This window comes from Brassica napus, chromosome C4, assembly GCF_020379485.1.
Source record: "Brassica napus cultivar Da-Ae chromosome C4, Da-Ae, whole genome shotgun sequence".
NCBI classification, from domain to species: domain Eukaryota; kingdom Viridiplantae; phylum Streptophyta; class Magnoliopsida; order Brassicales; family Brassicaceae; genus Brassica; species Brassica napus.
Genome location: NC_063447.1, coordinates 34435979 through 34506629, shown reverse-complemented (window position 1 = coordinate 34506629; position 70651 = coordinate 34435979). Strand labels below are relative to the sequence as shown.

Below are 70651 nucleotides of genomic sequence, written 5' to 3'. Positions count from 1 at the left end.
CACCCTATCTCGATCAACCGCAACCCCTTTGCCTTTGGACATCTTGGCTTTCTTCGTAGGTGCCTGCTCATCAGCACTCTCAGTTTCACTTTCCTCATGGATGGGAACTGCTACACTTTTCCCTGCCCTCTTCTCCTGTTCTTTCGATTTCCTTGCAGCCAAAGTCTGCTGTCGAACAGTCTTCTGCGTCCCTGAGCCAGTTGGCTCGCAGGGCAAAGTTTTTCCTCTTAGTGCAAACTCTTGTCTTTCAGCTTCTTGCCTCTCAGCTTCCAACTTTCCCTTTGTCTTCTTAACCATTTTCACCTGAAAAATTAAAAACTTGAAAAGGGATAAGTAGATGGAAGTAAAGAAGGGCAAGACTTTGCAAGCGAAAATTTGCAAAAGTGAACTTAACAAATGAATTATCAATTTAAACTCAAGTTCAACACAATGCAACGATTTTCACTCTTGTAACACCTTAACGCATCTAGTTCACTCACAGACACACCCAATTAAGGTCAAATTCGAAAACCCCCAAATCCATGAACCCTAACTTTGCCAAAGTGCAAATTAAACTCAATTTCACCGTTTATTCGACAACCCAACTTGATAGATAAGCTTTCCCTAGTCTATTTCACCACAATCTAGCAAGAAAATGACCAAATTTCGATTTTTAAATCCTAGGGTTCATGGACCTACGAATTTGAATTTTAAAACTCAATACCTTGCTTTGGATGAAAAGAAATGGTGAATGGGTGGTGAGGAATAGGCTACAGGGGCGAAAGCTTGGATTTAGAAACAAGAACTAGTCGATTTGGGTGAGAATTGAGAAAGTTTTGGGATTTTTGGTGTGGGTGAGTTTGAGAGAGTTTGAGAGTTTGTGAGAGGAGGGGAGAGTGATAGAGATGGATTCGCGGGGGCTGGGGGTAGGTTTAGGGTCGTCCGGTTCGGTCTAGGGTGGTTAGGGTCGGTTTACTTGAAGTAAACCGGGGTTTAGAGTCAGAAAACTTACCTGGACCGGTTCGGGAGCGACGTGAGGGTGTCGCTGCGAGAGGTCGCTCCCGAGTCCTTCTCTCGCGTCGTGATTCGACGAAAACGCGAGCGACTCTGGAGTGTCGCTCTCGAAACCTCGCTCTGGAGCTGGAGCGACTTCGAGGTGTCGCTCTAGGACGTCGCTCCGAGCCAGTTTTTGAGCTCCGTGACGACGAAAACGCGAGCGACTTCGAGGTGTCGCTCCCGTAACGTCGCTCCCAGTTGGAGCGACTTCATGTGCTCGCTCTGAGAGGTCGCTCCGAGAGCGTTTTTGGAGCACAAAACGTCTTTAAGCCGAGCGACCTCGAGGTGTCGCTCCCGTAACGTCGCTCCCAGCTGGAGCGACTTCGAAGTGTCGCTGTGAGAGGTCGCTCCCACGCACGATTTTTGCTCGAACCTGCATCGATCAAGCACCTGCACACGACTCTCTCTTTTTTTTTTTTTTTTTTTTTTCAATAAGATGAAAATGAAAATACCAATGCAATATATACAAGGATACGCATGGGACTTCCTCCCAAGTGAGCTTGTTTTAAGTCTCTAGCTTGACTTTGCCTCTTTTTGGATTAGGCCGGGGTAGGGTCAGACAGTGGAGTTGAAACCCCATCTTCCTCTGGTGCAGTAGCCATGTAGAGCTTAACCCTTTGCCCATTGACTGTGAAGTCTCTTCCATCAGTACTCCACAAAACTATTGCTCCATATGGCCTAACCTCTTTGACTTTGAAAGGACCTGACCACCTTGACTTAAGCTTTCCTGGAAATAGCTTCAGCCTAGAGTTGTAGAGAAGAACTTGATCTCCTTCTTTAAACTCTCTCTTCAGGATATTCTTGTCATGGAAAGCTTTAGTCTTCTCCTTGTAGATCCTTGAGTTCTCAAAAGCATCCATTCTTATCTCATCAAGCTCATGTAGCTGAAAAATCCTTTTCTCCTTGGCACTCTTGATGTCAAAGTTCAGCAACTTTATTGCCCATAGTGCCTTGTACTCAAGCTCCACTGGCAGATGGCAAGCTTTCCCATACACTAGGTTGAAAGGTGTGGTGCCCAGTGGTGTCTTGTACGCTGTCCTATAAGCCCAAAGTGCATCATCGAGCTTATTGGACCAATCCTTCCTTGTGATCCCCACAATCTTCTCCAAGATAGACTTGATCTCCCTGTTAGAAATCTCAACTTGGCCACTTGTTTGGGGGTGATAAGGGGTTGCCACCTTGTGCTTCACACCATTCTTCTTGAGAAGTCCCTCAAGCAGTTTGTTAATGAAGTGGGAACCTCCGTCACTGATCACAACTCTTGGGACTCCAAACCTTGGAAAGATGTTGCTCTTGAACATCTTGGTTACAACTCTAGCATCATTGGTGGGGCTTGCAATAGCTTCCACCCATTTGGAGACATAATCGACAGCCACAAGGATGTATTTGTTTCCAAAAGATGATGGAAATGGTCCCATGAAGTCAATACCCCACACATCAAACACTTCAACTTCAAGGATTGGATTCTGAGGCATCTCATTCCTCTTTGTGATGTTTCCTCTTCTTTGGCAAGAATCACACTTTGAGACAAAGTCTTGTGTATCCTTGAACATATGTGGCCACCAGAATCCAGCTTGTAATACTTTCGCAACTGTCTTGAAGGTGGCAAAGTGGCCTCCATAAGATGATCCATGACACTGTGTAAGGATCCCATCAATCTCCTCATTTGCAACCACTCTTCTATAAAGCTGATCCTTGCAGAGAATGTAGAGATAGGGTTCATCCCAGTAGTATCTCTTCACATCCTTGTAGAACTTCTTCTTGGCATAGCCCACAAGATTCAAAGGTTCTCTTCCTGTGGCTAGGTAGTTCACCAAATCAGCATACCAAGGTTCCTTCTCTTCTGTTGCTTTGACTTCTTCCAGCTTCCTACCAGTCTCACAAACTGCTATCACTGCTTCAATAGCCATGATCTGCTCCTCAGGAAGTCCTTCGTCAATAGGAATACCAGACTCTACCCTCAACCTGGACAAATGATCAGCTACACCATTCTCAACTCCGGGCTTGTCTTTAATCTCCATATCAAACTCTTGAAGCAAAAGGATCCACCTCAAAAGCCTGGGTTTTGCATCCTTCTTGGCCAAAAGGTGTCTCAAGGCAGCATGATCTGTGTAGACAATGACTTTAGACCCAACCAAGTAGCTCCTGAACTTCTCAAAGGCAAAAACAATTGCCAGCATCTCCTTCTCTGTTGTCGCATACCGTATCTGAGCATCATTGAGGGTTTGGCTGGCATAGTAGATCACATGGGTTTTGCCATCTTTCTTCTGCCCCAAAACAGCTCCCACAGCATAGTCACTAGCGTCACACATGATCTCAAAAGGGAGATCCCAATCAGGTGGCTGGACAATTGAAGCACTAATGAGTTCACCTTTCAGCTTCTTGAAAGCTTGTAGACATTCCACATCAAAACTGAAGGTGGCTTCCACAGCAGCCTGGTCAAAGGTCTAGTGATCATGGAGAAGTCCTTGATGAACCTCCTGTAGAACCCAGCATGACCAAGAAAACTCCGGATGTCTTTCACTGTCTTTGGTGGGGGCAAACCAACCATAACATCGATCTTGGCTTTATCCACTTCAATCCCCTTCTCTGAAATCTTGTGTCCCAGCACAATCCCTTCCTTGACCATGAAGTGACACTTCTCCCAATTCAGCACAAGGTTGGTGTCTTCACATCTCTGTAGGACCCTGCACAAGTTTGACAAACAAGCAGAAAACGAAGATCCGTAGACAGAGAAATCATCCATAAATACCTCCACAACATCCTCAATCAGGTCAGAGAAAATGGACATCATACACCTTTGAAAGGTGGCTGGAGCATTACATAGACCAAATGGCATCCTTCGATATGCAAAGGTACCATAGGGACATGTGAATGTCGTTTTCTCTTGATCATTGGGGTGTATGGGGATTTGGAAAAATCCTGAGTACCCATCAAGAAAGCAGTAGAATGGGTGATTTGCAAGTCTCTCAAGCATCTGATCAATAAATGGTAATGGGAAATGATCCTTTCTAGATGCGGAGTTTAGTTTTCGGTAATCAATGCACATTCTATGACCTGTGATGGTTCTTGTTGGTATCAATTCATCCTTGTCATTTTTAATCACAGTGATACCACCTTTCTTTGGTACAACATGCACAGGTGATACCCATTTAGAATCTGAGATAGGGTAAATAACACCAGCATCTAAGAGTTTAAGAATCTCTTTCTTTACAACATCCTTCAGGTTAGGGTTTAACCTTCTTTGATGCTCGATAGAAGTCATTGATTCATCCTCAAGATGTATCCTATGCATGCACAAAGAGGGTGATATTCCCTTGATGTCATCCAGTGAGTAACCTATTGCCTTTCTAAATCTTTTAAGCGTTTTCAAAAGTTCAGATAGCTCAGTTTCAGTAAGTTCACTACTCACAATGACAGGATAAGTTTCATTAGGACCAAGGAATGCATACCTTACACCATGGGGTAGAGGTTTAAGCTCCACTTTAGGTGCCTTAAGCTCACTCCAGTCATTCTGCTGGGTGTCATCTTGCTGAGTGGCTGAGACTTCTTGGTGAACCATCTGTGGAAACTCCTCGTACTGATCCTTACTGACAAACCCCTGGTGTGAATCCAGCATCATCCCGTAGGCAGTACTCTCCAGGTTCTCAATCACCACAGCCTCTCTCTCTACAGTCAAAGCATGCTGTAGAGGGTCCTCTAGTGACAACTCTTCAAGGAGTTCATCAGCAAGGGCGTCCATCTCTTCAATGTAGAACACTTGCCCTTGAACTGTTGGCCTCCTCATTACCTCTTTGATGTCAAAATGGAGAATGTGCCCTTTACCCAGATGGAGATCAATCTTGCCTTCTTTCACATTAACAATAGCTCCTGCTGTTGCTAAGAAAGGCCTTCCAAGGATTAAAGGGTCTTGAGCTTCTTCACCCATTTCAAGCACCACAAAGTCTGTAGGGATCTCATAATTTCCAACCATCACTGGGAGGTCCTCTAAGATACCCACAGGGTACTTCACTGAACGATCAGCCAATACCAGAGAAAGTCTACACTTCTTGTACTGAGTGAAGCCGAGCTTCTTAGCAACAGATAGAGGCATCAAGCTGACACTAGCTCCCAAATCGCAGAGACATCTATCAAATACCATAGGTCCAAGAGCACAAGGTAATGTGAAGCATCCTGGATCTTCTAGCTTCTTTGGAATGACAAGCCTCTGAATGATAGCACTGCACTCATGAGTGAGAATCACCATGCCCTCCATCTCTTTCTTCTTTGCAGCTACAGCATCTTTCAGGAACTTGCTGTATTGAGGAATCAGCATGAAAGCATCAATAATGGGCATTGTGATCTGGACTTCACTCATTTGCTTTTCAAATAGAGCTTGGTACTTCTCTAGCAGCTGCCTCTTGAATCGACCTGGGAATGGGAGCTTGGGCTCATAGGCAGGAGGAACAAAAGAACTTTCACTGGCAGGAGTGACAACTTCACCATCCTTAACTGTTTTCTTCTCTTCTCCAACCTTTCCTTTTCCTTTGGCTTCCACTATCTTCTCTAAGATCTCGTCATTGATCTTCTCATCAACAATCACCACTTCATCATCTATGTTGATGGCAACCCCCTCACTTTGTTTCTCAGCATCCTTGGTGAGAGTTCTCTGAGGTAACTCCTTACCACTCCTGAGAGTGATAGCTTTCATGGTTTCCTTTGGGTTTTGCTCAGATTTTCCAGGTAGAGAACCTTGTTGGCGATTTTGTTGAGTGTTCATGGCAGCAAACTGGTTCTCCAAAGCTCTGAACTTGTTGTTGAGCTCATTGTAGCTCCCATCAATCTTTGAGTGAAGGTTCTTCAACTCATAGCCAACATGCTTCTCACTTCTTGTTTGAGACTCCAGGATTTGTTTCAGTAGAGCTTCAGTGGTGTTGACCTGAGGAGTTGAGGTAGAGGGATTAGATTGCTGTTGGGAAGAATGGTTGCCCTTGTTGTTGAAACCAGGAGGAGGGTTTTGCTGAGGTTGATAGCTGCCTTGCTGATTATTCCGAGGCTGATAACCACTCTGTTGGTTGTTGGAATAGGATTTCTGTTGGTAGTTGTTGTACTGAAAGTTGGGCTCTTTCTTGTACCAGCTACCATTGTTGTTGATGAAACACAGCTCTTCCTGACCTTCCAAACCCTCAACTTCATGGACAACAACTGGTGTCTCTTGGCTTGGGTTGCCAACAAAGTGCAGCTGCTCTTGGGTAGCTTTGTCAGCAATGAGGATGTCTATCTTATCTTGTAGAGCCTTCAACTCCTTCCTCGTCTGCTTATCATCTGTTCTACTACCTCTGTCGTGGTCTCCACTGTAGACTGCATCACTTTTAACCATGTTGTCAACCAGCTCCTCTGCATCCTCCTCAGTTCTCCCCAAGAAGAACCCATTGCTAGCTGTATCCAGTCTGGCCCTGTACTTAGGAAGAGCACCACGGTAGAATGTGCTCAGCAAACTCTCCTTAGAGAAACCATGGTGTGGGCATTGAGCTTGGTAGCCCTTGAATCTCTCCCAGGCTTCACTGAATCCTTCCAAGCCCTTCTGTTGAAAGCTGGAAATCTCATTTCTCAGCTTAGCAGTTCTTGAAGTAGAGAAGAACTTCTCCAAGAATGCTCTCTTGCAATCATCCCAAGTGGTGATAGAGTCGCTGGGTAGAGACTTCTCCCACTGACGTGCCTTATCCCCCAAAGAGAAAGGGAATAGCTTGAGCTTTAAGGCATCTTCGGACACACCATTGGTTTTTGACAACCCACAGTAGCTGTCGAACCTGTCCAAGTGATCAAATGGATCCTCTAGAGCCAAGCCATGATACTTGTTGTTCTCGATCACGTTGAGGAGTCCTGATTTGATCTCAAAGTTGTTGGCTGCCACAGCGGGTGCTCGGATTCCCAATCTATGACCATGAATGTTGGGGCGATCGTAAGTGCCAATGGGTCGAGCTGCTCGCTGTTGGTTAGCTGGAGCATTGTTATTAGCGCCATTGACGCCTGCATCATGCTGATGAACGTCTCCCATATCAGTGTTCAGTCTTTGCAGTTGAGCCTGTTGCTCTTCTTCTCTTTTCTTTCTAGCACACTCTCTCTCTAAAGCTCTGATGTCTGCAGCTCGTGGAACTAGGTTTGATGGACCGTTGCTCCGCAAGTTCATACACCTGTAGAATAAGAGGAGGTGAAAAAGAGTCAGTAACAAAAGAAAATAAAAATGACTTAGTCTCAAGCAATTGACTAAATCTCAATGTTTAAATCTACTCAGAATTTGGCAACGGCGCCAATTTGATGTTAGGAGTTTTCAAGGCTCCTAAGACAAATGTTGTAGTATAAATGATTGTCGAACCAGTTCTGAGAGATATGAAAGCACCGAGAATGCAAGTAATCACTTAATCTAAGTGCAACCAATGGTTTTTAAAAGGGTTTTTAAACTATAACTAACTAAAAGGAATAACTAAATGATACTTTCTTAACTATGGGAAAAGAGAACTCATGGATATAGGGATTAGACCTCGGGTGATCAAGTTTCGAACTAAGGATGGCAAACGATCAATCAAACTATCAACCTTAAGCTTAGACACAATCCTAAACAAACTCTATGTCTAGATGAATGTTCATTTACTAACACAATCCAAGCATCAAATGTCTTTGGTTGAATAATATGAAAGTAATCATAACTAGCAAGTCCAATGGCTATCTTAGCACCTCTAACAACAAATGTCTTTGGCAAAGTATGCTAAAAGCTAGGAAGAGTTGTCTCGGGCATTTCCTCGAACACCTTTCGGGTGAGAAATGCCTAAGGATCAACAACTGAGTGGCCAACTCAGAAGATGCATTAGGTTCACTCTGCTAGCAAGGAAATATGAATGATCTACACTAAAACATCCTAGCTCTAACCTAATCACCCTTAATCTCCCTAACCCATGAATTCAAAGGGGATTACTCACTAATCTCCATGATTCCTCTTAAACCCATGTTGGATTTCTGATTAATCATGTAGAGAAACACAAAGAAAATAGATATAAGAACACAGAATTTCAATAACAAAACTGATCAATTGATTCAAGAGATGACTTTCCAAAGGTTTTTGGTGGTTTTTCTTAAGAACCAAGATGATCCGCCTCCTGGTGGCTTACAGAGTATTAAAACATAGGTTTAGAAAATAAAAACGTGCATCATGAAATGACCAAAAGGCCCTTGAGAAATAATAAGTTCGAGCAGAAATAAGACGCGGAGCGACCTCCGCTCGTCGCTCCGAGTAGTCGCTCCATGCTTCGGGAGCGACCTCGCTGTGTCGCTGCGAGAGGTTGCTCCGGACATGAAAACGCGAGCGACCTCCGCTCGTCGCTCCGAGTAGTCGCTCCATGCTTCGGGAGCGACCTCGCTGTGTCGCTGCGAGAGGTCGCTCCGGACTCGTTCTCGCATCTCCGGGTGATCAAAACGCGAGCGACTCTTCCCTGTCGCTCTGGTAAGGTCGCTCTGATAGGGAGATCAGAGCGACTTGACAGTGTCGCTCCGGACTGGTCGCTCCGGTAAGGTGCTCGCCCAATGATCACTTTAAACACTTTTTTTGGACTCCAATTGCACCCAAATGTCTCCAAGAACTCCATGTGGTACTCCAATACCTGATAAGGACTCATGTATGCAAAATGCAACCTAAACATGGCTAAATCCTAATCTATATGATCAAAATACACATGGGTGAATGGATAAAACATTAGAAATATGCAAGATATCAGCCGCGGCCATGTCTGGTGTCTTATGAACCTCAGTTTCATTTTCTGCACCTTTCTTTGTTTTTCGAGGGTTCTTATCTTTGGAACCTATTGGTCTACCAAGTTTCACACGTTGTCTAGACTCTGTAGCAACTTGATTGTGTCCCTCTTGAACATCAATTCTTATTGGTGCATTAGCAGCTGGTATGTATGACTTAGTCTCACTTTTCAGGTCAGCAAAGGAATCTGGCAATTGATTAGCTAGCTTTTGTAAATGAATGATCTTTTGAAATTCTAGATCACATTCTTGAGTTCGAGGATCTTGCCAAGATATGGATGTTTGATTCCATGAGATTTCTTTTACCATTTTACTGCTATCTCCCTCTAATGTTGGAAGTTCGGATTCATTGAAATGACAATCCGCGTATCTAGCCTTAAAAAAATCACCTGTAGTTGGCTCAAGATACTTTAAAATGAGGGAATAAAATCCAACATATATCCCCATCCTCCTTTGAGGTCCCATCTTTGTTCTCTGTGGTGGAGCTATTGAAACATAAACGACACAGCCAAAAGTCTTAAGATGGGAAATGTCTGGCATGTGACCCATGAGTAATTGTGATGGGGAATATTTGTGTTCACTAGATGGTCTGATGCGTATGAGCTCGGCCGCGTGTAGGACGGCATGTCCCCACGCTGAGACCGGAAGTCTCGACCTCATGAGTAATGGTCGAGCTATGAGCTGTATGCGTTTTATAAATGATCGGCCAGGCCGTTCTGTGTATGTACATGTGCCACGGAGTGTTCCACACTTACCCCCATGGACATACAGTAATCATTAAACGCTTGGGAAGTGAACTCACCAGCATTATCTAGGCGTATAGTCTTTAAAGGAAAATCTGGAAAATGAGCTCGTAATCTAATTATCTGAGCAAGTAACCTGGCAAAATGCCAAGTTCCTGGTCGACAGGAGACAAACATGCGACCATCTAGTGGACGCATCAATGAGGACCATGAAATATCAAAATGTCCCACAAGGTGGGTGAATTGGTCCACAGATGTCTCCTTGAATTCTTTCCAGAAAGTTTATAGTCTCTTTAGTGACTTTAACTGGTGATGGCCTAGAAATGAGTTTCCCTTGGGAACAAGCAACACACGATAGGTGCTTAGGGATAATTCGTTTCTCTTTAGGGGAATGGCCGTTTGAGTTCAGGATCAGTTTACGCATCATGGTCGAACCGGGATGGCCAAGCTGGTCGTGCCATAGAGAGAAATTTTCGATTGTCTCTTTATTAAAAATGGCATTGGCCTCGATCATACTGACTTTAGCATGGTAAAGACCAGTAGATAGTGTGGGAATGGATTCTAAAACTTTCTTATTGCCATGGACGATTTCAATGATCTGAAGAGATTCTTTGTTTCCTTCGCCCGTGGTTTCAATATGAAAGTCATTCATTTGAATGTCTTTAAAGCTTAATAGATTTCTCTTAGATTTGGGTGAGTACAAGGCATATGATATCTCAAGATGTGTACCCATAGGCAACAGGATGTTAGCCTGGCTGTGACCCTCTATGAGACTAGCTATTCCTGCAATGGTGGAAATGTTGGCATTTTTCAGAGTTAGGTTTATGAAGTATCTCTTATCTTTTAAGATCGTGTGGCTTGATCCACTGTCCACAACGAGTACATCCTTGTTCTCGTTCATTTCTTAGGTTAGTAGATTGTAGAAACCGGACCACCAAGAGAGAACCTCGAGCTGGAACGGACGCGAGCTGGCTGCTTCCTATCGGGTCGCAAACGGTGCTGAGGTTTCGAGCGGCTGATCGGGGAACGCGAGCTGTTGCAGTCGGGATCGCGAAAGGCTCTGATGTGAACGGGAAGCCGAGGTCGTCTAGGATCAGGAACGCCTTGGGGCTGGAGCTGATTAGGTGGACACGAGCTGGAACGCCTTGCAGGAACAAGAGACGCGATCGGGGATAGGGTTAGATGCGATCGCCGGTTAGGTTTAGGTTTAGCGTTTTATCGATTAGGTTTTAGGCTCAGGGTGTTAGAGTTTCGTGCTGATAACGTGTTGTGAAACTTAGGATTTAGAACTGTAAGTTTCTGTATTTTATTAATCATAAAGTGTTCCCTTTAAATAGGGGATTACAAGATAGATAAAAGGAAAAAATTACAAATCATAAACATAAAGGAAAAGGGAAATCCTGTGGCTTGAAAGATGTACCACGGCCTCGGCCATGACCACGGTCTCCATAAGAGTTTCCTTGGCCACAGCCATATGAGTTGCCTCGGCCTCGACCAAACGAGTTTCGGCCTCGACCACCACGTCCATGCCATTTTCCACGACCACGGCCGTGTTGGCTATTACTCTGGACATGGTTCGACTCTTTCTTAGCCTCTACGGTCGCATGTGCCTCAGGTAATGGGGTTGTTCCAGGAGGTCTCAATTCACTGTTTCTCATCAACAGCTCATTGTTTTGCTCCGCAAGCAATAAACAAGAGATCAGATTAGCATAAGTAGAGAAGCCCTTCTCACGGTACTGTTGTTGTAACAACACATTGCTTGTGTGGAAGGTGGAAAAGGTTTTCTCAAGCATATCCTTATCCGTTATATCCTCACCACATAGTTTCAATTTCGAAACTATTTTGAACAGAGCTGAGTTATACTCGTCCACGGACTTAAAGTCCTGGATTCTGAGATTCCTCCAATCATATGTAGCCTTTGGTAATAACACCGTTCTCTGGTAATCATATCTCGATTTCAACTCTGTCCAAAGGTCTAGAGGATTCTCAATAGTCAAATACTGATCTTTGAGACTCTCAATAAGATGATGACGTATAATCAATATCGCTCTGTATCTATCTTTCTAACTTTCATTATTGCCCTTAGTGATACATTCACCGAGTCCCTTGGATTTCAATATGATCTTAGTATCAAGTGCCCATTGCAAGTAATTATCTCCAGAGAGATTTAGGGAAGCAAAATCCAAGTTGTTGATTTTTGACATCTGAAATCATATGTTTCATTCTTAGGATTTATAATGTTCTTATGATGCATACAAGACAATAAGATATGCAAATTGGTCACACGACCAAACGGATATGATGCATTCAGTTCATACGATTATGCATGCATGATATGCTAACAAGCCGCACGGCCAAACAATCCGAACATGCATGATGCAAGACAAGCCGCACGACCAAGGGTATGAACAATCTTATCAAACGGTTTCTATATGTTCATAATGCAATCGTTTATACATCTTAGCAAAACGGTTTCTAAGTGATCATGAAACATGAAACCTCAATCAAACAATCAAGAAATGCATCAAAGAGTTAATTACTATCAACCTAACGGATCATATTCAAGATTAGTCAGTCAATGCAATTAGGGTTTCAATATGAACAAGGCCGGTTAGGTTAAGTCTTTAAACAAGATGAGAACTAGGCGATTTTAATTCCAATTCAATCAACCAAATTCAAGTATGAGATTAAGCAATCCTAGCAATCGGTTCTATGTGATCAAATTCAGATTCAAAACATTCAATCACATAAACAATCAAATCAAATTTCGATTTCAAATTAGGGTTTGCATGGTATGCATGCGGCTAGGCTTTAGGAAATTAGGGTTTCAAATTTAATCAAGCAATAAGATTCAATTTAGGTTATTAGAGATTGAATCTATTGCCTTAGGGTTTGGTTCTTAGGTTTTAGTTTTACCTTAACCTCAAGACGGGTTGAATGGACCACCGAATAGAGAAGAACGCGAGCTGATCATTACTGTCGGGTCGCGAACAGGTTGATGTCTGTCGCGAACGGATTGAAGCTGAGACGGGTCGCGAACGGGAGCAAGCAGCTTTCGGGTCGCGAGCGTGCTGGCTATCGAGCTGGCTATCGAGCTGCGAACGGTATCGGGTCGTGTCGAGCAGACTGAGATCGTATCTCGCGAACAGGCTGAAATCGCGAGCTGAGGAACGGACTGAGGTCGCGTGCTGAGATCGGGAACGCCTTGGATATGAGGTGAAAGGTTCTCGATCGGATTAGGGTTCTTCGTCGGGTTTAGGGTTTATCGCCGGCTAGGGTTTAGAGTTTGAGTCTCAGGACTTTAGCTTAGGGTTCTTAGAGTAATCGTGCTGATGACGTGTTGTGAAACAATAGAATAGAATCTGTGTATTCTTGTTTATGTATTATCATAAACATAAAGTGTGCCTTTTATATATAAGGAATTACATGAGAGAAAAGGAAAACTAAAAATATGGAAAGTCTATAAAATGAAAATAGTACAAATCATAAATCAATAAGGAAAATGGAAACTAGGGTTTCCTCTCTCTAGCCACCGGCTCTCTCTCTCTCTAGGGCACGGCTGTCTCTCTCTCTAAAGTATGGGCCGGTTATGGATATTCACAATAATGATTTATAACAATTTACAACTTTTAAGAGCTTATTTATCAAAAAAAAAAAAAAAAAAAACTTTTAAGAGCTTGTTTCAGAGATCTTAACAAACACCGCTATACGCAGAAACGAAGTGAGTTCGAGTGGTTTTGAACAAGGAGAAGTTAAAAGAGTTGTCGAGGTCGCACTTCTCCGCACATCAAGTAACCAGTCTGACCGTCCCTGCATGCAAGATGCACTCAGGTTCTTATCTAAAGAACATAATAGTAGGTTGAAATAGAACAATGTTGAAATGCACGTAGGTGTGTGATATCTTATATGTTAGGGGGTCAATATCATGTTGTTCTTGTGCTTCATGTATTGTTGCTACTTGCTAGAATGAACAAAAGAGATATAGTGTCTTTGAAAAAAAGTTCTCTTCATTTGCAGACTTCAAGTAATTCTAAGTTCTGAAGCAACTTGCTGAAACAAAAAGAAAAGATTCAAAAGTTTCAATCGATGAACAAGAAAATGCAATGAAAGGTCTTAAACGAGCTAAAGGTCAAAACACTGCCTGCAGATATCTCCTCAACGTCTTTTAAGGGCGACCACCTCTGTTAAGATTCACCATACGACTTGAGCCATCCATTTGCATACCACCTCTGTTTCCTGAGCCAGCTCTTCCTGCATATGCTCCTCCTCGGTTCTGGCCCGACCAGTCTCTAGGCTGTCCTGGCCTTCCTCCATATCCAGATCTGTTGTTACCTTGTCTTCCTCCATATCCAGAATTCATGTTGTCCTGCCATTTCCCACCACCTGATGCTGCGCCTGCATAGTCCTGATTGTTGTCCCTTCTCCTTGAACTCAGATCAAGACCACCTCCACCGGTTCTAGCTTCCATTGCCCTTTCGTTACTTTCTGCCAAAACCGAGAGTTTCTCGGTTAACTGAAAAGCCAATGACTGTAATCTGCTGTGTTGCACTTCATGGAAGACGATGCATTGTGTGGGCTGGTCCCAGCTTGCATGAAGCTCTTCGTTGATCATCATTTTGCTCACAATGCTGTGAACCAGAGCTTTGGAGAGATCAAACATCTTAGCCAGCTGGTCAAGGCTAAGTGACTCATAGGAGCTCGAGTATGTGAACAGGTAAGTCCTTAGAGCCTCTTCTTTGATCCTAGCTTTCACCATTTCGAGGATGCTGTCCCGGTTCTTCAGCAGTCTCCAGACATCAAGGGAGTTCAAAACTTCAAACGCCGTCTGGAAATCTCCTTTGGTCAAGGCTCTGGTGGCCGCCATGACGTGATCACGCACATTCTCTGGTGGTGCATTGAACGCTTGCCTCTCACTGATCTCGAGCAGGCGACGGAAGTTCTTGCTAATCACTCTGCGTCTGGCTTCAAGCGAGTTTGCTGCCATGTTTGGGACTTCAAGTAGCATGGCACCAATGAGATGAACAGCCTCAAGGAGCTCGAGGTTTAAGTGCATGTGGTATGGCATTTGTCTTCTCCTCTCCATCCTTTCCTGTTAAAATCAAAAGTTTTTTATATCACATAAACATACTGAATGAAACAACATGACCATAAGCACCAATGTTGAAATAGAACCCCCAAATGCAGCGTAAATATAATATATACTAGAAACAATTCATTTTCATACTCAATCTGATTAGACAGACATACAGTGTTTATAGTTGGGTTTTAGTCAGAACTATATGATGAAACAATTCATTTTCATATTCTATTGTATAAGATCTACAAAAGAAGTAATTACCTGTTCGGGTGTCTTCTCATGATACCGACTTTGCGAGACACCTTGGGCAAGTAACTCCCTCACTCTTTGACCAGAGTACAGCTCAGAGAGGCAGCTATGGGATTCAGAGATCATTCCAACCCTGAAGGCACAAAGACCAAGCTGCGCCATGGTCCTGTTAAAGAGAATCTGTGTTGAGATGTCCATGTGCTGAATGTTGTCTTGGAGATGACTCATTAGCAACAAGTCTCTAGCAGTCCCAAAGTTGTCCATCAAAGCATGGTGGTAGATATCACACAGCATTGCACGGGCCTTGGTCCGCTCATCTCCGTTTCTGTAGATAAGGGACACAAGAAGATCCATCATTGCTCGGCCGCTCTCTGGGAAGGTAGGCTTACGGGGAACAACCTCTGGAACAACAATGAATGAAGAAGGAGGTCCATTTTCCTCTTCGTCCTCCTCATTTTCATCATCTTCTTCAGCCAACTCAGCCAATTTCCTCATAGCTTCATAAACTTCCTGGGGCTTGTAATATATTGACTCAACACGTCTCAAGGCCACCTTTGCAGCAGCTTTAAAATCACCCATCCGCTCAAAGTAGTCCTGGATGTTCTGAGCAAGGGCCAAGAACATGGGCTCATCCCTCAGCCTCTCAACGTACTCACGGGTGTGAGGATCAATGGACTGCAAACTCTTAAAAAACTCAGTGTCAATCCTCTCAATGAACGCAACCAAGTTTCCCCAGACCCGAATCTTTCCATCATAGTCTGCTGGCTTTGAAGATTCATTCTCATCAGGCTCAATCGTGTCGTCCACAACAATGTTATTGTACTTGACAAGAATGTCAAGTATGGTGAGCATGTTGAGCACGCATTTCTTCCAGACTTTGATGGGCATGTGTCCGCTGAGACCCGGATTCACATCAAACTGTGCTGAGATAACGCTGAAAAGGATTTCGAGCTTCTGCGCAGGAGTCTTGGCAATCTTTGTCAAGTGTGTAAGCTGATCAACAAGCTCGAATCGAGCAGTCCCCTTCTTCCCACGAGAAGCAACAATCTCTTTGAACTTCTGGTTGACCCACTCCCAAGTGATCTCTTTAGGATCTTTGCTAAGCAGCTTCTCCATTTCCCCTTCTCCCTTGTTCTTCATCGTCTCCCAGCGATTATCATCAACAGGTTCGTCCACTGGCTCTACAGTCACATCCTCTATGGAAACATCATCCTCAAACTCAGAATCCTCTTCGTCATCATCTTCTCCTTCGTTGTCATCCTCAACTTCTGGAGCCTCCCTGTACTTAACGATATCCTCTTCATACAGCTTATTATTCTTCTTCAGCTTCTGCCTCATAGCGTTCAACGCCTTGGAATTGCTAGGACTCATCTTCTTCTTCGCTTCCTTATTAGCCAAAGCCTCATTCAAGAAATCCTCCAGCAACACAAGCGTCTTGATATACAAGATCGGAGCTTTCACAGCCTCAGTGATCCTCATAACTTTCTCAAGCTGTTTGTTGACTTTATCAAAATTCTCCTGGAGGCTGACCCAATCATTGATCTTCATAGCGTTCTTCATCTGCTCAACGGTGTGCGTCATCTCCTCGAAACGCTTATCCTTCGCCGGCTTGACGACACGCTTGGTATCCGTGTCGTCGTCATCGTCGCTGCCACCGTCGAGGTAACGGCTATCGATGTTGTTCTGAACCTCCGTGATCTCTTCCTCGTAATCACTCTCATCTTCGCTATCAGTAGCACCCTGTGGACGAAAATAGCAAGAAAAATCAATCAAGAAACTGAAGCAAACAGGTAAAGTGTTGATTGATAAAGGATACCTGAGCGAAAAAACGTGACGTCATCCTTCTTCTTTAGCAGCAACAACAACCTGATACAACATATAGCCAGAGGAACGATACAGCTAAGATTACATATAAGTGCAAAGGTACGAAGACGACTCTCGATCTAATCCACAAACGTATCATTTCACCTAAGTTCGGACGAGTCACAGACACCGATTCGAATTATGCGAGATGAAGAAGAGAGAGATTATTACCTCAAAGGGAGACGCAATGCAAAACGGAGATGTGAAGAAGATGGGAAGGTGTCGCCGTCGAAAGTATTCGATTATAGAGGATGGGAGTGTCAATTAGAATTAGGGTTTATTTATTAAAGTCTAAACCGATTGGTTTTCTAGTTACGAACCAAAACCGACGTAGCTATTTGAATGGTGCTGAACCGAACGGTTTGCGGATTGCTTGGTGCGCGGGTTTCGTAACAAGTAATGGTTTCATTTAGGGTGGGTGTAACTATGGTAACGATAAGAACGGATAGAAAAAAAAAATGAGTAGGAATAAAATTTTAGAAACCACGAGGAACGATGGTTTTTTATCAAAATTAATGAGGAATTGATTTGTTCTATAATTCTCTACAAATAAAGAAATGAAGAGGAATAAAAAGAAAAACATATTCCTCATGAATGGTAAAAAGTTTAAGGAATCTTAAGGAACATAGTGTTCTTCTTTATTCCCTTAGTCACCAGTCACACCCTTAATAATTCAAGATTTTAATAGGGCAAATCTCTAAAATAGCACATTTTTAAGTTTATGTCACAAAAATAGCTCTCAAAAACTAAAATGACCAATATAGCATTTTATCTTTTGAAAAATTTAATTTTTTTTAATTTTTCAAAATTTGAAATCTTATCCCAAAACTCCACTCTCCAACTCTAAACCCTAAAACCTAAACCCTAAACCCTAAACCCTAAATCCTAAAACCTAAACCCTAAACCCTAAACCCCACCCCTTAACTCTAAACCCTAAACCCTAAACCCCACCCCTAAACTCTAAACTCTAAACCCTAAACCCTAAACCCTAAACCCTAAACCCTAAATCCTAAACCCTAAATCCTAAATCCCACCCCTTAACTCTAAACCCTAATGTCTAATTAATTTACCATTGGGGTATAAGTGCATATTTATCTTTTTTGATAAAACACTAAGTGCTATTTTTGTCATTTTTATTCTAAGATGCTATATTTGTGACAAAAACTTTTTTAGTGTTATCCTAGTCATTTTCTTATTTTAATATCGTTTTGATAAATTTTCATACAAATGGATCTTGAAGATTTAATACCGTTTGAGAAATATCATAGAGAACATATAGTTTAAGTCTTGAGTTTTCGAGGGTCATGACAAAGTGGTGAAAACATCTACTAGGTACAAGGTTTTTCTCTTAACTCTATTACTTGGAGATAGGTAGATCCACAGAGTTGTCGAATTTACTATGACCAACCTGTACTAATCCACAAACATATAATTTCACCTAAGTTCAGATTTGAACGACTCATACACCAACTCAAAGATTCATACCACCAAAGAATTGATATGAATCCTAACTCAAACCAACATTTGTTATGCAATATGAAGAAGAAGAGAGAGGTTACATCAAAGGAGATGATGGAGATGAACGGAGATGTGAAGCAGATAGTCTCCCCGTCGGAAGTTTTCGATTCGAATATGAGATATCAATTGAGGTTTAGGTTTATATATTTAGTCAAGAAACGATCGGTTTTCTAGTTATGAACTAAACTGACGTAGCTATTAGATGGTTCTGAACCAGTCGGTTTGCTACTTGTACGCAGGTTTAGTAACGGCAACAATAAGGATTTATACTATTTGACATTTGCTAGAGAGAAAGACGTGAAATTATAAAATGCAATAGTCTCTCTTTTAAAAAAAAATCATAAAACAACTACAATATGGTTCATATTATTTGACATTTGATGCATCAACTTCCATTAGAAAATTTTATGTACTCTAACTCGTTAAAAAAATAAATTTTGAGTATCTGATTTATCAGTTTATTTTTGACCAATATCACATAAATCACAAACCTAAATTCTCATTTAAAATTATACTAGATCATGACCCGCACGATATCGCATATTTTATTTTAAATTGATTCGATTTTTTAATAAATCATTTGAAAGTTTTAGTCAGTTATTTAATTTATCAAATAATTTAAAAGGAAATTGTTAAAAAGTTATTAAAAAGATGAGACCTAATGTTTTATATTGTTTTGATACAAGATTAATTATTGTGCTGTTTGGAAACATAGATAGTTTCCATACTTACTTTATAATAGAGAGTGTATCTAATTTAAAATCCTACAAAAAAAAGTTGGGTCCAAGGAAATGTTTTTGTATTAATAAGAGTGATGACACATATTGCTTGGTTTAATAAATATTCAAGCTAATTTTTTATCTTTAAATATTTATGGGGTAAATTAATATAGCACTATAAATCATAATTGAGCTTCAAATTTTAAAAGATCCAAACAAATATTTTTGGAACACTAATCGTTAAAAATTTTAAAAAAAATTTGAAAAAAACATATCTCTTTCGTATATATGGTTATATTTTCGTAAATGAAATGCAATCATAAAATCACACAAAATAACATTAATTTGTTTGGCAAGTTAACTCTCATATTTAGTTTGTCCTTTAGTTAAATTCAAACAACATAAGCACTAAAACATGGCATAAGGCATTCTAAGTATTACAAGAATATAACACAAAATGTAAATCGGTTGAATTAATAAACATTACACATAGAAGATAAACAACATAAAATAAAAACTAATCTATAAAATTGATCTTTTGAATTTTTAGATATTTTAGCAATTATATAAGCTTGTAGAGTGAAGCAATTACATATCTTCTAAATGGTAAAAAAAAAATAGATATATTAACTTGTAAATTAAGACATGCAATTTAAATGGTAAGAAAAGAATGACTAATTTATAAAGCAATATACTTGTAAGAATAAGAAAAGCTTACCTCTAAAAAGCAATAATCTTGAAATATACTTTTACACGTTTGTATAACTTAGATTTTAAACTATGTAAACATTTGTTTAAGACTACATTGATTATTAGGATGAAAATATTTACTACAGTTACCAAAAATCGATTGAATAAATGTTTTGGGGTTAGAAAAGAAAGATGTATGAAAACTTTATTTTAAATTCTTAGCATATAGAGAATTGCATGATGTTTTTAATTAAGTTCATATATGACACAAAATTTATCTATATTTGTTATGATATTACATTTCACGGCTAATTATTCATCTAAAGAATGCATATTTTATATATTGTGATGTGGTGTATGAGATATTGAACTACAATGTTGTTTATAAGTTGTGTAATATAGACTATGAAATATCTCAAATCATGTTCATTAGGATGAAAATATACATTAGTGACTTATAAACTATTGATGTGAATAAACATGCTAATATTTTTAATTTGAAGACATTAGTTATATGCTGATGTTGGATTTATTAATGTAAAAGTGATTTAATACATAAAAATGTGGATGAAAAACGGATGCACACAAAATATTCACTAATTTTTCAAACTAAAATACATAAGACTTATCCCAAATAATAGACTTATCCATTATACTATTTTATATTTTCATAAATAATTTTTCAGAATACTAGTTTGATAACATATGTGTTGGAAATGGTATATAATATTTAAATGTATTACATAAGTTACATATGTTTCATTTAGAATTGACAAATTGTATTTTTATAATTAGTTATTGTTTGTTGAATAAATAATGATTTCAATAATATGAGGTTTATGCAATATATGTCATTAAAACTAATTTTTATATTACAAAATAAAGTTTTGCAAAGTAAATATTGATTTAGTTAATATGATGTTTATACAAAAAAAATTTTTGAAAGCATATTTGACACATCAATTTTTGTTATAAACTTTTGTGTTTTTTCAATCCAAAACTATTTGAATCATATGATCTTCCAGATTGACTTTGACATAATTTACAATAATCGCAACCCAAAATCTCTATTTAGTATTCAATAACTAGTATTATTTATCTCTAGAATTTTCATAGGTTAATTGATACTTTAATGAATCAAAACTGAATTAAAATTTTTTAAAATAATTTTAACACAAAAAGTAGTGAGATCCTAAGAGATTATGAATATATACAATTTTACCTAGGTGTTTGACGGAAGCTTTGAATGTCATTTATTAACTGTCTATGTAAGTAGATACCACTAAAATTTGCAATATTCAATCTTGATTCATAATTTAGTTTTGCAATTTGCTTTCTACATAAAGATGAATATGATTCGTTGATACTTTGATAGAAATATGATTGCTAAAACTGATAAACATTTATATGGTTTCAAATAATCAAAATTTTAGTGTAAAAAAGATATCAAAATTATTTTTTATGATGGGCATGTCATTATACTTTGATAACCAATTGTTTAATGTAATCATTATATTGGTGATGAGTTGCGTGAGATATTAAACTGAGATTTTATAAGTTGTGAATTATGGATGATGAAATATCTCAAACAACATGTTAGAAAGAAATATAAATAAATGACTTCCAAATTATTGATATCAATAAGAATACTTATATTTTTTAAATATAAAATCATTATGTGTTTATGTTGATGTTGGACATAATTATGTTGTGTTTATTAATCCAAAAATGATTTAACATATCAATGTGGATGATAATTAATCTCCAAAATTATGCAATGATCACTCAAAATAAACACATAAAACTAATTTTCCGTAAATGATAAACTTATCTCGTGTATTATTTTATATTTTTAATAGTTAGTTGTTCAAATAATAGTTAGATATCCTATGTATTGGAGTTAATATTCAAAAAACAATTATTTTTACAAATTTTTTTTTTTTGGTTTTCATATTGTATATTTCATAATTAACTATTGTTTACAGAATAAAGAATGATTTAGATAATATGACTTTTTATGAAATATAGGGTTTTTATAATAATCATTATGGTCTATTTATGATATTTATGGTTATTTCTGAATATATAAATTTTACTTCTTACCTGTTAGGCTAAAAAATATATTTTCTTTTACTTATAAATAACAAAAATATTTAGGTTGCGTACACTAACAAATCAATTTTAGAATTTGAGATTATTATGTAAAAACAATAAATTTATTATTTATTTGCATATTTCAACCTTATGTTTAGTTGAAGTTAATATGATATACAATACAATGTCAGTATATGATATGAATGATTGTATATGTGTAGATAAAAGGATAAAAAGATGTTTAAAATGTAATTTTGATTATACATTTTTGTATGTCAAGCATTTTTAGAGAAAATAAATAAATATATAAGAAACAATTAAAATATTTGTAGTTAAGCTGATTATGAATATAAATAACTATAATCAATGAATGTTTTAACAAATACAAAGATTCATTTTATCCATCGAGCTAACTTTGATAGTACATTCATGTTGATCAACTATTTTCAAACAAAAAGTTAAAATAAATATACAATAGACAACTATAATCTTTTCGTTTAAGTTGATTTTTTACAAAAATAACTATAATCAATGCAAGTCGCCTCGCGAATCAAAGACTGACACGTGAAAACACCTTATAAAATTAAAAATAAATACAATTGAATTTTTATTTCCTGTATCTCCTATTTTTATGCAATACAAATCCTCAACTACCTAAATTTTCTCTGAATTTTAATCTCACATAACTTTTTCTTATCAAACTGTTTTATTCATCCCCTTTATAATTTGCAAATATTCTTGTTTTCTTCTCTGCGTTTTATCTATAACCAAAAAGTTTTGGATTTGTACACTGTGTTTAAGCTTATGTGTTAATGTGTTATTTAGGTTTAGAAAATATGTGATATTTTTTTTTCGATATGTTGATAAGCATTAATAATTTTATAATCAGGTAGTCTGGATGATAGTGAAATTACTTGAACCGTGCGGAGTATACTCGTGTTTAACAAATGAAGATAAATGAGTTTCTTTTCATGTAAAGATCAAGATTTTTTTCAAATACATGTCACTCTAATGTTTCTTTTCACATACATGTCTCCCTCGACTTATGAATCTAATTTGTGGCATATTATTATTGTTTTTGTTGTCATTATTGGTAAGTACTAGAAAAGAAGACAATTAGACTTCATTTTTGTTGTAGGTTGTCAATTTCTCATCAATCTTTATTTCTTGATAAGTCAAGGTCAACAAAATTGACTGTTCAATCAAAATAGTGGAGTAGATTACATGTAATTTGAATCTTAATCTCCATAGAAAATTTTAATAATTTTTCATTTGAATAAAGACTCATCGTCCAAGATTTGTTTTAACCTAAAAAAAACAATATCTACCTCCTTTGAAAAATGAGTTATGTTGTATGTTCTTAAGGTTATACATTTTTAGGGTTTGCTACCATGTGTGGAAAATACTAACCGGTGATTTGCGGATATTAATGCAATCTATTGAATATGTTGTACAACAGAAGAAACAACATGTCATGTATTTTTAGTTGCGTAGTAGCAAGACAAACTTGGAATTTATAACAAGTTTCATTTCTAAGAGATGGTTTTCCACTGATTATGTTGTCTTAAATTTTTCACTTACGGACATTATTTAGTTTTCGAATGAAATAAAGAATTTCATTCCATGAATTCTTTATCATCAATGGAAATGTAAAAAAAATCTATCATATATATAACTCTAAAATAGTGATTGGCAAAGATAAAAATACGCATATTTGTCGTTTGAACTTAACAAAGAAAAATCATTGGTCACCACCACCAAACAATTTGATGAAATGCAATGTGAATGGGGCATGGTCAATCATGAAAATGAGTTGTAGATAACATATATTATGCATGATTCTTTTGGAAAAGTTCAAACTCACAACCTATCAACTATACAATTGGCTAGTGAAATTTAATAGTATGAAGAAAAGAAAAAAATTAAAAACTATCATAAATATCTCAAATACAGTCAATTTGTATATGAAATTGTCAATTAATGGGATTAAATTCTTTTTACTAATTCAATTCATTATATACTATTTTTATCCCTGAAACAAGTAGCTAGTTGTTGATCCATCCTATAATCATTGTATTTCTTATATAAAAGTTCTATACCAATTGCACTATGAAGTTTTGCATAGTCTTATCGTGTGTACATTATACCTAGGCTACTAAGTAGGTTTATATATTTTAATAATTTCATAGGAAAAAACAATTTAGTAACTAAATTCCCCAAAATAGTATGGTCCACCAAAAAATGAACAAATAAAAAATATTGTTTTTGTAGTTGATTTTCTGCAACATCTTCATAGTGTCTCTGTCTTTGATACATATTTCTTCTAATTTAAAATATTTCAAACAATATAACAATTTAATAAAAAACAACAATATTCATTTTATCGTTCAGTGATCACCATATATTTCCAGCAGCTACAACAATTTAGCCATGAAAATCGGTAACTACTTACATCTCTTACATATTTGTTGTCAGATTAATCTACGTACAACTTGAAAAGAAAATCATTTTTTCAATCTCAAAAATTAATTAACTAATAATCAATAGAAAAAAAAAGTTGCGAGCAAAAGAGATTTGAGAAACTTACATGAATTATATGCAAACACTATATTGCTTGATCTTTTGTTGAGATCTAGCAAATCATCAACTTCAAAAATCTGCATCACTACCCGGACTCGATAGTCCAGTGGTACCTGCCCCTCAACCTTGGGAGGTCAGCTGTTCGATTCGCAGGCGGGAAGGCGTGCCCAGGGCCCTAACCGGTACAGGCGCAGGCTGGCGTCGGGCCTAGGTGGTGGGCTGGCCGAAGGCTGGTCAACACCTGGTTAATAAAAAAAAAAAAAAAAAAAAAAATCTGCATCACAACTCTCTACCCCCATTAATTCTAGGTAATTTTTAAGATCTATTTCATCATCAAAGATGAATGCTTGAAAATTCTAGAACTCACAAAATGCTTTTAGAAAAGGTCGAACGATATTGAAATCACACCAATAGATCAATATTAATCCATCAACGCACTTAAAGAAATCTGATTCTCATGAGAAATAATTATGCGCATAATAAGAATTAAAAATAAACCACAACTTTATCTGATGAACATAAAATTATATTATACAATAGTAGACTTGACCAGGCTAGATGATTCTTCTAATATTTAATGTGCAAAGTAATTAGTTCTTTTTTAGTAAAAAGTAAACCACAACTTGGATCTGACTTTCGCCAGTCAAGTAATAATATTACTACATTTTTAATTTAATATTAATAGTTTATTATAATATGTCTCCTAGCAACATAATTATTTAGCTAATTCAACTAAATATTATAATCGTAAAATGTACTAAAGAGGAAATAATTTCATTTAGAAAGAATGCACACTACAAGAAAAAATGGTATTGATAGCACACCGGGATAGCGCTGATTTTCAAACTGCTATGATAGATAATTTTTTTGATTCCAGAACATATTCATAGCATTAACTTAATGCTTTCGTGAAAAATTAGAACGCGGGAATAGAAAAATACGTGTGTCGCTTATACTCAGTGAAATTTCGAGAACCGCCAAATACTAAATTGTTTCCCTCTTTATTGTAACACTTAGGCTACATAATGAAAAAAAAAATAGTCTTCACACAGAAGGTGGAAAAAAAATTAGAGTCCCCAACAGAACTCTCTCTTGGGAAAAACCTAATCTCGTCACCGCACCCTATCTCCCACCGAGTAAACTCTCCGTCGACACCTTGAAGCTCGATTTCGTGATCTGTAAACGGTAATCGAATCGAAGGTAGGCATACGTATGCGTTGTCAATTTCCTTTCTTTCCTAGGGCCTGAGTCTGAGACAGAAGAGAGAAGAGACGAGACGAAACAGAGATAGAGAGGAGACAGAGCTTGGGTCGTGTCTTGCTTCGTCTACGATTACCAGAGCTTGGGTTGGGTCGGATCTTGCTTTGTCTCCGCTGTTTTTGGCTCTGCTTCATAGATCCGCGTTGTTCGAGCTCTATCGCCGCTTGTTCCGGAGCTTAAGTCGAGCGAGAAGAGAAGACAGAAGATGGAGTTGGTCGCAGAAGATGGAGTTGGTCCCAGCGTGTCGGTGAGTCTCCAGAGAAGCGTGGTTTCACTCACCTCTTCCCCATTCAGGTTAAAAGACTTTTTCCTTCCAATCTGAAAGCTGTTAAAGACTTATCTTTTATATGTATTGACATACTGTTTTGTGTTATCTGAAAAGGGCTGTGTTGGTTCATGCACTGCAAGGACAAGACATCATAGCTCGTGCAAAGAAATGAACTGGAAATACTTTAGCTTTCGGTATCCTTATTATCAAACGCCTCACAGAACAAGATGGAGACTACTCTGCTTTCAGGTTGTTTTGTTGTTAACTTTACAGCTCCCTTTGTTCTTTTGTTGTTAACTTTTCAGGTTCTTTTGTTGTTAAGTGACCAGATGCTTGCTGTTGGGTTTGAGGAGGCTGTGAAGTCGATTCTTGAGAATCTCCCACAGAAGAGACAAAGCATGCTTTTCTCATAAACTATGCCTTCTTGGGTGAAGAAGTTGGCGAGGAAGTACCTTGACAATCCCCTGAATATCTGTCTGGTAAAAGGCTTTCGTTTTCTTACTTCACTGTTTCTGTTGGACCAGATGCTTAAGGCTATCTTCTTGTATGTTTTTACTGGATTGGTAGGTTGGAGACCAAGATGAGAAGCTCGCAGAAGGGATAAAACTCTATGCAATCTCAGCCAAATCAAATAAATAAACGCACTATTCGAAGATGATTACGGCTTTTGAACCAGTATGTGAACATTCATTCCTCCCTTAAATTCTTTTTTGGTTGTGTCTGTCTTTTTCATTGTTGGTGTACAGAGGCTGTGCCTCTCATGACTGTCTCTTTTTCTTTCTTTCTCACTAATTCATATCAGTTGCGTTTGCTGATAAGCTTTTCGCTGGAAAACAATGGCGGGTTGGCAGTGGAATATACAGTTGATTCGTTAAGTTGGGAGAAGAGTGAAGACCAATAACATCTCATGTCTTCAAGGTGACAACTTTATGTATAAGCTCACTGAGTGTACAGTTGCTTCTATTTTTTTTTTGTCTTTCCAGTATCTCACTTTGATTATACATAAAGAAAACTAACTATTTTTTGGTTGCTAATGTCTTCACTTTTGCACTTTTGCTGCCTGGTGGCTAATGTCGTCACGTACGAGTGCAGTGGAGCATTTAATCTTGTTTAAGGTTCAGACATTGGAGCATTTCATCTTCATTGTTTATTTGGTATAATTGCAGTGCTGATCCATTGATTTCTTTTACTTCCAGGGTTGCTGATCAGTAGTGATGGTTTCCTTATGATTTCAGGTTACGTCACAAACGTTTAGCCTGGATGCATATCTATGCTTGCTTCGTCTCTATTAGGTGTTCTAATCGTTTCTCTATGTGATATGATACTGGGTACTTGCTGTAACTTCAATTGTCTACTTATGTTGATGCTGAGATATTCACCTCAATATGTTTCTCTTCTTTGTTGATGATGCAGCTTATGTTGAGGCTGAGATATCCACTCTATTGCTTCCAGTTGCAGGTATTCTTATTTCTCGTTTTAACTCTTTGCAATAGAAACTTAAAGTCTCAATTATAGAAGTATATTCACGGTTCTCTAGCTATAGCAGATTTGTCTTGTATGTTATAAAGAAGTAAGCATACATCTCTTAAATTTAAAGACTATGAAGTGAACGTATGATCCATTCTTAATTCAAAAGGTCAGACAGCTGAACCCTTTTGATTGTTTTTTACAGGTTCTTGGAATACCAACTCGGATATTGTTAAGGTGTATTCCCTACACTTTCTTTGAGAGATACAGGCTAAGGCCAAGAAGGAAAAATGAGAACTCAAGGTTTTGATTTAGTTCTCATGTTTTCTATAGTCCTTTTTATTTGTAGTTCTGATTTTGTAATGATGTCCGTGTAAGGTTTGATGAAAATGTATACATGTTTGTGGTATGCAAGTACATTTTGGTTTTATTAATGAAATATTAATTGAATATTAATTTTTATGTAAATCTAATTTGCAGCAAAACATGTTTTTAGGAACAGTTTCTAATAGTACATAATCGATAATAGATATAGCATTGATAGATCACTATGATAGAACATACGATAGCAAGTTAAAAACAACGCTATAATATGTCTCAAATATAATAGCTTTTAGAAAACTGCTATCGTATAGGGAGGACCTAAGATAGCTGGGGCAGACATAGCGGTTTCAATAACGCTAACAAAAGCATATAATAGCTGTTTTCTTACGCTAAGAACGGCCATTTTTCTTGTAGTGGCATTGCCTTAATCAATTCCTCCGGAACTTCTTCAGCGCTGCAAGTAACAAAGACGTATTATGGATAAACATGAACATTACATAACACACAGATCGATGAAGCTGAGTGACCACAAGGCAGCCTCACCAAGCAAAAGCTGAGCCTTATGTCTCATAAGTCTATTCTCCAGAAGTCGATGTCTTATATACCTGATCCATACCTATAGATAATCGAGAAGGCAATGTTAACATTGAACAAGAAAGAAAAAATTAATGTTAACATTGTATGGTTCACCTATCAGAGCTAGAAGCTATGTGACCAACATCAGAATCACTCATGAAAATCACCAAAAAAGCCACCAAGGCTTTCTTCCCTAAAACCATGTTTCTCGTTCAAAGACCTCACTCTGACGAATATAAAGCTAGCTCAAATATCAATGACCTTATGGAAACACAAAAGCAGATAAGAAACAGGCATGTCTTGTTAATTAACCACATCCCTTTCCAATTTTTTTGTACAATAAGTATTGGCTATTACTCATCAAATAGATCCGAAATTCTTCTTCTTAATGTCTTGTTAACCCTACCGATCTTTCACATTTTTTTTTTTGTTTTGAACTCGAAGTCGAACCATGGATGAGAAAATATACTTATGATAAACATTCGATTACCGTCGAATTATGTTTGATATGTCCGAATGGGTGCAGTATATGGAGCATTAAGAAGAAGAAAATATGAGTATCTTACAAGGAGTTTTTAAAATCCTACGTTGAAGGTAAACTCTTGAGAACTATTTAATTTGAGAAAATGAAGATTGTATGATTTGTTACGAATATCTAAAACAATTCTAAATGGCTGTTTATATAGACTTATTCTTGGGTTCACCTCTAGGTTCACCAACCAATAGGATTGTGTTATTTAATATTTGATATCTTTTAAAAAAAGAAACAAAATATTGTCAAATTATGTTATCTTTTTTAAATTAAAAGGTAAAAAGAAAAATAAAAAATAGTAGTAATTACAAAAAAAATATTTTTAACGTCGTCAGCAAAACATTAAACCATAAATCCTAATTCCTAAACCCTAAACCCTTGGGTAAACCCTAAATTCTATGATAAATTTTAAACTCTAGGATAAATCTTAAACTCTAAATCAAAATCAGTAAACACTAAACACTCAAGGGTTTAGGGTTTAGGATTTAGGGTTTAGAGTTTTAGGGTTTAGTGTTTTTATTTAGAGTTTAGGATTTATCCAAGGGTTTAGGGTTTACCCAAGGGTTTAGAGTTTACCCAAAGGTTTAGGTTTACCCAAGGGTTTAGGATTTAGGATTTAGGGTTTAGGGATTAGGATTTAGGGTTTAGGGATTAGAATTTAGGGTTTAGTGTTTTGCTGACGACGTTAAAAAGATTTTTTTTAATTCTTTTTTCTGTAGCCGCTATTTTTTTTTTTTACTTTTTTATTTTAAAAACATAAAATAAATTGATAATATTTTGTTTTCTTTTTTAAAAGATATCGAATTTGAAATAATGAAATTCTATTGGATGGTGAACCTTTAGATTCACCCTAGGGGGTAAACCCAAAAATAACTCGTTTATATAAATGTTGTATTGGATCATGTGTGGAGGAAGGATGGGTGGACAAAACATGTAAGATATTAGATATGCAAAAAAAGACACAACCGGGGAGGCAAGACAAGTGGACAAGCTAGGGAGATATGTTCATGTCTCCTGTCTTCAAAATCCCACCAAATCTTCCGGAATTTTCTTCACCAGACTCTTCTCTATATGATCAATTTCCCAAATCATATATATGAATGTGTTTATCTCTGTTTTTTTTTTTAACTTATTTTTGGCTCGTTATTCTTTCATTTTTGTGGCTCATAGAAATCAAAATTTATTTTCATACGGAAAAAAAAATCATGCTTATTGATAATCGGATAAACAAAAAGACAAAAACACTCTATAAATTATCTACAAACCCACCGCAATATTATTTGTTCAGTAAGCTATTTGGTCCTAAAACAAAAGTTCTTTTGATCTCCATTTGCGACTTATAATCCTTTTTGTCTAAAACAATTGTTATCACCTGATGAGATGTGTTGAAATCTCGAATGTGAAGATTACCAACTGTTTAGAAAGTGTTCCACTCATCAGATAAGTAATGAAAGGTCCATGTCTTGGACGTTCGTTATAAGAACACAACAATATATTGATAAAAACACGGATCACAATGCTATAAGAACATAGTTTATCTTTATATTAATAAGAAACAAAATGTTTTTTTTATCACAAGAAACAAAACGAAATGCAAACTAAACGACAATAATTTATTATTTTAAACGACAATAACTTGACACTAACGAAAATCAAAGCCATTCCTCTTCATCACATTCCAGCATACATCCTCTAGAAAAGCCTTCCTTGAACCACTCCATTACTTAAGCAAGAAGGGACTGGAAGCAGCTCAAGTGGTGGAACCCCAAGACTTTGGTTAACAAACTCGTGACTCATGAGCTCCTCCGCAGTGGCTCTAGCCCCCGGATTCCGCTCTCTACATCTCCTCACAAAGTCCCTAGTCATCTGCGATAGAGTCCTCCGCACGTAATCACTCCTTCCTCTTATAGTAACCCCCATCATTTCCATCACCATGGTACCTAAGGACCAGATATCAACCGCCGACGAGATCATTCCACGTGGCCCGACGGCCTCAGGAGCCAAATACTCCGGATTGTCCTCGAACAAAGACCCATCCACTGGATCAGGTCCATTGGGTTCCTTAGCCGAACCGAAGTCACCAAGTTTGAGCTCGCAAAGATCTTCATGAGCGTAGCTCGGGAAGATGAGTATGTTCTCTGGCTTGAGATCACAATGGACATAACCGTGTTGGTGAAGATCCCTGATCCCTTCAAGAACCTGAAAAATGCAATAACCGATGACGTTCTCGGGTAATGTCCCACCGGCTTTGGTCAGCATGTCTTTGAGTGAACCATGCGGTGCGACTTCCATGTGAATGGAACAGACTTTCACGTTGAAAGGCATAGTTTCATAGGAAACGGTAGGGCTCGTGGCTCTCACGGTGTTGAAATTGATTGAAAAGAAGCGATCCATGATCCTTACTTCTTTCTCGAGATCCTCTGAGTATCTGAGGAAAGATGTTTTCTTAGCCATGAGTAGTCCATCGCCGTTTCGAACCAGGGTGACATAGCCATTGTTGCCTTGGCCGAGAAAGCCTAGTTTTGGTAATGGAGTCTCGTCTAAAAACCACGAACCATACGACATGTTTAGAGTAATGGAGTCTCGTCTAAAGTACAGAATTAGGGTTTTTTTTTTGCTCGAGAGACTTGAGATATTTTGAAGATTGCTTTCTAAAGCATTACATATATATATATTAGAAAATTTGATTGGAAAGTAATTAAGCTGGGTTTGACTTCAGTTGTAATTAAGAGTGTTTTTGCATATATGAAACAAAATTATATGTTGACCGGAAATTAACTTGTATGTTCAAAGTCAAGTGTTATTTTTGGCCCATTATTAATTTTTGATATTCAGTCAAATTCTTCTTTTTTTTGGCACATTATTTATATATGTTTGAGATATGTGTTGCTATTAGTCAATTAAAACTTTTGGCACACTTTTTTTTTGTTGTAAATAAATCATTTTAGTATTTTATTTATATTTGCTATGAGTTCATTACTTGTTTAGTATTTGATTTTCGAAACGTATAACCAAGTATATATTCTTTTCCAAAAAGCTATAATCTTTTCAAAAATCCATTTTTAATTCAATTTTACTGTTAAGCTTTTCAAAAATCCGTTTTATCAAAATAATTTTATATAAGAAATATATATCCATAGTATTTTAGCTAAATATTTGACACTACATATTGACTTATCTTTATTTTTATCCTCAATCCGTCCATCGGAATATTTTTTGGTAATAGCGAAGTTACTGACCTACTTTACAACATAAAAACACATCATTTGTATTACCTATAGGAACTAACCATTTCCATCGGTTCTTACTTCGTTACAAACAAATGATTAATTTGAAAGTAAAAACATAGTGGTAAAAGTAATCGAGAGACAGTTCAAAATTTTTTTGATACTGCATTATATTATAAACTATGGGCTTTTCAGCGCGGAATATCGTTATGTTAAGTATGATTTTTTGGATGATGTAATTCCGTGGTTGTGTTTATTTGTTAAGCGAATTATATGGTATTTTATTGTGTTATGTATTAGATAAGTGATATGTTAATATATTATTTGTTTGTTTTTTCAATAATGTTTTGTTGTGTGTATAGTAGCACTTGTTAGTGGTGAAATGAGTCTCTGATGTAAAATATATTGAATTTCAGTAAGTTTGCATTTATGAATTTGTTGATTCTAAGATAAACGGTTTCGACATCAAAATTGTATTTTATTTTTCATATTTTGGACCATTATTCTTGTAAGATGTTTTGTGCCCTCTCCCCATAGTTGGACCTTGAGCTGTCACCATCTATGTATATCGTTTACCTTTCCGGTGTAAACGGTGTGCGGTGTTTCTAACCATCACCGGAAAAAAACTTACCTATGTTCTCTTGTTCTTCGTCGCCTTCTTCTCTGATGAGATTATCTGGTATTTGTTGTAGATCGGGTTTATGAGTTCCCACTTGTGCGGTTGTTTCTCACGGTTGGGTTAGAGTTTAGTCATCTTTGATGTTGTCTTCCTCGTCGTTGGTCTGCCGTCGATAGTCCCTACTCGTCTTTGTTTTCAAGATCTAGTTTTTGGTGATCTGACTTCTATGCTCTCTTTCATAGCTTCTAGACGATATTCCATGGTTTGCTGATTTTGTTTCGTCTCCCTCTTCCCTCTATGTTTTTTCATCTCGTTGCAGTTTTCATCATTGCTCGCATCTTTGGTGGCGCTTCCTTTCGCCATGTTTGTCAGTCCCAGTTTGGATAGTAAATTTCTCTGTGTATGATTTGTGGGTTTAGAAGGTTGTTTCTGATCTCAAGCTCAGGCTTTGGTTTCTCGGTGCTTTCCTCCCATCTCCCTCTCCTCAGGTTATTTCTTTTCTTCCCTCCCTTCTCTTGGTATAGGTGTGCGGAGTTAATCTCTTGGAGTTTTGGTGCCTTCTATCTAGAGCTTTGTGGTTCTTTGATGGTATGAGTAACTTGTTTATGTTTGTTTAGTTTGTGAGGTGTTTCTTATCTCTTAGCTGATGGTTGTGCTTTTGGTGACTTAGGCATGTGTCTTGCTGCTTCATAGTGATTTTGGCATTCCGATGATTATTCTTCTTTTGATTTCTTTCTTGGTTTTTTCGTTGGTGCTTGATCACGCTCTTTTGTGTTCGGGGATTGCTTTGTCTCAGATTTTATCTTTCTACAATTTTCTAACCTCCGTTTGTTGTGGCCAAGATACTCTATGGTAAGGCGAGGTAACTTAGTTTTCGTTCTTGATCTCCTTTCAGCTCCGGACCTTTATTAAATTAGTGTTACTATGATATTTTAGTTTTCTCTGTGACTGTGACTGAGGAGGTTTTAGGTTTATAATTACGTGTTTTGCTCTAATTTTTTTCTTAGTTTGGTTATTTTATAAATTTTAATAGTAAAATAAATATATAATTTATAAATGAAATATTAGTAAATAATAAAAAAATAATGAATTAATGAAAATATATGTTATAGTAGTGACTAAATTAAATATTTAAAATATATTTTACTTTTTTTATTCATCTTGAATTTTAATGATTAATAAAATAGATTATTACATTTTATGTAATGATGGTTAGTGCAAAAAGGTTTAGATAATTCACAATTAGAAAATGGCGGACTAAATTGGAGTAATCTAAAAAATGACCTAAAATATAAAAAAAATAAATAAAGACACATGTCATTAAATTCTCCTTCTATATGTCAAAATAAGAGAGAAAAGTTTACATATTGATAGCCTTAAAACATGACTTGCATTTTTTTTATAACACTGGCTTCTATTTCAAGACAAAGAGTTTGTGGAGCCTCAACCGAGGACTCACTGCAACAAAGACAAAAGTCTAGAAAGCAAGGGTCCAGTAGACATCATAAAGGCGAAGTGCACTAGACATGACTTGCCTTTTGACACACCTTTAGAGAAGTAATGCAGCATTTCTAATACGAGATGAACGAGACATAGATGGAGAATATTCAAATACACTTGATGCTTGTGCTTTATACTACTAACCCAACTATATATTGATACAAGATTGCAATACCAGCCCCACTTTCGTAAAAATAATCCACTGAGCAAAACTTGTATCGAATATGAACTTAATATATGCTATGAATCATGAAGTGGATGATCCATAACCTAGACCATACAAGTTCAAGACTAAAGTTCATTGGGGGTTTACATCCAGTTATATGGAAGACCCATTCAACCTTAATCTTTATGAGTTTGACCATGTCATTATGTAGAATATCTTTGTAATCAATTCTCCGTTTGACTCCACCTTGTATGAACCACTATATATAGTGGTGTAAGCAATAAGAAATATACAACACATTCTCACAAATCTTCTCTCAAATCTTAACACGTTATTAGCACGAGACTCTCTCCACCTGAGCAATCCCATCCGCCGGCGATCATCTCTTTTCCGGCCATCTCTTCCGGCCCTCAGCCTTGCTCCGCCGGCCAAGTCTATACCTCTCACGGTTTTCCGGCCAGCTCCTCCACCTCTCTCTCAACCAGCTCATCCGCGGATCAGCTCTCTCTCACGGTGGTCCATTCAGATCAATTTGGTGTTTTCTAAAAGGTAAACTAATCTATCCATAAAATCTAAGAACACCACATATCTGAATCCTGATTATTAGATCTATTTGAATCATAAAACTTATAAAAATCTATAGATCTAAAATTATCACAAATATTAATTTTGAATCTAAGATCTATATGAATCTTGATTCTAAAATTATTTGAATCTCTAAAGATCTAAGAATCTCTAAAAACTTATAAAACTTATTAATAATCTAAGATCTATATGAATCTTGTTTCTAAGAACTATTTGAAATTATAAAAGATATTAGAGAAAATCATAAACCCCTTTTAGCTAGCAAGCCTTAAAATCGGTTCCCCTTTCTCCTATTTTGATCCGGCCTTAAATCCGGATTGACTAAAGGATTGAAACCCATAATCTTTGTTTGGCTGTATTACCGGCTGTATAGCCGGATGAATAAGCTGGCCATCAAAATCTTAATCCCATTCGATGTGCTTACCGATCCAAATCGGCCCTTATCCACATCAAAATCTCAAATCCCCTTGTTTGTTTTATAACCGGATATGTATCTTGATGGTCATTATACATATCAATTCCCTAAATCCTTTTTGCTTGATTTTTATCAATCCCCTAAACTCTAAGCTATAATCGGCTGAACCCCTAAATCTAAATCCGGCCATGATTTTTTTTCCGGCCATGACCTTTTCTGGCCACAATCTTTTCAACCATAATCTTTCAGCCAAACCCAAAGATATCAAAACTTAAATCCTAATCAATGCATATCTTTGACCATTGATGTTTTATATTGTAACTGATCAAAATTTAAAACTTTTATGATTGTTTTAAATACATATCTTTGACTAGATAGTATTTATCAAAATATTATAACATATAGTCTTGATTTAAATAGTTATGACATAGGCTAAAATAAATACTAAGTTGAAATCATTTGATCACATAGTTGTTTGTCAAAATTTATCTAAATCTAAACCGGCCTTGAAATCGGTTCATTATAGTTTGAACAAATGATATAAATTTATCTTGATCTAAAAACCAACCTCGAAAACTGATTTTGTGATGATTGAATTATATACTGATCATATATACATACCTGATAGCATCTATTAGATCAAACATGGATTAGTAAATTGTTAGATCATACACATATCATGAACTGATCATTTCCATGCATCCGCTTGTCATATAGTTTTATTAAAACTGAGCATGCATACATATAATAGATCATTCTAATCATGGGGCATTTAAAATAAAATCTAAATTGGTTCATATTCCTTACATCTAATTAGATTAAATCAGTTATTTTTAAAGTTAAGCATGTTTGTTTAATTTGAAAACATAAACCAGCTTTGAAACCGATTGATTGAAAATCTAATTGAATTTGTTCTAGACACATCCTGAAAATTATAAAATTTTCTTGGCTTGGTTTACCCTGTAAAAGGGGGAAGGAATCGGTTTTTGCTTTATGATCTTTGAAAACCAAATATCCTCATGCATTAGGAATCACATATAGATTGTTTAAGTCCAATGCTTAGTTCTGAACATGCATTCAGCTATTTCTTGATCCATGCATTTTCTTGATTTCATCCATCTTGCTTGATCTCATTTAATAAAATGATGATTGATCCTTATTCAAATTCTAAAGGGCCTTAATACCATATATATATATAATCAATCCAATTTGAATTATAATTAAAATGATTACTAGATGCAATGATCAATTGATCATTCTCATACTAAGATTGCTTAAGCAAATATATTATATGATTTGGGGGAAAGCCTTATTGAAATCATATACATTGATTTATTCTATTGCTTACATAGAATTCTGAGTGCTTGAATTACTCGTTAAATATTCATATGTCGAGATTTGAACCCTCAGATTACTCTGCCCTAAATCTCTCTGGAGATAATTACCTAGAATGGGTAAAGAATACTCTTGTTGCCCTGAGATCCAGAGGACTCGGACAATGCATCAATGAGTACAATGATATCATTGACAGTGAAAGGCATAGAGCTATAACGATTATTCGTTATCATCTCACTGAGGAATTAAGAGACATGTATCTCCATGTTGAGGATCCTTGTGACCTTTGGTTACAGTTAAGGAAAAAGTTCAAACCGGTATCGTGGCAAAAGGCCAACCATGAATGGGAGATCCTCAGATTCCAGGATTTTGAATCCATGGACAAATATAATTCTGCTCTGATGGATATTGCTTATAGTCTTCAACTATGTGGTGAAAGGATAAAACATTATTCTTTATTATATAAGACCTACTCCACATTCCATCCAAAGGATGTGTTGTTGCTACACACGGCTAAGAAGTTCACCACTTATAATGACCTTTTGTCATATCTTTTGGCTTCTGAACAAAGAAAGCAGAAAATCAAAGATACCATCAACAGATTTGACAAGCTTCAGAAAAGATACATTGAGCTAAAGAATAATGAGATGAGGCCTCCTATAGCTGATGAAGCTGAAGTTGAGAGCCATATGGCAACACATGCATTGTGAATGCCATATTATATAATTGTCTTTTGACATTCTCATTTTCATGTTTCATGAGTTTATGTTTCATGAATTGCTTTGATACTTTGCTTTATACACGACTTCATTAATAAAATGAATTACTTTGAGTTCATCATTATCTTATTCAAACTGTTGTTTGATAAGAAACTATATCTATATGCCTTTATTGTGCCAAGATAAATATGATTGAGGATTAATACCCCAACTCACTTTTCCAAAGAGTTCAAAGAAGCCTTTGACAAATGGCACGACATGCTCTGCCATCCAGGCTCAGTTATAAAATACTCTTGAACTCAACTGGACATTCCTTGAAAGAAAGGAAAAGAAGCTCGACCAAGGCTTTGCCTAAATGGCATTATATTCACCCTATAAGGTCCATTGAATTAAGAAGAAAAAATGGTTTCCAACAATGGGTGATCTAATTATAGACCAAGGAACAAGGATTACATAAGGTTTATGAATCCGAGTATCCAACAATGAAAGGAGAAAAGTAATAAGCTGGTATAAAGAATGATAAAGAATGGTATCTACCATCTGGTATCAACCATCAATGTCTTGGCAAAGATCCTCGGACTAGAAAATAATTTATAGACGTCCATATGCTACAATGATAGCAAAATAAAATGCCAGACACATTGACCCGAGAGAAAGAATGACTATGTCATCCCAGCTTAGCATCCCAGCTTGGGACGCCAAGTTTTAAGGTTATTAAGGTCCTAGATAATGAAATCTCAAATTGATTTATACTATGTCTGGTCTGGAACTAAAAGGAACTATATATATATATAAGTGTGTCGACACATACATTCATAGAAAATGCGCAAGTATGTAGCACATGAATACAAAGATATGTATCGAGGATCATAAACCCACACAAGAGTACTCATAATGAATAATGAAAGAAATGTGGGGTTTAAAGTGATATATAAAAGGCGTATTGTATTGGCCATGAATATGTAAACGCCATATGATGCCCAGTGAATATATAAATCCTGAAAGAAGGATAAATCGTGAGACATACCGGGAAAGGTCTATATAATCTAATGTGGTGGATACTACTACATATTTCACTACATATGATGTCTGGAAGAAATTCAAAAGATGTAGTATGCTATATATGACTCACTGGATGATGATAATAATATTATTGGTACCAAAAGGTTTACCAAACAGTATTGAGCTCAGAATCAAAAGATGAGAAAAGAAGTTCTCTTGAACAACATTTTCCTAAAGTTGTTCATGGACTGAATTAAATTACTACATGTAAGCAAGTGAAAAGTTCTATAAGAACAATTCAAATCAGTCCATAGAGGAATTTTAAATTCCTTGTGTTTTATACTAACCAGCTTAAGATAGGTTAAATGGTTATTCATTAAACCTTAGAATAGGTTATAGACCATCACCAAAAATTAGCCAAATTTTGGTAATACTTATGGTTGGTCGAATTCTCAGCATGAACCAACCAAGCTGTGGTATGAATGAATAAGCTATCATAAAGATAAGCTATAAGATCGAAGTTCATCTTTGAACAAAAGGTATATGACCACATTATGCGTCCATATGCGACCCAACGGGTCCGACCATCATATATGAAGATAATGCAGCTTGCATTGCTCAACTCAAAGACGGGTATATCAAAGGTGACCGAACCAAACATATTCTACCCAAGTTCTTCTTTACCCATGAGTTGCAGAAAGCTGGAGAGGTCAACGTCCTTCAGATCCGGTCTAGTGGAAACTCAGCCGACCTCTTCACCAAATCATTGCCCTCTTGCACATTCAGGAAGTTCACGCAACAAGATTGGCACGCGTAGACTCAAGGACCTTCAGTGATGTCCAAATCAGGGGGAATAATGTGTGTTGTACTCTTTTTCCATTCTCTGGTTTCCCTTTTTACCACATTGGGTTTTGGGTTTTCCGGGAGAGGTTTTAATGAGGCAACATTAGCATGTTACAAACACTATATGGTTATGGCATCCAAGGGGGAGTGTTATGAATCATGAAGTGGATGGTCCATAACCTAGACCATACAAGTTCAAGACTAGAGTCCATTGGGGGTTTACATCCAGCCACATGGAAGACCCATTCAACCGTAGTCTTTATGAGTTTGACCATGTCATTATGTAGAGTATCTTTGTAATCAATTCTTCATTTGACTCCACCTTGTATGAACCAATAAGAAATATACAACACATTCTCACAAATTTTCTCTCAAATCTTAACAATATATTATATTCCATCTTTATTCTGAAAAGCCCACCGATTGCTAGAGAGATCTCCTGATCGCCCCCTTCTCCATATTATTTAGCCTGAAATTACATTTACCTGCATTTTTAGTTTGTTTGTGTATATATATATATAACTTTATCATACAAAAGCTCCATGCTATAAGAAGAAATTAGAGAACGAGATGAGAATGATTGCATAAAAGTACCATGGCTTAGAGTGAGTCTAACCGTCCAACCAGAAGCACGGCGGCCCAGCCGCCATACATGGACGACAAATTTTTCTAAAGATCAATCGGCTGGTTATTATACTATTGAGTTAAAGATATTTTCGTTTTTTTATTTTTTATTTATTTATATTTAATAAAATAAAAATTTATATTAAAATATTAGATGCTTTTAGTTTGGTTTTCCATAGTTTTTAGAACTCCACAATTAAATACTAATATTTATCTATACATATACATATTAAGAAACTTCGGAAGAGAAACCTCCATTGAGGGTGCTCTAGAAAAGTAACGTTTTGTTTATTAAAGATATTAAAATTGTCTAAAATTATGTTTTTTTTTCTATCTACAGTACAACTAACAAGTATAAAATAATGGAAGTTCACTTTGGTTTAAAGTGATGACTTCCTTACTCAAAAGTTTCAGTGGTTGTTACTTACAACCAATAAAAAGTTAGTTTAAATACCTTAACTAGATTCTGACCCGTCCTGGTATATTTTTTGTTTTAACTTTATTTTTTGTTTTAATCTTTAAAAAAAGAATAATCTTCATATTTGTATTTTTCTTTATAATCATATTTGTGTTTTTCTTTGTAATCATATTTGTGTATAAATATTAATCAAAGTTTATTTTATAAAATAATTGCAATTTAAAAGTTGATTCGGCTTATATTTGGTTCTTTGTAATCATATGTCTATATACCCATTTTTATAATCATAAATCATATTAGTCTGTTTTAGATCTTGACCCAAATGTATAATGTTGGTTTGTAGTTTTTTTTTTTTATGTTTCTATAAATATGTAACATTTTTCTGTATTTTTTCTTATATGTTAAAAAATATAACTTATATACAGTTATATAACGTAGAGTTATTCTAACATAGTGGTTAGTGTATATTTATAGAAAACGTAAGGTTATATAATGTATATTAAGGTAGGGTTAGTTTTTTTTACTTGTTGATAACTGTTCTAATGGTATTGTTTAAATAGAATATAGTTATTATATAAAGAGAATAATAAGATGTTTCTTAAATAAAGTGAATAATAGTTGGATATAATATGTATCTATAGGCTATGATTATGTCATAATATAATATATGATTTAATTTTTTGTTTTAAGTTAAGCTAATTTTTTGAAGATTTGAGATAATTCAGACCCGCAATATGGTTTTGTTGATTTAACCATTTATTATTTTAACCTGATTTTATTTCAGTGGTTTAATTTAATAAATCAACAGAATAATCCTGAAAATTGTAATCATCAATTAAAACTTATATTTAAAAATATCATATATTTTATTTTTATTATATAAATCATGATTGAAATAATAGTTAGTTAGTAAATATTTTGGTTCAATCTATTGATGAAAATTTTAATGAAATTTTTAATATGTTACAAAGTTTTAGTGATTTAACCCATATTCATGTACTACGTTGAAGTAATGTTAAAGCTCAACATTTTTTGGATCTGTATTGTAATAAACTGAGTTTTTTTCCAAATTTATTCAAATGGTATATGTTGATCTTAATTTTAAAGATTAATAGTCTCTACAAAAGTATATAATCAATACTATTAAATTTATATCAAATGCATGGTAAGTATTATAAATATACCTATATAATCTGATTAGAAACGTATTGAAATTGACATTAGGAATCTAAATGTTTTGCTTTTATATTTTCTGAATGTAAAAATATTTAGTGAAACATGTTAAAGTGATTGCACTTTTTAAAATTCATACTCATTTATGAAATCCTCACACAAACAATATTATCTTATTCAAAAAGGGATGTATTGATACAATTACCATTATATTGTGAGTAATATGAGGTACACTGTAAAATATTGCATCAGTACTATTATAAAATAAAGGATATGAATGGTATATGATAAAGGATGAAATGATGTTTGACCATAACAACAAAATCGTGTGTGGTTGGTTAAAAAAAACAAAATAGTGTGGGTCCCGAAAAAGTTGTATATTGGGTTATTAACCGTATAATGGAAAGTGATTAATAAGTTACTAAATGAACCCAACTTTTATCAATTGGTCATGATTGTGTTTTAATAGTATTGATTCATGTATTACGTTGAAGTAATGTTAAAGCTCAACATTTTTTGGATCTGTATTGTAATAAACTGAGGTTTTTTCCAAATTTATTCAAATGGTATATGTTGATCTTAATTTTAAATATTAATAGTCTCTACAAAAGTATATAATCAATACTATTAAATTTATATCAAATGCATGGTAAGTATTATAAATATACCTATATAATCTGATTAGAAACGTATTGAAATTGACATTAGGAATCTAAATGTTTTGCTTTTATATTTTCTGAAGGTAAAAATATTTAGTGAAACATGTTAAAGTGATTGCACTTTTTAAAACTCATTTATGAAATCCTCACACAAACCATATTATCTTATTCAAAAAGGGAAGTATTGATGCAATTAACATTATACTGTGAGTAATATGAGGTACACTGTAAAGTATTGCATCAATACTATTATGAAATAAAGGATATGAATAGTATATGATAAAAGATGAAATGATGTTTGACCATAACAACAAAATCGTGTGTGGTTCATTAAAAAAACAAAATAGTGTGGATTCCGTAAAAGTTGTATAGTGGGTTATTAACCGTATAATAGAAAGTGATTAATAAATTGTTATTAACCGTATAATGGAAAGTGATTAATAAATTACTAAATGAACCCAACTTTTATCAATCGGTGATGATTTATACCTAGGTTGAAACAATTATCATATTTCAGATATTAAAACAGTTATGATCTATATTCACTTTAAAAATACGTACGACAAAGGAAAAAAAATGGGAACGTTAAACGTTATTAAATATTAACTTTGGCAAACAAATTCGACAAAAGAAAACAAACATCAAATATTACTAAATGACCGTTTACATTTGGCTATAGTAAAAACAAATTGAAATACGCATGAAAAAGGAAAAAAGAGAAAGTAACCGGTTGAATTTTTACAGCTGTATCTAGTAAAAAGGAAAAAAAGTGAAAAATACGGAAAAGAAAAATGGAAATTTCACAAACCTATATAACACTATAGGCGTGCGCATAAAACTTTCTCTAATCATCTTCTTCTTCTCCTATTTCTTTTGTGTTATTTTGTCTAAACCCTAGAAGCGATCTTTGTGTTCTGAGATGAAAACTCTTGCGCCATTTTCAAGTCACCGTCTCCGTCAACGAATCTCCACCGTCTATCCGGCGATGACGTTCCTATCACCACCTTCCTTAACCTCCTCTTCCTCTTCGATGATAAAGTCTCGGTCAGAAGAAAACTTGAGCAAGCTCAACGAATGCATGGAGAACATGGACGAGGATGTCTCGGAGATGTTCATGGAATGTCATCAAACGGATTTCCGCCAAGAACCCGAGCTGCTTCGTCTCCTCAGCGACTACTTCACCACAAGCAAATCCGTCAGCGAGCTCTGCGAGTCTCTGAGAAAGTGTCTGGAGAGAGCAGAACACGAGGAGTGCTTCATGTTAGACGAGGCGTTGCGTGACTTCGAGGAGGAGAAAAGCGGTTGCAGCGGTTTGTTAGAAGCAAGTTTCAGAAAAACCTTCCGAGACCTGAGTAAGTTGAACGACTTGTGTACTAGTTGTAACTCCGACGACGGAGATTGTGATGGTGATTTTCTCAGGAAGCTTCAGATCTGTCATCGAGATTTAGCCGAGATGATCGTGAAGCTAGAGTCGACCATGAAGGAGATCGAGAGGAAGCTGAGACGCGTGCGTGGCAAAAGAGCGGTGGTCACGGCGGCGATAATCGCTCCGGTGATTGCCCTAGTGACGGTGAGCAAAATCGTCGCCGGAATATTCGGATCCGTTCCGGTTGGGGAGGTGGCTACGTTCGCTGCTTCCAAGTGGAAGAAGTCGACGGCGACTCTGAAACGGGAAAAGACGGCGGTGACGTCGATGGAGGGGGCGACGATGGTGGCTCTCAAGGAAGTGGAGAGGATCAGTAGACTGGTGAGTAGGTTGGAGGCGGTGGAGAGGTCTATTAGAGCAACGGCGGAGTTCGCCGTTAAGAAACGGTCGCCGGTGGCTGTAGCTATGGGAGAGATGGAGAGGGAAAGGAAGAGGTTGAAGTCAACGCTCGTTGACTTAGATAGAGAGACGGGAAGGTGCGATGGGTTCGTGGTGTTTGGACGTACATTGGCTAAGGGCAAGATCTTTGAGTTTCTCTCTTGTGGCGAGAAAAGCTCCAACTCCAATCCAACTAGTTTGTTTTTGTTTTCTTAGTACATTGATTTGTATTCAATCGGTAACAACTTTGTTCAATTGTAAATATATTTTTTTTTCGCAGAAACATAAATCTCAATTTCAGATTGATGCTCAAGCTGTTCTAAACTCCTTTGGATTTATTCACCAACAAAGACACATACTGAATCAAACGATCTACACATTAGAAAGCAGAGGGTTGATTCTTCAGAGAGAGCCTTTGCTTCTGGACTTGGTTTACTTGGATGTGAGATGTGAAGAGGGCATCAACATCCAGACATTTAACCTGCAAAGTTTGAATAAAAAAGTCTTAACATTTGCTCCAAAAGTTTTTCTCTTATACATATTTGATTGGTTTCACATACTTGAGCAAGTCAATGATGAAAATTGCAGACTTGGCAAGCAAGCTAACGACCTTGACCATTGGAATGTCTGTTCTTAGCTTGAGCAGTTCGTCCCACACCACAGACGAAAGAAGAGTGAATGAGAGAGCTTGCTTGTCTTCAAGGTATCTTTTCGCCTTCACTGTTAGAATATAATTCTATTGCTCTGTTAGAATATAATTCCACATGTGTTGAACACCATAAGACTCGCCTAATGACATCAACGAGGACCAATAAATCAAAAATGTTATTCTAAGGGTTTCAAATGAGTCAGAAGAATGCCACTTTTCTCAATACCTCTATTACAAAGGGTCACAGTTTCTGATCCTAAGGTCTTACCATGCCTTCATCTCGCTCCCTTTGCCACAGAAGGAAATAAGGAGAAGACACAAAATCAGGGTTTATCGAAAGGGAAACATCTAAAACCAATATCTAAAGCAAATATTAAATTGAAATATCAATCATTCCTAATCAGCGCAAATCTTTACCAAAGTCAAACAAAGCCTAGGAAACAACAGTAGCAACACGCCACAAGTAAGACCTGACTCTGATTCCAGAATCAATAATGTTGTGGAGGTGTTCTGTAGGAGATCCTCAGATGAAGCATTTCTCTAGGTGGAGAGCAAAGCCTACTAGAAAAAGCAGCAGCACGATACAGGAGCTACAGACATCAGCCAATCAAGTAACATGCTACAAATGACATTGTTGAAGTAACAGACATCAGTTATCATCAAAATGAACACAATGCCTACCCTAGACTAGATAGATGGACCTGAGTTTCCTAACCTTACCAAGCACTATGCAAAATTAAGATGAGCCTTTATCTGATCCTTACCTGTAGATAATCGAAAAGACAGACAATGTAACACTGAACAAAAAAAAATGTAAACTTTTAAGACGTTGGATGGTTCAACTCTCAGAGCCAGAAGCTATACCTAATCGAATTCACCTTTACTGAAGCTATATGACCACCACCTGAATCACTAATGATAACGGCAAGCCTTCATCGCCCCCCCCCCCCCCCCCCCCCCCCCCCCCCCCCCCCACACCAAGGCTTTCTTTCCTAACAACCGAATCGGAACGAAAACTAAAAAGGTTGTCTTTACAAAAATTGAGCTCAAAGATCAATGACCCAATGGAAACACAAAACCGGATAAGAAACCCAGTCTTCACAAGATCGAACTTTCTTTTCCGGTTGAGATCATGAACAGATGAATGATGGAGAGTCATTATTACCTACGTGTCATTCTGTCATTCGATGACGTGGTAAAAAGTTGTAGATTGTTTTTTTCCTACTCTTATTGTCCCACGTCGGATTCTGGAATTTAGCTGAAAGATATTTCCTTATTTATTTTATTTTGTAACAAGGAAAGATATATTATTCCAGTTGACCTTGGAAAGATATATTATTCCAGTTGACCTTACAAAATCTCATATATACTATTTTTAAAAAAATTACCAGATCACTAAACTCCCACTTAACCACATTAATCCACTGAGACAAGGACTTTTTAAAATCCTACGTTGAAGGTAAACTCTAGAGAACTATTTAATTTGGGAAATTGAAGATTGTATTATTTGGTATGAATATTTGAAATGATTCTTAATTGTTGTTAATATAAATGTTATGTTGCATGTGTGGAGGAAGGATGGGTGGACAAAACATGTAAGATATGCAAAACGGACATAAATGGCAAGGCAAAACAATAGGACATGTCTTCAAAATCCCTTCAAAATGAGATATGTTGAAACCTCGGAGGTGTGAGGATTACCAACTGTTTAGAAAGTGTTCTAGTCATCAAGTTTGTACTGAAAGGTCCACGTCTTGAATGTTTGTTATAAATATAAGTACACAACAATATATTGATAAAAACACGGATCACAATTCACAATGCTATAAGAACATAGTTTAACTTTATATTAATAAGAAACAAAATGCTTTTTTTTTTATCTCAAGAAACAAAATGCTAGATGCAAATTAAACGACAATAACTTTTTTTTTTTTAACAAAAATAACTTGACACCAACGAAAATAAAAACCATTCCTTTCCAGCTCATCTCCACCAGAAATCTCACGGCCCTCTTCATCACATTCCAGCATATATCTTCTAGAAAAGCCTTCCTTGAACCACTCCATTACTTAAGCAAGAAGGAACTGGAAGCAGCTCAAGCGGTGGAGCCCCAAGACTTTGTCTAACAAACTCATGACTCATGAGCTCCTCCGCAGTGGCTCTAGCCCCCGGGTTCCGTTCACTACATCTTCTCACAAAGTCCAAAGTCATTTGCGATAGAGTCCTCGGAACGTAATCGCTCCTTCCTCTTATAGTAACCCCCATCATTTCCATCACCATGGTACCTAAGGACCAGATATCAACCGCCGACGAGATCACTCCACGTGGCCCGACCGCCTCAGGAGCCAAATACTCCGGATTATCCTTGAACAAAGACTCATTCACTGGATCAGGTCCATTGGGTTCCTTAGCCGAACCGAAGTCACCAAGTTTGAGCTCGCAAAGATCTTCCTGAGAATAGCTCGGGAAGATGAGTATGTTCTCTGGCTTGAGATCACAATGGACATAACCTTGTTGGTGAAGATCCCTGAGCCCTTCAAGAACCTGGAAAATGCAATAACCGATGACGTTCTCCGGTAATGTCCCACCGGCTTTGGTCAGCATGTCTTTGAGTGAACCATGTGGTGCGACTTCCATGTGAATGGAACAGACTTTCACGTTGAATGGCATGGTTTCGTAGGAAACAGCAGGGCTCGTGGCTCTCACGGTGTTGAAATTGATTGAAAAGAAGCGATCCATGATCCTTACTTCTTTCTCGAGATCCTCTGAGTATTTGAGGAAAGATGTTTTTTTAGCCATGAGTAGTCCATCGCCGTTTCGAACCAGGGTGACATAGCCATTGTTGCCTTGTCCGAGAAAGCCTAGTTTTGGTAATGGAGTCTCGTCTAAAAACCACGAACCATACGACATGTTTAGAGTAATGGAGTCTCGTCTAAAGTACAGAATTAAGGTTTTTTTTTTTTTGCTTGAGAGACTTGAGATATTTTGAAGACATGCTTTCTAAAGCATTACATATATATATTAGAAAATCTGATTGGAAAGTAATCAAGCTGGGTTTGACTTCAGTTGTAATTAAGAGTTTATTTGCATATATGTAAATATGAAGCAAAATTATATGTTGACCGGAATGAAGTTGTATGTTCAAAGTCAAATGTTTTTTTGGCCCAATATTAATTTTTGATATTCAGTCAAATTCTTCTTTTTTTGGCACATTATTTATATATGTTTGAGATATGTGTTGCTATTAGTCAATTTAAACTTTTGGCACACTATTTTTTTGTTGTAAATAAATTATTTTAGTGTTTTATTTATTTTTGCTATGAGTTCATTACTTGTTTAACATTTGATTTTTGAAACCTAAAACAAAGTATTTATTCTTTTCCAACTAATACAATCTATATTATAATGATTCAGTTTTTGCTCTCTCCTCAGCGCATCACGTCAGCGTTTTGTGGGCCTTACTTTTAAAAAGAGTAAAAAAAGTGTTAAGCATATGGTTCGAACCCGGGTTATTGAGATATAAACACCATCATTTATACCACTAAACTAAAATGATACTTTGTACGTTGATGGCTGAAACTAATATATATTTATGAAGGTCGGAAATCCTTGCTTCTTCGGTTTTTTCTGTGGGCCGGGCCTACAAGTGTATTATGAGTTTCATTTTTAAATGAGATTCATCACGTTATATGAAAAAAAACAATTATAGTTTTCTCATATTGTAAACTGTCTTTGTTTAACATGAGTTAGGGTTCTTTTCATCATTGTCTTAGACAAGTCTGAGTTACAGAGTTGCGGTGTATGTCTGTTCGTAATCTATTTTTTCACCGGTGAACTCTTCATCTCCCAATCTTAAATCGTTTGATCATAAATGTTCCTGATTTGTAGTCCTTCTCGAAACCCTATATATATATGATTCTCAACTTTGATGAACCCAATTTGCATCTCCACAAAACTCATTGATTCCTCTTAGCTTTAACCAGCTTCTAGAAAATGTCTCTTTCTGCCACTCCAGTTCCTCAAATCGGCATCTCCGGCATCCGTCACTCAACCTTCGAGTCTCTCCATCTTGGTCGTAGTAGTCAGAGCATAGCCTCTAACCTCCTCGCTTCTGGGATTCCCTGAATTTCAAGAAAGACAGTGAGTTTATGGGAATCACGGTTCTCTTCCTTAATGAAAAGGTAAGTTAATCTTCGATTTATCACACTTATTTAATATAATTATTTTTAATTGATTTCCTGATTCTTTGTTGAATAATATTATTTACAGATTCTGTGATTCATGGGTTTGTTCCCGCCGGACGTGCTAATCATTACATGTCATCCATTCCTCATTCGTTTCATCTCACCAACTATTAACGATGAAGTCATCACGGGTGCTCCTGAGATCAATTTCCAGTCATAACTAAACTGTTCGATAATTTCCAAGTGATTGCGAACACAAACCTAGAACTCCCATGTATATTATCATATTGCATCTGGGTTTATATTATGTTTCGATATCATAACTGATATTTAAACTCGCAGATGTGGTTGAGAAAATCCGTTCTGTCAAGGGCTCTGGCCTTACCAAAGAAACAACCCGAGTCCTTATCTTTCTCCTCATTGATCCGTAAGAAACAATCAACACACAATTCTCTTTATATTATTATTTATATTGTGCTAACATTAATAATCAAAAATATTTTCTATTTTGTGGTCGTCTATTTATCTCCCTTACTTATCAAAATAATTTTACCCAAACCTTTATTTTACACCTTAAAAGAAACCACAACAACCCAAACAATCAAAACACCAAAAACTAGAATTCCAAAAAAGACGAATCATTAATGATTACCTCTTTTTTTTTTGTCTAATCTTAGAAGTAAACTTCAAAACAAATATACCAATCCAATCACTTCAACTAAAACTCAACGACACATACATCGAGTCAACTAAACAAATACAAACTACACGGCCAGCTATTTAACAATTTACAAACTTACTTTCGCAACGAAGAAGACGAAGACGATAACCAAAATCAGTAAAATTACCTAAACAAAAAAACAAAGTAAATTATGAACTCTGATAAATACTGCTAACAATTATTTTTGTTTACATATTACCCGTCAAATAAAAGATAAACAAACACATCTACACGAGGAGATACAAGAGACAATCCTGACAGACACAAAGGCAACAACAACATCTCCACCTGCTCCCTACTCTTGTCTTATAAAAATAGCTTACATGCCCAATATCAACATGCCAATGCTATTGTCTTCTTACGAGAAATGCATAAATTCGTTTAAAACCCATTAAGGCCCAAATACTCAAAACTATCACTCATTTTATAGTTATTTCTACAAGTGTTCATGTATTTGTTTTAAAGATCCGGTAAGAGCAACAAGTTTAAAAATAAAAAAAAACATATAACAAACATAATAAGGATAATAAAAATTATTACTTACAGACAACTTACACAACTAAACTGGAGAAAAATATCTAGAAACAAAAGGTATTCTCAACAACTTTAATATAATTTATGTACTCTCAACAGTACAAGAAACAAATGAAAAAGACAAACAAACAATAAGTCCCAGTGACATAGCAAACGACACTATGAACTATATCAATTACATTATTAACACAATTTAGTCCTTCATAAGTAGAGAACAATGCATACACAGTTCATCATCACAACTCTAACCCTATAACAATTAAAAAACTTGAAAAACAACTCAAAACGCAAAATTCACAACTACAATAACCCTAACAAGTATTGAGATGAAACAAGAACTCTGTCAATAACTCCGCGCTTGCGCGGGGGCAATGCCCCTAGTTATACAAGTAGTTTGGTTTTGTTTTCTTACAGTATTCGATTATGTTAATAGATTCGTATTCAATCGGTAACAACTTTGTTGAATTGTAATATGTTTTTTTGCAGATATATAAATCTCAATTTCAATTGATTCTCAAAGCTGTTCTAACTCCTTTAAATTCATTAGCCTCGGCTAAAGACTTAAGCAGACAATTTATTTGACTTGTTGCTCGCAGTCAATTGTGTCCCAGTCTGTATTAGTTCAACCTGTATGAAAGGGGTTTGGCATGACTCAACTCTTACAAATTTTGTCTTTAAGCTACATTGTTCGAATCTTGTGGACAGAGTGTCTCCTTCAACTGTTTCCAACTCACAAGAACAGGAGGCTACGATGAAGCAGAGTTGATTTCTGTTTCATGGTATCAGGATTACAGCGGTTTTGCTTCTGAGACAAGCCATGGCTTTCAGATATGTATAATTGTGAACCTTTCAAGGAAGCGGGCTTTAAAATCGTAGAGATTGCTTCTTGCAATGCAACTGCTAGTGCAAAGGGAACTCTGATTAGAATTTTCAACACAATGGACGGAACTCGTCTACAAGAGGTCTAGTAGTAGTTCATTTTTCTTAATAATCATCAGTGTAGCATGTCACATTTTTGTAGGCATTGGTTGAGCAAAATATCTGTCATCATGATTCATAGTATGTCACATTTTTTAATCTGGAAATAGCAGTTACTTAGTTGTCTTGTTTCTAAATTTAAACAAACACATTATTTTTGGATTTAGCAATCTAGGGTTGAGAATAAAACTCTGGTTTCAAAAAAAAAAAAACTATCCTGCAAATTTGTTTTCCAGTTGATATATATTGCTAAAAATTATGACAAGAAGTTTTTGATAAATTTTCATCATAAGGAGAGTGATTAACAAGGGCTCTACAGCAAGAGCCTTTCATAATCTTTTGCAATATTCATCTTCTTCTTGTTTTGTTTATTCAAAACATAATCAATGCCAAAGAATAAGAAAACAGAATGGCAAGTAGGAGATCCTACAATAAGCATAGTTGGAGATCAATTCTGTAATCCATACCCAATGGATCTAATGGTTAAGAGGAAAGTTCAAAGTTTCTCAAAAGATAATTACCAAGTGTTCGATCCAAGCGGAAACCTCCTCCTACAAATTGATGGACAAGCTTGGGGGATTAACCATAAAAGGGTTATGACTGATCCAGCTGGTTTCACAATCCTCACAATGCGCCAAAAGGTTACAAAAACATTCAATCTTTAAAACCTACATTGCACACAACAAAAACAAAAAGAACTCTTTCTTGAGATTTTGTGTATGTGTGAGTACAGGGAATGACGCTGAAGAACAAATGGGAAGTGCATGGAGGAGAGAGCAAAGAGAGAGAAGACTTGCTGTTCACGGTGCATCAATCTATGGCAGTGTCATTGAAAACATCTGTGGATGTTTTCTTGGCTGAGAACAATAATGTCATGAACAGCAATACTTGTGATTTTCATGCTTCAGGTGGATACTCGAATATCTCATTCAAAGTTTTCAAATCAGATGCTCTCATCGCTGGGGTAGGGGTAAAAAAAAAGTTTAAGAGACATCTCTTTATGAATATACTTTTGTCTTTTTTTCTTTTTACACATTGGTGAATCTTTTTGTTCTTGTGGGGATTGCTTGCAGGTCACGCATAAATTTACTTGGGGAAGTTTCTGTAAAGGGAAATGTAATTTTAGGGTGAGAGTAAATCCAGAGGTGGATTATGCTTTGATCATTGCTTTGCTTGTTATGGTTGATGACAATGAGAATTGATGTTAGGGCATCTTCAACATGTTATGTTTGGTTTCCTTCATAAGTTATTGGTGTGTATATGTATTCACATTTTTCAAGATCTGAGAACTTTTTCAATGTAAAAATATTATTTGTGGACTGCTATTGAAGCAAATCTCCAAAAAAAAATTGAGTAGTTCTCACAGATGAAGTAATGAGAAAGACAGCAAATGTGTCTTTTGATATCAAACAAACCAATTTTGACCAAACCTTATAAGAAACCTTAGATCATAACCACACAATAAAATCAAACATGAAGTAACACTAGTGATGATATGCCCCAGAAATAATTTATAAGTAAAGCAGCGGTTAGATAGAGAGTATGTTTAGGTGAGATCATCTTCCTCAAGTGCCTTCAGCTTCTCCTTCACCCTCAGGCCTCAACAACATAGTTGTCTTCCATGAATCCTGCCAACAATACCAGAGAAGAGGTAAAAAAAAGAATGATATTCAAAGTTTTTGTATGCGGTTCGCACCAGCGGAGTCATGCTATCAAATTCCTTGACAACGTCTGTGAACTTTGCGATGTCTTCTTCATCGATAGCAGCAGAACGGTCCCATCCGTGGGAATCAAACACTTGACTTAGCATACTTTATGTATGCTATACTCACATTGAAATTGTGGACAACAATCCTAGTGCACTTGACACGCATATTATGATATGATCAGAACAGTATATTGATCAACAGTGATTACAGTATACAAACTTATGGTTAGACGAGAACTCAAAAAATTGGTGAAGAGGAAAAGTGTGAAGAAGATGAGTGAGCTCAAGGTTGTTCAAGATATTTCTTTTAAGAACATGTTTTCAGGTTTACCTTCTCATTAGTCATGCTCTCATGCATTTCTTATAATGATAATGGAATAGCTTGTAAGAAGCAGTGGCTGTGTGCATGACACATGTGGTAGACTCATCAGAGAATTGTTGATAAGACTATGTCATTGTAGAATGGTCTTGTAGGAAGCAGAGCACGATCAGCCGTGAACCGGGTGAACATATCATGTGTATAAGAGACTATTGATTTAGTATCAGTGAAGGCAAGATTAGTGGAATCGGGTTTGATTCATCAACAATTAATTCCTTTCTAAGAACGTTGGTGAAATTATGTGAACCATTGGGTGGAAATGGCTATACTTTAAGCATGACATGTATTGTTTAGTGCTGATAGAGATTTTGTACCATTGGTTATAGAAGAACTTTGTTGGTGTGAAATCTATACTTTATGTGGAATGATTTTTATTTGGTGAGAAACTTGGAAGCTTTAGCCATTTATATGTTGGTTTGTGCTCTGAAATTAAGCCAAACACTTGGTCTAATACAAAATATGGGATAATAAAAGAAACTACAATGAAACCTCTATAAATTAATAATGTTTGGACTACACCAAAACTATAATTTTTTTTATTAATTTATAGAGATATTAATTTATCGATATAATAATTGAACCAAAAACTCGATTTGAGACTATAAAATTATATTATTTTATAGATATTTTTAGTGTATATTAATTTATAGAGTATTAATTTAAAGAGGTTATAGTTTTATTATGCTTCAACTAAAATATTACATAGAACTAATCTATGTACTAGAACTAGATTACGTTAGCTAGAAAATTGAAATTATAAGCGTAGACAATGGACTGAAAGAAAAAAAACAAGTAAACTCCATAGAATGGGTGATGGTTTTGAGAAGCAAAGTTGATGGCTAAAAGACCATTGGCAAAGGCAAGAAAGAGGTGTAGAAGAGCATGTCCAATGTCCATCGTCCAAGAGAGTTGATAGATTGAGATTCCTCCGGCAAGCAATGAAAAGATCGAAATGAAAACATCCATGGTAGGATAGTTAAAAGGAACATAAAACATGAATGGCAATATGATCAAAGAGGTCACAAATCTGTTATATTTTTGAACCGGGAAATTGGGGCTCGGACGTTCGACCAAGAACAAACACCTGAGTAGCATAACTGCAAAGTAGGTCGTGACGCCGAACCTGATGGGATAAAACAAAACTTGTTTCCCATATATCAACAAGCCAAAGCAGGAGAAGATCGTCAACGCATACCAAATCCCACGTGTGAATACACGAAAACCCATCAATGTCTCCTTCTCCAAAGTCTCCCACATAGCCGTCGTAAGACAAAGGGATTCGGTGCTTTCATCTTGTGTTTTTGTTGTCAATGCCATTTTTATTGGTAAAGACATTTTTTTTTTGTTGAGAGTGTTTTCAATACTCAAATGAGATTCTAATATATAAGGCCTAGGGATAGATACCAAATCTACGGAAAGACTACATCAACGAGAAAATGAGTTTTAAATATTAAATAGCTCCTGAAATCTATCTAAGAGTGATTCGTTAAGTATCAAATCCCTTAATTAAGTGTGATCAGTTAAGGATCTATATGAAATATATCAAATCCCATTTAATCTCCTGGCGGATCCCAGCAGTTTTATTTACCGGGATTAAAACTTTATATTAAAAACTAAAGAATGAGAAAATAATTGTATAAATACTAATATTTTTTTACTTGGATGAAATAATTACGTTAAGAATGGGATTAGGTCTTGATTGCTTAAAGCAATAAAACCGGACCGAAAGATGAACCAGATAATTATTTGGATCAAGTTTCAATATTGTTCGACCAGATCCAACGTGATTCAATATATTTTCTCACAAATAAATTTAAAAATAATACTAGTAAATATGATATATAATTAAAATAATATAAATATAATTTAGTTTTGTTTTGTTTTGTTTATATGGTTGGTTTATAGATTTTTGATAGTTTTAATAGTTATCACCCATTTCAATAACTTTTGAGATCTAATTTGGATATGTGATCGATTGAACCATTTATTAGACGCAACCACCTACGTGATCGGTTCATGGTCGAACCCAATACAACCATCAGATCGATGTGGTTTTAAAATCACTGGCTTAAAGATTTTAACATTGGTGAATCTTATTGTTGTTGTGGGGATGTTTACGGGTCACACATAAGTTTACATGGGGCAGTTTCTGCAAATGGAAATGTAACTTTAGGGTGAGAGTAAATCCAAAGGTGGATTGTGCTTTGATCATTGCTTTGCTTGTTATGGTCGATGGCAATGAGAATTGATGCTAGACTGTCATCTTACCGGAAATCGGCCAATTCATACATCAACAGAAGACCACGGTCCCGATCAGTACATAAACACGGACCCTGTGTTAAAACATACACCAACAAATAATATATTTAAATTTCATACACGAATAGATATATTTAGTTTTATATATACATTAACCGTGTTTTCGTTAGTTAAATGGTAACATATGCTTATGTGAATTTAAAGGGTGCTTACATGGCATTTACATTTTAATTAGTTGATAAAAAAAATTGTTTTCAAATCTGTAAATGGGGTGAGTCGAACCCGGGTTCAGATCATATCTAACCTTATGCTCAACCAATGTGTCAAACCATATGATTAATTATATTATCTATTGTGACTGTTTAATATGTAATATGTTTTATTTAAATATTTTCATCTTCCTATGTATTTTGTCATAGAGAGTGGTTATTGTGTTTTAAAAAAAATTAAAAATTTCAAGATAAATTTTTAAGAAACTTAAAAATAAAATATGAAAAAAAAATTCAAAAAAATTAGTAAAAATTTTGAATTTGAAAACATATAATTCAAAACTAATAAAAAAAAATTATAATAATTTTCTGAAATTTTTATTTTATTTATTTCATAATTTATTTTTAAGTTTTGAAAATGCCTTTTGATTTTTAAAATTTTTTATCTTGAATTTGAAAAAGGTTTTAAACACAATAAAAATAATTAAGTTATTTAAACACAATTACTTAAAATTTATATATTTTTGGAACTAAATCTAGATAACAAAAAACTTATAACAATGAATAGATTATGTAGGGATTTTGTTTCTTGTTTTGTTTAGATGTTGATAAAATACACAAGAAGATGAAAATACCTAAATAAAACATATCTAATCTATTAAAAAAAGAGTACATATGGGAAATGGCCTTTAGTTTTCCTCAAAATTTACCACTTAATGCCACTGACATTAAATACAACATTTTGCCTTTTTCTTATAAACTGATATTAACGTGTAAGTGATTACTAAACCATTAAATGCACACGTCTTTGCTCGTGATCGCTTAGAGCCCCTCTTCCATCAATAGGTACTCCCATCGCGTCGACCACACGCCCTAGCATAGCCTTTCCCGCGGGAATAATAATTATTAGATACAATTACCAAACCATTACTAAACCTTAACATTACGATTCCAATTTCCTACATATCGTTTGACCCGACATTCATAAAACATAAAACATCGAATTAAATTGTTACGTGATCTTAGTTCATCTTAGTCTACTGAATCAAATGAGTCAATAGAGACATTCCTACATAGCTTTTAATAATCTTACTAAAACCAAAAAAAGTCCATTGTGATAATACGTTGGTTAATCTTGGTCTGCAGAAGCAAAAAAAACCGTATTAGATAGTTGCAATTCCATGTCATTGCCGAGTCAATAAAACTTGAAAATATCAATATTTAGATCATAAGTTATATCAATATTAATCGAAATTATGTAATTCAAAATCAACTCGAAAAAACAATACAATATTATCATTTGAATTATTTAATTCAAAATAAAAAAAGGGCAAATCTCCAAAATATCACCTTTCTAAGTTTATATCACAAAAATAGCACTCAAAAACTAAAATGACCAAAATAGCACATTTCTAAGTTTATCCTTTGAAAATTTTAATTTTTTTATTTTTCAAAATTTGAAATCTTATCCCCAAAATCTCATTTCTCAACTCTAAACTCTAAACCCTAAACTCTAAACCCTAAATCATAAACTTTAAACCCTAAACCCTAAACCATAAACCCTAAACCCTAAACTCTAAACCCTAAACCCTAAAATCTAAACCCTAAACCCTAAACCCTAAACCCTAAAATCTAAACCCTAAACTCTAAACCCTAAACCCTAAACCCTAAATCCTAAACCCCACCCTTTAACTCTAAACCCTAAGTTTGTGACTTTTGATAAAACATTAAGTGCTATTTTTGTGACTTTTGACTTTGAGTGCTAGTTTGGGAACAAAAACTTGATTTAGTGCTATTTTTATCTTTTTCTCATAAAAAAACTAATCATTTATTAATTTCTAAACAATATTACCTTCCAAAATATTTTCCTATATTTAAGCAATCTCCATAACAATTAGGATATCAATCAACTATCATAATATTCTTTTTTTTTGTTTCTAATCTTGAAAATCACGTGAAATGTCCCCTAGACTATATTTGCGAAGTGATTTTGCCACATGTTCTCTTTACATTCAATTTCACAAAACAAATATGACATGACTACTGAAATTGATGACATGGCTTCCGGAAAAATATGACATGGATAATATCATTTAATGTTGATTTATATTTTTTGAAAACTTATTAGAATATGGTAATAATTCATATATTACATTTAATATTGATATTTATTTTTGGTAAACTTTTTTTAAATATGGTAATAGCTCATACATCATCTAGGGCTGAGCAAAAAACCCGGATCCGAAGAACCGAACCGAACCCGATCCGAAAAAGTAGTACCAAACCCGAACCAAAATTGATTAAATATCCAAACGGGTTCAAAATTTTGGTATCTAAAGAACCGAAACCGAACCCGACCCGAACCGAAGTATCTCGGGTACCCGAATGTAACCAAAATAGATTTATATACCTAAATATATTACTTATTTTTAGATTTAATATATATTAAAAACATCCAAAATATATAAGATACTTTAAAGTGTCTAACATACTTAAAAATATACATAAATAGTCAAAAGTAAATGTCTAAAATAGCTAAAATATATTCAAAACACCAAAATGCTTGAAATATCTATTGATTTTGAATCCAAATATTTAAATCAAACTAATTTATATGTTAATTTTAGGTATTTAGACATATATTATACAAATTTATATGTAATATATTATTTTGATTTATTTATTTTGAGAAATTTTAATCATATAATGAATATTAAAATTTTAAAAATAATTTAAATGGGTTATCTGAACCCGAACTGAACCCGCAAAGATCTGAACCGAACCCGAACCAAAATTTAGAAATACCCGAATGGGGCTGAAATCTTTAAACCCGAAAATCCGAAATCCGATTAGATCCGAACCGAACCCGAACGGGTACCCGAACGCCCACCCCTAACATCATCTATAAAATAAATATATTCATATATAACATTTCAAATTTCAAAATATTATTATTTTTGTATAATTATACAGTTTGTATTACTAAAGCTTTCAAAAATTTCTACAATTTAAAAAAAAAATTAAATATCTAATCGTAAAATCATTAGTTTCTTATATATCTACAAATTTTATAAATATTGTTTAGGCTAAATTTTTTATAATTATACAATTTTTATTAGTTTTATGCAAATTGATTTAATATATATCAAATCTATATTAAATATTAGTAAAAAAATAGTAAAATATATAATATTTAATAATTTATTTTTAAATATAAATTAGATTTTAAAAATTTCTTACTGCACATGGTGCAGGAAAACACCTTGTTTAATCATTAAATACCTTAATTCGTTCTTATCTTGCAAAATCACGTGAAATATCTAATCATTAAATGCCTAAATTTGTGTGATGTCGTTACACTACAAGAAAATATATTTTTTACTAGGGCAGTATTCGTTGTAAATTAGTCGTAAACGGGGTGTTACGACGAATTAACGTCGAAAGACGTTTCGTTGTTAAACGTCCGTCGTAACGGAGGTTTCGTCGTAAACGACTCGTTACATTTACGACGAAATATATTCCTCGTAAAGCGCAGAGAAAGGATTCGTCGTAAACGCCACGTAAGACTTCGTCGTAAAGCCCACGTAATTGTTTCGATGTAAAGCACACGTAAATACTTTCGTTGTAAATCACTCGTAAACATTTCGATGTAAAATCCTCGTAAATATTTCGATGTTAATCACTCGCAAACATTCGATGTAAACTCCATGTAATGTTTACGAGGAGTTTACATCGTTTCTTATTATATTACTATTAATTAGTATATAATAGATTTTAATTTATATTTAATATTCAGAATTTAAAATAATTTAAATTTTAAAACAAAATATGAAATTGGAAAACATATTTTTAAAAAGTCATACAATAATATTTAAATTCATAATACAAACAGAAAAAAAAACTACATATTGTCGAAGTAGTTGGTGGGGTTGCTCGGCTGTTGACGGGTTGGATCGGACTCTTGGGGATCTCGTGGTGGCATTCCAAGAGCGGCTCGTCTCTCACTCAACATTCTCTGCATAACCGGGTTTCCCACGGCCATCACGTCTAGCAAATCCTCAAGAGAGTCTAAACGAACCTGCTGGCTATCCATTTGAGCCTTCTGGCTATCCATTTGAGCCTTCATCTGAGCAGTCTCTTCATCCCGTCTCGAAGTGTATGACGAAGTTGCCCTTGCAACTTCGTTAACAGAGCCTATACCGACTATCCGTCCCTTCTTTTTAGGAGCCACCTATAAAATCAAAACATATATTAATATAGTTAATTATGTTAAAATATTTAAAATAATGTAAACTAAAATTTTAAGTTACCTCTTCGAAGATTCTGTCGACCTCTTGGGTGGACAATGTGACTGGTAATCCATCGGGAGACTCCTGGGTTAGTTGCGTCTCCCGTTCTTCAATCCGACCAGCCACTGTTCGGAAGAGTTTCTCAGATGCAGGATCCACAAAAACTCCGTCGGATGTGGCGTGAGTCATCTTGAATAGGTCAGACAGAGAAGGTAAGACTCCCGTCTTCTCGAACTACAAAAAAAAATTAAATTAAATATTATAAATTATATTAATTGAATATTTTAAAATATATATTTAAAACAAAACTTACAGCTTCTAGACGGACTCCTGCATGAGGTTTTTGTTCGGTTCTGTGAAGCATGGGCAAATGACCATCTTTATCCTTCGTCCTTCGAGAAGCCGAGCACGAATTGGCCTTTCTGATCGAAGAGGGGTGCTCCCAATAGGCGATGAGGCCATCCCACACATCCGTCGTGAGCTCAGTGGGCTTTCCCTCATACCCGTAGATCTCCCACTTGTCCTTCCAATCAGAGACTGTGTTGCAGAGGCGTATCTTTGCCTTTGCAACGAATTCCGCCTTCACCCTCTCGGTGATTCCCAAAGACCAATGCCACTTTTGCTGAAACATAAAAATTTTGAAAAATTACAATTAATAATAAATATTAAAAAAAAATATATATATATATATATATATATATTTAAAAGTGAAAATTTAATTAAATTTAAAAATCTTACCGCAAAACATTTAAACCACGTGATCTTAACGTGATTTGGTGTCTTGCTCCAGTTCGGGTATGCCCCGTCGTAGTAACCCTTAATCGTCGCCGAAACGCTCCGGCTAGCACGGTTGTTAGCCCCAAACCTGAAAAAAAAAAATTTAACCGTTACAAAATAAAAATTAATTAAATTTTAAAGTAATAAAAATTAATAACTTACCAATAAGTTCCTCGGGGTCTATCGGGGTCTAGAACATCCAAACCCTCCCGTCCAGGCTGGGCAAGCAAATCCTCCACCGTATATCTCGCGAAGGGAGCATATGAAGGCACACGCAAATCCGGATGAACTGCACCTTCTGGGACAGGCTCAGGTGCAGCCGCTGGAGGAGGAGGTGGAGGCATCTGCGGTGGAAGAGGAGGACTCGAAAAAACTCTCTGAGAAGTCTGAGAGTCTGGAACTGCATCGGAAGACGATGGACCGGAAGAAGATGTACCGGAACCATCGCCAAACAACTGGGCATAAGTAGGTGCTGCTGGTTTCCTTCTAGGAGCCATCTAAAAAAAATTTAAATAAATTTAATCAATTATGACGACATAATTAAAAAATTATTCCGTTACCTAACTAATCACCTAAACTATAGGATTCCGTCATCTAACTAATCACCTAAACTAATTATCTAAATAATCACCTAAACTAATTACCTAACTAATTAATAACCTAAACTAACTTTAAAAAAAAAAAAAAAAGGAGGGAAGAGAATGTACCTTAGGGAGAGGAGAGGAGTTTAGGAGGAATGGACGAGGCAGCCTCGTCTCGGCGTCCCAATATATAAAAATGTTTCGTCGTAAACGCGACGTAACATTACGACGAAGTTACCAGGCCCGCGTTTTTTCATTTACGACGAAGTTACCAGGCCCGCGTTTTTCGATTTACGACGAAATTACGTCGAAACATCGGTTTACGACGAATTTACAAGGCCCACGTTTACGACGAAGTTACCAGGCCCGCGTTTTTCCATTTACGACGAAATTACGTGGAAACATCGGTTTACGACGATTTTACAACGCTTAACCCTAAACACCGAGAATGAAATCCCTAAACCCCAAAGTCACATATCATCTAACATCATATCTCTTCTTCTCTACTACTTTGTGCTCTTTCTCCAACTTAAACTCTAAAACCCTAAAACTCCAAATAATTTTTTTAAAATTAACACAAATACATATTATATAAAACAACATTTGTTACACATACATTAGGATGGTAAAAAAACAATATTTCTTTAAACATACGTTACAATAGAGAAATACAACATCAGAGACATATATTACATCACTCTAAATCGTTTTCGTTCTCATCAATATTACATCACTCTAAATCGTTTTCGTTCTCATCACTATCATTACAATCATCATCGTCGCTTCTCTCGAACTCGTCTTCACGTGCTTCATCTGTCGCATCTTCGGGAATATCTTCATATTGAAAGTTTTGCGGGTCGATCAAAAGGATTTCATCAGTTGGTTGTTCTGGTACCTCAACTTCATTGATAGCGTCTTCTTCTTGCAAGGGCGGTTCTTCTCCAGCGACAATGCGTCCACGAGGTGTAATTTTGATAGCAGCTAACCAGTTTATCCCGGAAGTTCGAAGCCGAGGATAAGGAAGGAAGCTTACTTGCTCGGCTTGTGAAGCTAAAATGAAAGGCTCAAATTGTTGTATCTTCTCCCAAAATTGACATCCACAACACCAAATTTGTTATACCGAATCCCTCGGTTCACAACAGGATCGAACCATTCACATTTGAAGAGGACGCATTTTAGCTTCAATAACCCCGGAAATTCCACTTCAATAATCTCCTGCAAGATCCCGTAAAAGTCCGTTTCACCTTTCACACATATTCCGTAGTTACTCGTTGCCCGATGTCTCCCATACTCGTATGTGTGAAAGGTAAATCCTCGTGTGAAATACATAGGTGATGTGGTGACCTTTGCAACTGGACCTTGAACCAATTCGTGAAACCATACGGGATAATAAGGATCGTCATAATCAACCTGCCAAAAGCAGTTATTCTTAATTAATATTGAAGTATCAAAACACTTACTTAATTAATCAATGTATGAGATATATTACGTACCTGTGATTTTAACCACTTGACAAAGTGCTTATCTTTACGTGTGTCCACATCAGTTGCAGATATTCCTGGTATTGCTTCTTCAACTTGAGATACAAACATGCTGCAAATTAAACAAATAATCAAGTCATACATAATTAACTGCAATTCATATAATTAACATTCACAAAAATATTTACCTTTCAAAGTAACGGGTCACTGCATCCTCGCAGTTGAGCAGAATATAAGTGTGGGCACTATGTTTATCCTCTTCACATGACCACCATACTTCTTTCGTTTTACCACCAAACCGTGCAATTTCGCAGAAAATGTCAGGAACACCATCAATTGGATATGATGTCGGTACTCCACCATCATCATATCTTCTAGGAACTCTTTTCCTCGTACGAACAGTTGGAGCAAAGTAGTATGATGTGAAGTTAGATGTTTCGGCTGTCAAACTTCCCGCAACTATTGAACCTTCCACCTTTGCAAGATTTCTTGCTTTCCCCTTCAAATGTTTCATCTGTCGCTCATACGGATACATCCATCCGTTGTGAACAGGTCCACGAAGCAATGCTTCATACGGTAGGTGGACAACTAGATGCTCCATGACGTCAAAAAATGAAGGAGGAAATATCTTCTCCAGGTTGCACAATATGATCGGAATGTTATGATGAAGTTGTTCGATGACTTCTTCCTTGAACGTACGTGTGCTGAGATCTCTGAAAAAAGCGCCGATGGCTGTATATTGCAAAAGTAATCAAATTAATAACATTTCATAACATATGTATATATATTAACGTTTTATAATTACCTGCAAGTGCTTCATGGACATTTGCTGGAAGGAGCTCGGCAAAAGCAAATGGAAGTAGTCGTTGCATAAACACATGACAATCATGACTCTTCATTCCGGAGAACTTTTGACCTCGTTCAACACATCTTGACAGATTTGAAACATAACCATCAGGAAACTTAACTTCTGATGCAACCCAGTCAAACAAGGTTGTTTTGGCTTCTGATGACAACCGGAAGATGGGAACAGGAACGTTTCCATTGCTCTTGATATGTAACTCACTTCTTGAGCAAATATCAGGTAAGTCCATCCTTGACTTTTTGTTATCTTTTGTCTTCCCAGGGACGTTAAGTAATGTATTCATGATGTTCTCAAAAAAGTTCTTCTCAATATGCATGACATCCAGATTGTGGCGTAAGAGAAGATCCTTCCAATAGGGTAGCTCCCAAAATATACTCTTCTTATGCCAATTGTGAGACACACCATATCCATCAGGCATATTTCCAGGAACATGCCAATTTCCTCCAACTTTAACTGTTTCCTGAGCTCCGTAATAATCAATGTCTGCTTCGATCTGCTGGCCGGTGAGATATGGAGGAGGACCGTCTCTGACAATTTTTTTGTGCCGAAACAATGTCTTATTTCTTCTGTACGGATGGGCAAGTGGAAGAAAGCGACGATGACAGTCAAACCAACAACTCTTCCTACCATTCTTCAGTTGAAAAGCATCCGTCGATCCAAGACAATATGGACAAGATAATCTTCCATGTGTTGTCCAGCCAGACAACATCCCATAAGCAGGGAAATCACTTATCGTCCACAGCAGAACTGCTCGCATCGTAAAATTGTTTTTCAAGGAACAATCGTACGTCCTCACCCCTTCTGACCACAATTGCTTTAGCTCTTCTATCAACGGTTGAAGAAAAACATCAAGAGACCGTTTTGGATGCTTCGGCCCAGGGATTAATATGGTCAAAAATAGAAATTCTTGTTCCATGCACATATCCGGCGGTAAATTGTACGGCGTAAGAATGACTGGCCACAAAGAATATTGTCTACCAGACATTCCAAATGGACTAAATCCATCGGTGCATAACCCAAGATAGACATTCCGAATATTTGTAGCAAAATCTGCGTGTACCTTGTTGAAATGTTTCCACGCTCTTGCGTCTGATGGATGTGCAACCTCACCATCTCTCTGGACATGTTCCGCATGCCACCTCATCGATGCAGCAGTCCTCTCAGATTGATATAATCTTTTCAATCTGTCTGTAATTGGTAGGTACCACATCCTTTGGTACGGTACCCTATTCCTCCCACGGCCTTGCGGTTTGAATCGTGGTTTTTTGCAGAATCGACACTCTTCTAACTTGTCATCTTCTTTCCAGTAGATCATGCAGTTGTCGATGCAAACATCAATCATCTCCGAAGGCAACCCAAGACTATAAACCAATTTCTGAATCTCATAATAAGATTCAGCAGACACGTTGTCTTCTGGCAAATACTCTTTAAACAACTCCGCCCATGCATCCATGCAATTCTCAGGTAAATTATGATCCGTTTTAATATTCATCATCCTAGCTGCTAGAGACAATTTAGAGAGACCTTCTCTACAACCAGTGTAGATTGGTTGATTTGCAGCATCTAGCATTTCATAAAACCTTTTTGCATCCAAATTAGGTTCTTCTACATTTCCAGTTCCATCAGCTATTGTTGTAGTTGTTTCTAAAAATGCATCACTAATCATATCTTGAACCCTATCATGATCTACCATCTGCTCATGATCTTGATGATAATTATATTCATTATGCAAATGATTCGGTTCTTCACTATGATGACCATCCTCAAAATTATTATTACTACTACTAGCTTCATTTCCCCCATAACCCTCTCCATGTTGATACCAAATGTAGTACTGTGGTGTAAATCCTCTGTTTACTAAATGCTTCCATACAGTTTCACTACGTGCAAATTTTGAATTCTTGCATTTCCGACAGGGGCAGAACATCTTACCGCTTTCCTGTGTGATCGGTGTACAGCCCGCCTGGTGCATGAATGTCTCTAGCCCGCTCAGAAATGCGTTCGTCACCCTCCCGTCGGAATCTTTGTGCAAATACATCCAACTCCGTAACTCGTAAATACTACCGCCACCGGCCATTTTTTTCTTAGATTTTTTTTTGAAATCTTTTTTTTTCTGATTTTTTTTTCGGATTTTTTTTTCTCCCGTTTGTGTGTTGTGAGGAAGAGAGTTGTGGGAAATGACATATATATAGAGAAATTTTCGAGTTGGGTAGTTGAAATATAACAACGATTTTACAAGGAATATTTTACATGGATTTTACATGGTTTTAACATATTATTTACAACGACTTTACGACGAAGTTAGGTAAGTTAAAGCACATTGAATACACGTTTTCACCTAAATATAACGGTAACATGCTTCGTTGTAATGTCGATGTAATGATTACGACGTATTTCTCATTCCACGTACATTCGTCGTAAACTTACATGAAGTTTACGACGAAATCAGTTCGTCGTAAATTTACATGGCGTTTACGACGAAAGTTAGATTCCTCGTAATTTCGTTGCAAAGACAATGTAAATTTACGACGAAATATTTTCGTCGTAAATGTTCGTTGTTATGGGCACATTTTCTTGTAGTGTTAACTTTAGAACCAAAAATCATTTTTGGAATAAAATCAAATAGTAGATTCACTTTTAATGCTAAAAATTCACGGCTAACTAAATCTTAAATCTTGAATAATTATATGGCATTTACCCTTATCTTTACTAACTAGCTATATATGCCTCTTACCCATTTACGTGAAACGCATAACACTCTCTGCAAATCCTCCAAAAATATCTATGACTACTTTTCATCCTCTCAAAAAACTCATGAGACTTTTCAAGAATAACTCGCGAATTCAAGTTAAGTGCTTACATTTTTGGAGGCAGAACACATTTTTTGGCTTCTTTCCGCGGAACAAAAACAAAGACGTATTAGGGTTACCTGTTTATATATGGGCTTCAGTTAATGTTTAAGGTCCACTCTTATTTTTGTTAAATATGATCTACCAATTTTTCAATCATAACAAAATGGCCAAATTCAATTCATTAGCTTGGGCTTTGCTATATATAATTGATAGAGATATGTATTTTTTTAAATGTGGCTTGGGTTACTTTTCCAATAGTTTATATTGTTGCTGACTAAATTTTTTTTCTTTTTTATTTAAAACAGACTATAATTTTAAAATATAATATTAATCACTAAATTTATTGTATAATTTTTTTAAAACACACAAAATCTAAAATAAATACTTTAATATTTTGCATTTTAATGTTTTTGTTACCGAGTTCAATGAAAAAAATATACAAAAAATAAGAATACAACGCTATAGTTTAAAAATGGATACAAAATGAAATGAACAAGATACACCAATTTCAGAACTCAATAACCTATGAAAAAACATTAATATTTTTACAACAAACAAAAAAAATAGAATTATGTTGAACGTACATCCGCGCGGACACGCAGATCAAAATCTAGTTAAGCAATAGATAATACAACCAATAATCTGGTTTAGCACAGTGGTTGAACATATTGTTAAATATTTCTCTGGACCCCGGTTTGACACCCACATAAACATCTGTTACCATTTGACTAACGGAGACACGGTACATTATATACCTAAATATTTTTGTTCGCGTAAGAAATTTATATATATGTATGTTTTAGCACATGGTCCGTGTGTATGTGATGATTTGGACCACGTGTGTATGTGATGATTTGGACCACGGTTCTCTGGCAGATTTCCCATCATCTTACTCACTAGATATCTTTGTCCTCAACATCTTATGTTTGGTTTCCTTCACAAGTTCTTGGTGTGTATATGTATTTTTTTAATGTAAAATTATTATCTGTGGACTGCTATTGAAGCAAATCTCCAATGATTTGAGAAGTTCTCATAAATGAAGTAATGAGAGACAGCAGATGCAGTCTTTTGACATCAAACCAATTTTGACCAAACCTCATAAGAAACTCATAACCAAACACAATGAAATCAAACATGAAGTAACACTAACACTAGTGATGATACGCACCAGCAAACAATTAATAAGGGAAGCTGCGGTTTAGATAGAGAGATATGTTTAGGTAAGATCATCTTCCTCAAGCTCCTTTGCCTTCAGCTTCTCCTTCACCCTCAACAACATAGTTGTCTTCCATGAATCCTGCCAACAATACAAATTCAATGATGAGAATCTGACGAAAGAAAATATCATTCAAAGTTTGTGTGGGAGGTTTATAGGGTCCATGCCAGAGGGGTCATGCTGTCAAACTCCTTGACAACGTCTGTGAACTTTGCGATGTCTTCTTCATCGATAGCAGAAGCAAGGTCCTATACATGGGAATCAAACACTTGACTAAGCATACTTTATATAAGCTATGTTCGCATGATCACTACAAAACTCAGTTTCAAGCCTTACGGATAAGAATTTGCATTCTCGTGTTCCAGTAAAAGTTGGATCCAGATCCTGTAGAAACGTAGGAGTTAAAAATCATGTTATAGTTCCTTCAAAGTCCACATCAGTATATGCTGAAGTTACAGGTGTTTTTGGTGGGAAGAACAGGAAGAAGAAGAAAACCTGATATTTCTCCAGCGCATTGGTTATGGAAACAACATCAGGTTTGCAAAGGTGGCACATGCCAGCATTGAGAAGATGTCCCTTAACTCCATACTTAAGCAAGTTATTGTTGAGTGATTGGCATGCTATTTCTTCATAAATCTTGATTGCCTTCTCATATCTGTCAAAGATACACCAACCAAGCCCTTGTCAATCAATCCCATCCCAAACAAAGTAACTAAAAAAGGCTTTCATTGCTGCCCGTGCATGGTGACCATCATGAATACACACAGAGCCGATTATATGGGTTCAGAAAGTCTTACTGCTCTAACTGCGCAGCGTATTGTGCCACCTTGAGATTGCACTGGTTAGCAGAAGTGGTCACTTCTTCGTTTTGAAAGAACTCAGCTGCCTTTTCAAAGTAAGAAATAGCCTGGTCGATCTTCTGGTCAGCTTCATAATGCTCAGCAATTTCCTGTCAGAAGAACAAAACCATAAATCGCCCTATTAGTAAAACTACTGACTCAATGTTCTGAACTTAAAAAGAGTGTAATATTCAATTCATGCTCTGTTCTGAACTTAAAAGAGTGTAATATTCAATTCATGCTCTAAAGAGACACATACCTTGTAGTATCTGGCAGCCATGTTGAGCCTTCCTATCTCACAAAATATATTCACTGCTCGCTCTAGACAAGATGCAGCCTCTGCATGACAAGATCATGGTTATATTAGAGTTGAAAATACACACGCTATAGACAAGAGGTAGCCTCTACAATACCATTAGTGTCAACTTTCTTGTAGCACTTAGCAGCTTCGGCGTAAGCGTTAGCAGCATCATGCTTGCTGTCAGACTACAGATACACAACAAGGCTATAACAGTTCAATACATTGCATCCAGAATCATGATTGTAGGCAAAAAGAACTAACCTTTAAGTGACAATCAGCAAGTTTAAGATAAGCCTTTCCAGCTTGATCCCCTGAAACAACCCATACATTGAACACATTAACAGTATACACTGCTGGAGAATTGAACATAAAACCTAATCAAACAGATCGCGATAGTCTCTTAAAGATCAAATCATATCTAATTCTGAGAAACCCAGAACGAAAAACGAAAACTTTACATGATTTGGCGAGTTTATAGGAATTAGCAGCTTTCTCGAGAAGATCGGCAGCATCCTCGTACTTAGATCCGAAGATTCCCCATCCGTTAAGCTTCTTCTCTGCTTTCTTCTCGAATTCCTCCGCTCTCACCAGATGATCCCCCATCACTATCCCTTTCACCTCCGATGGGTTTTCGCTGCAAACCGATCGGGAGCGAAGGAAAGAACTTTCAACAGATATAGGTGGGCCGGATAGTTATTTCAAGTATGGGCTTTATTTTTTTAAAAGCCCATATTAGTATACGCATTATTTCATATTGGCCTATGAACAAAAATATAGAAGGAAACAAATCCCTTTTATACATTAGTTTTGAGAAACATTTTTTAAGTTGTAACATTTGTATCAGTGATGATGTGGCAGCGCCACAGCCTTTCTCACTTCAAATATTTTAATCCTCTTTGGTTACTAGAAAAATTACAAAAATATGCCGTTCATTAATATTTTGGTCCGACCCGCATTAAATTACTCCTCTCCAAAATCTTCTACGTATACCTTAAATTAACATTAGGAAAGAACACTTATTAGCTTTCCATGATTCTTCCTTTCTAAGTGTATCCCGTACCCTGCAAACACACACACAAAAAAATATTCTGATTTTCAGAATCGTTCTTTTTCATAAGAAAATGGACAACAAACAAAAAAAACATGGAGAAGAACAAACGAAGATTTAGAATGGAACATCCTGACGTTTCAAAAAGAAGGAAACAAGGTTTGTGATGATGTCTTTCTGTATATCTGTATAGTTCATAGTAGAACATGTCAAAAAGTTTTTAAATACCAGAATTCCTATGTATTGGCTGTTGCAGAAATAAATACACAGTCCAAGGAAGATGAATCAAAAAGAAATTTTTTTTTCATCTTTTGCTTTAAGCGTTATCCTATATTCCAACGAAAAGAAGTAAGCGTGATCCTAGATTCCGACCTTTGCTTTGTAATAGTATAGATTACACATAACATACTTATATTAGATCATAATTATGTATTTCAGGATTCCAGTCACTGCTTGGTGATTTTACACATACCAAGGAAGATGAGAATTCCACTTTCGTTTCCAAAATACTAACACTTGAGGTTTACTTTTAATGATTTGCATGAGGTTTTGGTTATTTAATTACTTTCAGTGTCGCAATTTTGTTAAAGAAGTGATCTTATCATTCGTTAACAACTAAGCATCCCTAACGAAACAAGAGGACAAAAACAAAGATATCGAGATGTAGTTCTGCAGAAATGATATTACCTAACATATTTTCAGCTGAAATCTATACTAACAATTATTATTATTTTTTAAATCTATACTAACAAGTCATGTATTTAATCAATTTCTAAACAACAAAGACGATACTAATCTCAGTGTAGTGGTCTTATGTATTTGAACTGATGTGTAGATGTCTAATCTTTGTTTAGCACGCTACTGATTGTATTTGAAAAAATAGGCAGAGATTGCATCTGACGATCTGTTGCCAGA

The 70651-nt window shown here is 36.0% G+C and overlaps 6 protein-coding genes, 1 long non-coding RNA gene and 1 other non-coding gene across 11 annotated transcripts; 4 read left to right on the top strand and 4 right to left on the bottom strand.

Moving 5' to 3' along the window:
- The first annotated feature begins 6524 nt into the window (after positions 1–6524).
- On the top strand, positions 6525–6631 carry LOC125586619. The gene has a single exon (XR_007323157.1). It is a non-coding gene; the product is annotated as a small nucleolar RNA R71 (small nucleolar RNA).
- A 6911-nt stretch (positions 6632–13542) lies between these two features.
- Positions 13543–17061, bottom strand: LOC106400931 (eukaryotic translation initiation factor 3 subunit C). The gene is made up of 4 exons (XM_013841335.3): positions 16921–17061; positions 16703–16752; positions 14899–16626; positions 13543–14649 (listed from the first exon to the last, which is right to left on the bottom strand). Exons 2-4 carry the CDS (start codon positions 16724–16726, stop codon positions 13726–13728), a joined length of 2676 nt encoding a protein of 891 aa, XP_013696789.1. The 5' UTR covers positions 16727–16752; positions 16921–17061; the 3' UTR covers positions 13543–13725.
- A 7249-nt stretch (positions 17062–24310) lies between these two features.
- On the top strand, positions 24311–27801 carry LOC125585175. Of its 3 annotated transcripts, none has more exons than XR_007322105.1 (8): positions 24311–25904; positions 25993–26127; positions 26201–26357; positions 26446–26553; positions 26681–27032; positions 27114–27206; positions 27292–27336; positions 27551–27801. It is a non-coding gene; the product is annotated as an uncharacterized LOC125585175 (long non-coding RNA). The 3 variants fall into 3 exon arrangements; XR_007322104.1 differs by having other exon boundaries at positions 24316–25904; positions 26698–27032; positions 27114–27170; XR_007322103.1 differs by having other exon boundaries at positions 24317–25904; positions 26698–27032.
- A 1707-nt stretch (positions 27802–29508) lies between these two features.
- On the bottom strand, positions 29509–31761 carry LOC106398125 (mitogen-activated protein kinase kinase kinase 17-like). The gene has a single exon (XM_048753762.1). It carries the CDS (start codon positions 31340–31342, stop codon positions 30470–30472), a length of 873 nt encoding a protein of 290 aa, XP_048609719.1. The 5' UTR covers positions 31343–31761; the 3' UTR covers positions 29509–30469.
- Positions 31762–39605: 7844 nt separating this feature from the next.
- LOC106400932 (UPF0496 protein At3g57100-like) lies at positions 39606–44344 on the top strand. Its single transcript, XM_013841337.3, has one exon. The coding sequence runs from the start codon at positions 42982–42984 to the stop codon at positions 44080–44082; it is 1101 nt and encodes a 366-aa protein (XP_013696791.1). The 5' UTR covers positions 39606–42981; the 3' UTR covers positions 44083–44344.
- Positions 44345–45910: 1566 nt separating this feature from the next.
- On the bottom strand, positions 45911–48260 carry LOC106398124 (mitogen-activated protein kinase kinase kinase 17-like). Its single transcript, XM_048753761.1, has one exon. The coding sequence runs from the start codon at positions 47423–47425 to the stop codon at positions 46553–46555; it is 873 nt and encodes a 290-aa protein (XP_048609718.1). The 5' UTR covers positions 47426–48260; the 3' UTR covers positions 45911–46552.
- Positions 48261–51193: 2933 nt separating this feature from the next.
- Positions 51194–52262, top strand: LOC106400933 (protein LURP-one-related 14). 2 transcript variants are annotated; one of them, XM_022700577.2, is made up of 3 exons: positions 51194–51573; positions 51666–51896; positions 52006–52262. In XM_022700577.2, the coding sequence occupies exons 1-3, from the start codon at positions 51319–51321 to the stop codon at positions 52132–52134; spliced, it is 615 nt and encodes a 204-aa protein (XP_022556298.1). In that variant the 5' UTR covers positions 51194–51318; the 3' UTR covers positions 52135–52262. The 2 variants fall into 2 exon arrangements, with proteins under 2 accessions (XP_022556298.1, XP_013696792.1); XM_013841338.3 differs by having other exon boundaries at positions 51666–51902.
- A 15068-nt stretch (positions 52263–67330) lies between these two features.
- LOC106402208 (alpha-soluble NSF attachment protein 2) lies at positions 67331–69386 on the bottom strand. The gene is made up of 9 exons (XM_013842899.3): positions 69147–69386; positions 68950–68999; positions 68801–68873; positions 68647–68726; positions 68346–68497; positions 68044–68203; positions 67885–67932; positions 67716–67796; positions 67331–67629 (listed from the first exon to the last, which is right to left on the bottom strand). The coding sequence occupies exons 1-9, from the start codon at positions 69289–69291 to the stop codon at positions 67549–67551; spliced, it is 870 nt and encodes a 289-aa protein (XP_013698353.1). The 5' UTR covers positions 69292–69386; the 3' UTR covers positions 67331–67548.
- Positions 69387–70651: the final 1265 nt, after the last annotated feature.

Excerpts from the sequence above, each read along its gene's own strand:
- LOC106400931 (XM_013841335.3), bottom strand. The coding sequence starts at position 16,726 with ATGACGTCACGTTTTTTCGCTCAG. Across the intron at positions 16,627-16,702 it reads CGTCACGTTTTTTCGCTCAG|GGTGCTACTGATAGCGAAGA; the intron begins GTATCCTTTATC and ends TTTCGTCCACAG. Across the intron at positions 14,650-14,898 it reads ATGAGAAGACACCCGAACAG|GAAAGGATGGAGAGGAGAAG; the intron begins GTAATTACTTCT and ends TGATTTTAACAG.
- LOC106398125 (XM_048753762.1), bottom strand. The coding sequence starts at position 31,342 with ATGTCGTATGGTTCGTGGTTTTTAGACGAGACTCCATTACCAAAACTA.
- LOC106400932 (XM_013841337.3), top strand. The coding sequence starts at position 42,982 with ATGAAAACTCTTGCGCCATTTTCAAGTCACCGTCTCCGTCAACGAATC.
- LOC106398124 (XM_048753761.1), bottom strand. The coding sequence starts at position 47,425 with ATGTCGTATGGTTCGTGGTTTTTAGACGAGACTCCATTACCAAAACTA.
- LOC106400933 (XM_013841338.3), top strand. The coding sequence starts at position 51,319 with ATGCCAAAGAATAAGAAAACAGAATGGCAAGTAGGAGATCCTACAATA. Across the intron at positions 51,574-51,665 it reads TCCTCACAATGCGCCAAAAG|GGAATGACGCTGAAGAACAA; the intron begins GTTACAAAAACA and ends GTGTGAGTACAG. Across the intron at positions 51,903-52,005 it reads CTCTCATCGCTGGGGTAGGG|GTCACGCATAAATTTACTTG; the intron begins GTAAAAAAAAAG and ends GATTGCTTGCAG.
- LOC106402208 (XM_013842899.3), bottom strand. The coding sequence starts at position 69,291 with ATGGGGGATCATCTGGTGAGAGCGGAGGAATTCGAGAAGAAAGCAGAG. Across the intron at positions 69,000-69,146 it reads CTATAAACTCGCCAAATCAT|GGGATCAAGCTGGAAAGGCT; the intron begins GTAAAGTTTTCG and ends GGGTTGTTTCAG. Across the intron at positions 67,933-68,043 it reads ATGCGCTGGAGAAATATCAG|GATCTGGATCCAACTTTTAC; the intron begins GTTTTCTTCTTC and ends ACGTTTCTACAG.